Source organism: Leuciscus leuciscus, assembly GCF_965113295.1.
Source record: "Leuciscus leuciscus genome assembly, chromosome: 17".
NCBI lineage: Eukaryota > Metazoa > Chordata > Actinopteri > Cypriniformes > Leuciscidae > Leuciscus > Leuciscus leuciscus.
The window spans coordinates 32,135,601-32,207,689 of NC_138741.1; the positions used below are offsets into that span (position 1 = coordinate 32,135,601).

Consider the following 72,089-nt stretch of genomic DNA (forward strand, 5'->3'; position numbering starts at 1 on the left):
ACATTCCGTGCCATCTACGTCAGGTGACCTGTACATGCGCAAAAACTGTTTCCATAGCAGTTTTGCTAAATATTTATTTTTCGATTTGCCTGAAAAACCACCTCAAGCGAGCGTAAAAACTTTTTAACGATAAATGGGAGTTTTTGCAAAATTGACGTGTTTCCATTGGGCGTATTTTCAATTCGCAATTTCAATTTGCGCAGTTTGAAGGGTAATGGAAACGCGGATACTAACACAGGCTTTCTTAATAAAATAAAGACTTAAACATGTAGACTTGACGCCTTTTATTCATTAAATGAATGGATGTTCCAAACTGAGCCTTGAAATAGGGCACGACACGCCATTAGATTCACACAGATCATTTAAACTGAGAAAGTCTCTGAATCTGAAAGCTTAATGACCTTCCCTGCTGGGAGACCTTCATGCATGTTTATAAAGTGGCTTAGTACACACATTTTTGCAAAAGTAATCTGGGCATGGTCTATTTTGAAACAAAACACTCTCTCCGTTTTGATGTGACATCATTTACAAGTCACACTCTGTGGTTTTAATATTTTTTTTTTCCATTACCCAGTCCATGGGCTATGCTGCTCGGAAGACAGTTCCTTTAAAAAGTGTTTATCGCGTTGTTACGGGCCGGCACAATGTAACTCTCTATCACACAAGTATCTGTTGACATGATCCTTAACACAGTTATTATGTGAGGGGAGCTTTTTAGCAATCCCCAAATTATGCAGGCGCGTTTTGACGCGTGCGGGTCAAGGCTGGCTGGAGCCATTACGGCTAATGAGAGTGGAGTCCTACTCTAGCAGGTTCGGCCTCATAAAGTTACTTAAAAGCTAACTAATGGAATCATACTGATGGATAGAATGCTGCAGGTTTTGTATCATTACAGGATAACATGCCTGTGTGCATGTTAAATATACCAGCACAATGATGAAACCTAATGAACCTGGGAGTCACAGACAAAATTGACAATCCTCTGTCACTGACGATGTAGATTACTGATGGCTGGGGAAACAGATCTGGAAATCCATGAACTGCAATTTTAGTTTGTAATGTTATTTTCAGGTCCATTAGAAAAAGGGTTACAGTCGTTCTCACTGATTGGCTGTTTTGGGAAAAATAACCGTTATTACTGTAATGATATTGCTGTGTTTGATCGGTGCTCTTTTCAATGCCTAATCATAATTATCCATAATTTTAACTATCATTTTGAGTCTAAAAATAAGCATTAGAGGGAAAGACTTAACAATGAATCGAAGCAAGCACGTCACATATTTTGTACGGAAACGTCTATGTCTGTGATGCAACATGCTTAAAAAGCAACCAGAGAATAAAGTGTGAAAATGAATAATGGCACATTTTAATAACAGTCGAAATCTGAAGTGGGCGCATATCGTCGGCGTAAAAGAGTCGGGGAGACGCTGTCGCGTTCAGCTGACGACCAGCGCAAATACAGAGAGCGTTTGTTTCTATATTGAGATGAGCACAACGCATTTTGTCCTCCTAAATGGCCCATGGGTACTTGAGTGAGTTCAAAGGTGTTTTAGCAGCATGCAGAGTGGCCATTGTGCACTGGCTTTTCATAGGAGTTGACTCAGAGCATTCCACTCCAACTCAACGCCAGATACCTGCAGCATCTAAAATGCGTAATATTCAACACAGTGCAAAGGAATCACTTTAAAAACCAAGTTTAATCTATTTCAACCAGGTCCAAGTGTTGTTCAGCTAAAGAGACTCAAGCAGGGTTAACACCAACATGTTTTGAAAACCCTTCACAGTCTTTGGCCACAATAAAGTGGATGGCTCTTTTTTGTTTTCATGGAATGTCGCACTCATTCCTCGGTGAAGATTTCTGTTTGTTTTGCGATCGCATAAAGGCATCTCTTTCAAACATATTAACTGCTCATTGGGGAAAAAAATGTGACAGTGATAAACATCAATCATAAAAATCATCAAAGTCATGGCTGCTGGTGTTGCGGGACTGAGGACGCAAGGCCATTTCGATCTCAGAATTGCTGTCGTCTGATTCTCCCCAAAATGCTGCAATCAAAAATATGTACGCACACCATTAACATTCTGTTGCAATAAGGGGGAAGTAATGAATTTGTGCAGGAGCGTGATCCGCAACAAAGTAAATAATTCCAGAGACACTGGTACAAAAAAAACAACAAATAAAAACTAAACATACGTGGTAACCAGACATACTGGCCACATTTTGGAATAATTGAGATTTTTTTTATGTCTTTGAAATGAGTCTCTTATGCGCCCAGTTAAAACATTAATATTGTGAAATAATATTATATTATGTTTTTTTAAATAATGTAATGTAATCTCCTGTGATCAAAGCTGAATTTTCAGCATCATTACTCCAGTCTTCAGTGTCACATGATCCTTCAGAAATCATTCTTATATGCTGATTTGCTGCTCAAGAAACATTTCTGATTATTATCAATGTTTTGCTGCTTAATAAAGTTTTTTGTTTTTTTGGGAAAAAAATACATTAGCATTCAAAAGTTTTGGGGTAATAAAGATTAAAAAAATATCAGCAAGGATGCATTAAATTGAACAAAAGTGACAGTAAAAACATTTATAATGTTACATAAATGTAAAGATTGAACATTTCAAATAAATGCTGTTCTTTGGTTCTTTATATTCACCAAAGAACCCTGAAAACATGTATCATGGTTTCCACACAAACATTAAGCAGCAAACGTTAAGAAAACTATTAAAAACTGAGCTCTGAAAATAACTGATAACTGAGTGTATTAGAATGATTTCTGAAGGATCATGTGACTGAAGACTGGAGTAATGATGCTGAAAATTCAGATTTGATCACAGGAATAAAATTATATATTATTTTTTATAATATTTCACATCATTGCAGTTTTTACTGTAGTTTTGTTCAAATAAATACAGCCTTGGTAAGAATGAGAGACTTCTTTAAAAACCATAAACATTTTTTTATTTATTCCAAACTTTTGCCTAGTAGTGTATTCACAAAATATAAGTAGTGCAGTAAATCTAAGTAGTAAATAAGTACTACCTGATTGTGGAACATAAGCATACATATAAAGGATAAATATATTTTTTTTTTAACATATTTTAGTCATTTGTACAGTGGTCTTACCCTTTGATTGGACAACAGAGAAAGCTTTACTTTTTGCACTCTTCCTGTGAGAAATGAAAAACAAGAGATTGTGAGACTACACATTTTCTTACTTGTTTGTAATTATGAACAACAATATTTTATCTAAGAAAATGAAAAGTAATACACACTAATAATTAAAATCTCTGTACAAACCATATCATTCAATCAGTTGCTCAACATCAGTTCAGCCACAACAGACAACAACATGCTCCCGGAAGCCATCATTTCTTACACAACGTCGTCTTTTCTTTGCAAGGTACTAACCAAACCCTGAAGAACATCATTTCCCCTCTAAGCCTGTTCTCAGATGGGGTGATCGGCCAAATAAACTTCCTCGACTTCTTTTCTAATGGCACTGAAGGACCCGGTCAAGGCTCTCTATTCACAAGTGGACTGAGCGCTTGGGTTGCCGGGTTCCTGGGTTCCCATAGCATCACTGATATTATGTAAATGCATGACCCCTGACAAGCCTTTGATCTGCATTGATGCATATGCAAAAGCTTGCGCTACTTTTCATACAGCCTTCCTTCTTCATTTACATCAGCACAGGACTATTCAGACCTCAACAATGACGTCTTCATCTTCACCCTCATTCTCGCCCTCGCCCTCCGTGTCTTCATATATCCATATCATTGATTTTGTTTTCACGTTGATGTACTTTAAAAGGATTCAGGGAGCAAGAGTAAGAATATTTAGTTTTCCTTTGATGGATTCGGATGAAAAGATAAAACAGCGGTTGTATGTGCATTCACACGTGGCCCGCCGACCTGACAGCGAATTCAGTCACGTCGCACGCTCAACCTTGACACTGACCAAAGGAGCTGTAAAGACGTAGTTGAACTCAATTAGGTTGGCTCTCACATAATTCAGCTTAGCTCTTTTGTTTCCAGAACATCTCTCTACAAGGCACAACATTTCAGAAATTCTATTGATGCAAGTGTAAGTATAGTTACAGTTGACAGATACGTATTCAGTCCCAAGGTCAAGGGACACGACTGGCATAAACCCATGAAAAACTTTTCTGAAACAGATACTGGCGGCTGAATTCTTTTTCAAACTGACTATTTAGGCAGCAATTTTGCACAGCACAACAATACAACAGAAATCATTATCTTGTTCAAAATGGACATTTACGATGGACTGAGCATAATTTGTATTAAATATTATCGACATAAATGCGTGGTATTTGTGTTGCATAGACAGAGCATATTGGCAGCACATTCAAAACACACACACATGATGAGCATCAGACATGTTTTAGCGTAGCGCATTATTTGTTATAGCATATTTTAATATTTATTGCATGGTTCTCTGGAATACTCAGTTATAACTTTTCATGGGCTTTTTTTTTAATGCTGACTGACAATATCATTTTTGGATTAAATTAGGTAGATTACATTTTTGCATTATAAAATAACTTCGACTCAGATCAACATTTCATGTCCGTTTATTTATTATTTACAAGCAGCTGCATAATAAATCGACTGACTGTTTATTATTCCTTACATTCATCACCATTAGGTAAGATTTAAAGCTGCATTTAAACAAAATGCAAGTAAAAACAGTATAATATAGTAAAATATTATTAACATTTTAATAACTCTTTTCTATATTAATGTATTTTAAAATGTAATTTATGTGTCACATGATCCTTCCGAAATCATTCTAATATGCTGATTTGATGCTCAAGAAACATTTCTGATTATTATCAATGTTGAAAACAGTTGTGCTGCTTCATATTTTTGTGGAAATCAGGATATTTTTTTCTGAATTCCTTGATGAATAGAAATGTCAAAATAGTTTATTCGAAACAGAAATCATTTGTAACATTATAAATGTTTAACTGTTACTTTTGATCAATTAAATGCATCCTTTCTAAATAAAAGTATTTAAAAAAAAATCTACTGATGAAGTTTTGTCATATGTCCTGGTGTATAAACTGAAACTAGAAAAATTGCTTTAGAGCGTTCGACATAAAATACACTATTCAAATAATTATGCTAAAAAATGCTTTTTAGAATTTATGTAAATTTAAATACTAAACTGTCTGCAAAAATGAATAAACTAACAAACAAACATATTGTGTCCAATTTTTCCATCTCCCTTTCTCTGTTCAAATTGAAAATATGGGAGGCCGTTCTCTTTTATGAACATTGAACGCTAGAGCAAAATTTGAGGGCTTTCCCCCCCTTTAGTCATGATGAGCTCAATAATAAATACATGTTTTGGTGGGTAAATAGGGCTATTCTTTTATATAACTTGCTTGCCATGGGAATGCTCTATCCGCTGGGCCACTTCAGACAGTGACGAGTCTGATTTCAAGACACTATTATCACAGAGAGCTGTGAATGCACTGACCCTCCAATCTAATATTCCATTTCCATAAACATTTATGCCAGTTCATCTTGCACTGAGGTTCACTTAATTGAGGCAACGAATCTGAATATGTAAGACAGGGCTGGCCACTGTTTGGCTGCGTCTCACACACAGAGGTGAATGTAATGTGTAAAATGATGCAAATTACTGCTTTGACGGCAACCTCTCTCTATTTCCCTCCGCACCAGCGTTTACTTTTTCCGCTCTCCCTCTGTTTCGCGTTGTTTTGAGCATTTGGATGTATTTGCGATATTTGATGAAAAGTGCCCCTGTGCGTTTTTAGGCAAGCATTTGATACATTAATATATGGGGTGTGTGGGTTGTTGTTATGATATCTGAGCTATGAATAAAAGACGTCTCTCGGCATCCTATGCAGCAATATGCTTCATGTAAATAGACTGCAGTTAGTCTGCATTTGTTGTCTGGGCAAAGTTATTTTCATAATACCTGTGATCACGTACGATTACAGCTCTGCTATTAGTTTTGATGAAAGTGTATCATTGCAATATCATTCCTTTTGAAATATTCTGTTTATAAAGGGGAAACATATATGTGTGTCTTGTCAAATATTACTGATCTTCACTTATATTTATTAAAGGGTTAGTTCACCCAAAAATGAAAATGAAAATGACTCACCCTCATGTCGTTACAAACCCGAAAGACTTTCATTCATCTTCAGAACACAAATGAAGATCTTTTTGATGAAATTTGAGAGCTTTCTGTCCCTCCATTGACAGCTATGCAACTGCCACTTTGACATTTCAAAAAGTTCATAAACAGATCGCAAAACTAATCCATATGAATTGAGCGGTTAGTCCAAATTTTCGGAAGAGACTTGATCACTTTATATGATGAACATATTGAATTTAGTCTTTTATTCAAATAAACATTCATCAACTCACACATCAGTTGTGGTAAACGGAAGCTCAAGCATGTTCACTTGATGTGCGAGAACCAATGAGGTTCAGTCTTGTGTTACGCAGCCCGTTTGAGCTTCCGCAAGAACCAATGAGGTTCATTCTCATGTTACGCAGCACGTTTGAGCTTCTTCAAGAACCAATGAGGTTCATTCTCGTGTTACGCAGCTTGTTTGAGCTTCCGCAAGAACCAATGAGGTTCATTCTCGTGTTACGCAGCACGTTTGATCTTCAGCAAGAACCAATGAGGTTCAGTCTCGTGTTACGCAGCACGTTTGAGCTTCAGCAAGAACCAATGAGGTTCAGTCTCGTGTTACGCAGCACGTTTGAGCTTCAGCAAGAACCAATGAGGTTCAGTCTCGTGTTACGCAGCACGTTTGATCTACCACAAGAACCAATGAGGTTTATTCTCGTGTTACGCAGCACGTTTGAGCTTCAGCAAGAACCAATGAGGTTCATTCTCGTGTTACGCAGCACGTTTGAGCTTCAGCAAGAACCAATGAGGTTCAGTCTCGTGTTACGCAGCACGTTTGAACTTCAGCAAGAACCAATGAGGTTCATTCACGTGTTACGCAGCACGTTTGAGCTTCAGCAAGAACCAATGAGGTTGTCTCGCGTTACGCAGCACGTTTGAGCTTCAGCAAGAACCAATGAGGTTCAATCTCGTGTTACGCAGCACGTTTGATCTTCCGCAAGAACCAATGAGGTTCATTCTCGTGTTACGCAGCACTTTTGAGCTTCTGCAAGAACCAATGAGGTTCATTCTCGTGTTACGCAGCACGTTTGATCTTCCACGAGAACCAATGAGGTTCATTCTCGGGTTACGCAGCACGTTTGATCTTCAGCAAGAATCAATAAGGTTCAGTCTCATATTACGCAGCACGTTTGATCTTCCACAAGAACCAATGAGGTTCATTCTCGTGTTATGCAGCACGTTTGATCTTCCACAAGAACCAATGAGGTTCAGTCTCGTGTTACGCAGCACGTTTGATCTTCCGCAAGAACCAATGAGGTTCATTCTCAAGTTACGCAGCACGTTTGATCTTCCACAAGAACCAATGAGGTTCATTCTCGTGTTACGCAGCACGTTTGAGCTTCCACAAGAACCAATGAGGTCCATTCTCGTGTTACGCAGCACGTTTGAGCTTCAGCAAGAATCAATGAGGTTCAGTCTTGTGTTACGCAGCCCCTTTGAGCTTCAGCAAGAACCAATGAGGTCCATTCTCGTGTTACGCGGCACGTTTGATCTTCCGCAAGAACCAATGAGGTTCATTCTCGTGTTACGCAGCACGTTTGAGCTGCAGCAAGAACCAATGAGGTTCATTTTCGTGTTACGCAGCAGGTTTGAGCTCCACAAGAATCAATGAGGTTTGTTCTCGAGCGTCAAGCAGGTTCGGTTGAGCTTCTGTTTATGTTCGCCGATCAATGTTTAAATGTGAATAAAAGCATAAATTAAATCTGTTCATCATATAAAGCAATTGTGTCTCTAAAACTAAACCGCTCAAAAAATATGCATGTCATGTGAAATTTTACAGATATTCACCTATATTTATGAAATATAATAAAGGTTGAAAATTAACCCTCTGGGGTCGGCAAACGCGCCCCCGCGTTTTGCTGGATTTTCTTCACATAGTAGCACAATAAACTTAAATTACTCCGTCATTTATGGTTATACAGAAAAAAGAAATATAAAAAAAGAATCTGTGATATTTCTACTTTTGTATGTGTCCACTTACAATCAAATCAAAACATTGTGCTTTTGTAAAATAAAGAAAATAAACAGGGTGTGCTTTCTGCCTCTCCGTCTCTTTGAACTTTTTTTTTCCCGAGCACGTCTATAAACTGAAACAAAACTCAACGAATACTTGTCACACATTTATGAGCCATATATCTTTATAATCATTTAAGTGTGTTCTTTTAAATGATCGGATTCAAACTGAAAACAAATATTCTCTGCTTAAGTAATTTGTATAAAACCAACAAGAAGTCCAGTTTCTCAAGCGCTTGCTCATTATTTTTAATTCGACCACGCCCACACGCGCAAAAGAGATTCACATGCAAATCTCCACATGGAATGCGAACGCGCTCGTTACCTCAAAAACAAAGCACCAAAAAATTTCACAAGTCTCTGCTTTTCGTCGAGTTTGGAAGACACGCCGTGAGCTTACATTGGATTTACCTCAGAAGAAGAAGAATGCGATTTGAAGACAAGAAAGATGTAAGGTAAGAAATTCTTAATTATTAGTTTATGTTATTGTTGCATAAACTTCACAGTGCAGTTGAACCGTTACTGTGTTTGTGGATATCTGCTCAAACGTAGATATGTATAATATGGTAACCATAATGTATCATATTTTGGTGCGCGCTCTGCATTTGAATGTTTCATATTTTGAAGCGCGCTCTGCGTTTGAATGTTTCATATTTTGGAGCGCGCTGTGCGTTTGAAAAGCAAAATGCACCAAACAATAGGCTTCATGGTTTTATATTGTAATCAATATATTTTTCTCTAGCGTAGTTGTTACTAGGGGTGGCACGGTTCACAAAACCCACGGTTCGGTTCGTATCACGGTTTTAGGGTCACGGTTTTCGGTTCTGTACGGTTCTTGTTGTTGTTTTTTCTTTTAATCTTTAACACTCCAAAAATTTACTTCAGCATATGATATATAGCTGAATTATCTAATTATTAATTTATTTATTTCATAAATGGGGTGTGTTTGCAAAACGCAGCTTCTCATTTCCCGTGGGCTGTGTCGGACAGTTATTTGTCACCACTTTTTGCCAGGGTTGATATTATGTCCCAGCACGGATGTACCAATACAAATAAATAAAACATTTCCAGTTAACTAGCAAAGTATTCGTTTCGTTCGTTTGTTAAATAAGAAGCAATCTAGCGCTGAAATGTGTTTTTTTTAATCAAGTGATCAAAGTGCTCGTTGCCGTTGCGATCAGTGGCGCTGATACAGTGTTCTCGTGGCTCGCGCACACACCGCAGCGGCCGCACATTCTTCACTCAGACGCGCGCTTCAGTCCGTTGAGGAGACTCTAGGCTACTCTATTCGTTCCGATGAAATCACAAAACAAAATTCATACAAATCTGTCCCTGCTTGATATACAACCGCTGATAAACATAATCGGTTTTGATGAAAAAGAAAAATATATACGAGTGCAGATTAGAACTCAGAACCTTTGACACGCTTGGCAAGTTCTGCCACTGGACCATTAAAGTAGCCTACATACCGGTACGTGGAACAGTCGATCTATGTAGCCTATTTATTCACGTGAAAAAACAACATATAGCCTAGTGGAGTTGATCTCATTAAATGTCTAAGTAAACCCAGTGTACTATTTAAATCGATTGCTGGACATTGTAATGTTATTCTACATTTGTCTGATTTATGATTTAGCATTGTATTAGCAGTAGCACGGGCACAAGGCTACATTGCGCATGCGTCGAACCGTGCGAACCGCGCGACGCACACACGCACCGAACCGAGACAAGCGAACCGAACGGTTCGGATGTTTTTTCATGTACCGTGCCACCCCTAGTTGTTACTGAAATCTTTTGGAAGATGTATAGGCTGCTATAGGTTATTGTTATTATTATTTTATGCAGCACTGCGCATAGCCTATGCCTACAAGGCACAACAAACCTGTTCATTATATATTGCTGGAAACATTTGTGTGTGTGTGTGTGTGTGTGTGTATTCTGTGAATTTTTAAAATAAATTTTAACCAGAAAAATCTAAAATCTATTCCCAAAATTGTGCAGCCCTATAGTTTCTCTTGATATCAGTATGTTCACAGGTTTTTTTTTTTTTTTTTTTTTTTTTACAGGGCCCAGATGCAACTGAGTCCTGCTGACTTCAACATTAACATGAGTCTCTGTACATGAACATGGTAAAGTGAAAATCAAACACCTTGGAAATGAAAGGTATGTACAATGTTTTTAGGAATGGCACAAAGGTCTGTCTTTGGATCATTGTTTTCAATAATGTGCTTTTTTGTCATTTGTTGTGTATCTTTGGATTATGTTGTGTTGTAAATAAATCCAAACAATTTAAAAGCCATTCTTTTTTAAATCTCCTCATTCTTTGTGCAAGGTTGCTCAGAATGACAGGGCCTGATCGCTCCTAATAGGGCATTAGGGGAGTGTCTTTGTCTTTCTCAGGTGTGAAAACCATACATATTGGCCTACTCGCATAAAGCTTTCTTACACAAAACACGTCTTACAAATTTTAAATCAATATATTGTCTTATCTGAATGAGCAGTCAGGGTGATTTTCACATAGTTTTGGAGCAAATATTCTAGGCTACGTGATACAATTTTCAAAAGTCTTGTGAAGAAATAGTCAGTATGGGTTTCATGGCCTTATTTCAGTGACAATTCTTTTTTTGTATTTTCACAAACCACGCATAAATGTCATTATCTCAAAACTACAAACTTTTACATACATGCTGCTGACATATTATTGTAGCAGAGTTTGTGCTAAATACAGTGTAATCAGACTTAAGCCATGAAAATGTCACAAGTAACAGAAATAAGCACAAATGTCAGAGCATGTCAGAACACCTCCAGGGCCAGAAAACAGCTCAGACCCCAGAGGGTTAATTGTGATTTTTTGAGTTGTACATAAAACTGATTATTGAAAAAATGTCATGTTTAAGACTTAATTTAAGTGTTTCCGGCTCTAAGTTTGCTGTCATGTGGGAACCTTTCATAAGTTCTATTCAAAATGAGTTATAGCAGAAGGGGATGAATTCATACTGATGGCTGGTTTTGCCTGTAATTCACTGATGTTACTTAACTTTTTTTTACTAATGTATATATATATATATATATATATATATATATATATAAATAAATGTGTGTGTAGATATGTACGCTAAGTAAAGCACAATGTCTGTACACATGTATTGTTGTTGGTTGAGTTGACTGTGTATGTTGTTTAAATAAAAACAGTAAAAAAAAAAAAAAAAAACGTTTGATTCAATTTGTTACTTGCTGATTCTTTGTAATTACTTGTCAAATTTACTAGCAATTTCTGAGGGAAAATTGTTTCTACACCAATGTGTATGAGTAAAGGATCTATACCTATCATAAGAATTTAGCATATAAAAACATAGATAAACATCTATACGCCTCCACAGCTGTGCTAATAGAACATGCTCTTTGTATCAGTGTTTGTGCAAGGTAGCAGTAGCACCTCCTACACCCGTCCCAGCTGTGACCCACAGCAGCACTGATTTACCATTGATTGGACCCCTGTAAGAGCCAAGAGCTCTGGAGTGAGGTACTGATTGAGCAGCAGAGAGAGCGCCCTCTACGTGCCACCAGCTGCCACTGTTGGGTACCACACAGCTGGCCTAAATATGAGTGCCCTCTGCTGGCAAACAGCAAGAACTGCAGGAGGATAGGCAGGGGACTTTTCTTTTTAAATGTGCTGTGTACACACAGACATCACCTCAAGAGAACTGGGTCACTTCTTTTTTTTTTTTTTCTGTATTATTTCAGTTTACAAATTGAAGACCTCATCTTGGTAAATAAAAATAAAAATGGGCTCAGTGAAATAAATGTTGATATGTGTACAGAGAATATTCTTTTTTGTTAGACAAAGCAGGCGGATGATGAGAGGCACAAAGAAAGAGAGTGACCCCCACTGGCTACTGCCGTTTAGTGCTACCCCGTCCCACCCACCACCACCCTACACATGCATTCACTCTAGACAACAGAAGACACCCGTAACAGGGATATTTTACTTAACTAAAACAAAAATCAAGGCAACATTTCTCATTTTCATTTAGTTTAACTTGATGTACTAAAATAACTGAAACTGAAATAAAAATAATAAAAATATATAGACATATTTAAAAACAAAAATATACTATAATAGTATCTCAATGATGCAAATTTGTTAAACTGGGAAAACTCAAAGTCTATATACAAACAGCTTCCTTTACACAAGCACAATTGTTTTAAATTGAACATATGTTGGTGAAGATTTTACGCTAACCCATCACTACTCCTAACCTGTTATTTTTCCTAAAGCAACAGAGCGGGACACTAAGATCCAGCGAGCGGGCGAGACCTGCACTACATGCCTGCAGTGGCCGAGGACACAATAGCCGCTGAAGAGGAGGAAGCTGTGGCATGCAGCCTTAAACAAAGCGCAGGAACAAGAGGTCTTTACATGGAGTGCAGCTGCTTATTGCAGCTCTCCCCTTGCCGAATCACTGCAGCACACAGGCGTAACAAATACCGTCCGCACAGCCTCTGAATTATAACACAATAAAACGCTGTGTTCCATAAAAGTATTTAGCAGTAAAAATGGCACGTTGACGAGAGGAGGGCGCAGGGAAGGGAATTAAGGGAGAAAAAAAATAAAACAAAAACGGGGCTGGATATGAAAGACCCCAATTCTCTTCAGTGCTATAATAGTGAAATGAACACACATAAATGTGTTAAGAGTATCTCTTTGCATCTTGTATGGACTGCATGTATTTAATCTGGAAAGCTTATTATGGGCGAGTCATTGCTATGCAAAGCAGCGCCTGACGCTTTTCTCTGGTCTTTTCAGCCCAGCGCAGTGTTTGGCCAATAGGCCTGGCCCCCTGCCTCTCATTGGGCATTCATAACATGCAACATTTGCACAATGTATCTCTCAAAGACTGCTGAATAGGGGGCCTTAATACTCATGTAAACAACTGCAAACCAATTACTTAATGAATCAGCCCCACACATAATGAGGAGGCGCACAAAGGCCCATAAATGCATTTTTTTGCTCCAAAGTGCCTGCTTTAAACTCCGATTCTTCAGCTACGGTCCCGGCTTAAGCGCAAAATCATAATTATGACTAAGAAAGAGAGGCACTTGATTTATTTTATTTTGCTTTATTACAATTTTTTTGTGAGTTTTGGACCGAAGCAGACGGTCTTTTAATGTGCCCATCGGCTCAGTGACAGAATGACAACAGTAAGTGACGGAGAAGAGAGAGCGAGAGAGGGGGAACAGCACATGTAGTGTTCTACTGGTGCTCGAGTGCAGGGTACTTGTAGAGGCAATAAAGCGCAAGAAGTGACTGGCAAGAGGAATTCTTCAGCACGCCACGAAATGGTTTACCTGAAAGCAAAGCGAATGCTGCAACGCTAACCATCATCTTTAACCATGATAACCTCATAGAGGGTCTTCTCTCAGGAGCTGTGTGTGACTACCAGGTTCTGGGATGTTCCAAAAGCATCTCGCACTAGAGACGGCTTATGTTTATTAATGAGGCCATTCATTGGGCAGACTGTGGCATCCATCAGAGAGCTCTGTCAGAGTGCAATCATTATACCCTTTCCTCTGCAAATAGTGTAAACTAGCTGAGAGAGCGCGGGGGGAGGCGGGCAAAGAGTGGGCATAAAGACTGGGCAGGAAAAAAGACGGAGAGACAGGGAGAGAGACTTTCGACCCTTGTGTCAGCGTGATGCTCTGAAAAGCATGTGAAATCAGAGACGATTACTCTTCACAAGGTTTACCCATCCATTACCTGCCCTAATGGATTCATGGAGGAGAGGCACTGCTGGGAGGGCTTGCGTGTCTTAGCTGATTGTGTGAACTTGTGTTGATGTGAAAACCTAAACAATGTACCTTCAAGATCCTTTTTCATCATTCAAAGTCCTGATTTACTGAAGCAATCAAATAATGCCGATGATGAGAGAGGAAGCCCTGAATGAAAATACAGCTTGACTGATGCCTCCCACGTGAACTCGTGTTAATGATGCTAAGAGTGTTTCAAGGACAAACACACATTGTTTTTTTATTTTATTAAAAGAGGACAAATGGAAATAAGGATTTTTTATATAAATATAATTGTGTGAGTACTTACTGGCTATTTTGTGTTACAGGGTCCCGGAGTGCCTCAGACCTCTTTAATTTGTTGATGTCTTTGCAAAAAAAAAATCATAATTTAAATAAAAAGAGAAGGAAAAGGGTTCATTATTATTACACATTTATACTCTTGTTAATTTGTATGATCAGTGTAATCATAATGTATATAGAAATATTACATATTTTTCTGTTAAAACGCAGATAATATTGACAGTGAATAACTCTCCAAAATATTTTAAAATGTAACTGGGTTAAATGGCCATTGCACAAAACAATGGCCATTTAATAGCCTAATTTTTACAATTAAAATGTAATTTAAAATTTGGGGTAATAGTAGCTGCTGTTTAAAAAAAAAAAATGTGGGGGGTTGTCCCCAAATGTCTATGGAATTTACGACCCTGGTACTTTGGGCCTGAGGTGGGGGGAACAATGAACTTGAAACTTTGGGCACAAATGGCACAGTTTCCTGAGATTGGGCCATCTAAAAATAATTATTTACAAACACAATCTGAACACACAACTTGCTAACTCTCCAGTCAATTGAAACAATTGTAATAGTTACATTAAATTCAAGAATAGTGATGTTAAGAAGAATTTGAATAAGGTTCAACCAAATAAATTCTATTTTATATAAAACATTTAAATGTTTCCATGCTAATAAACAAAGCCTCTTCGGAATAAGACTTGCTCATACATGCTTTGTCAAACTTTAGAATATTTATTCACTATTATTCCCCGTTACCTGACGGTTCCGAATCCTCCTCCGAGTCACTCCAGTGCCTCTCTTGTGCCACAGACTGTTTAAGCAGCTGATATGCTTTGGTCTCTATAGAAAAAAGAGACAGAAAAAACAAAAAACTAAAAGCGAGAGCAGCTAGTCAAATATTTGCTAAAGACCTCAACTTCCAACTTTCCAGAGCCCTGATGTTTGATGAACCAACATCAGCTCTTTAAGGCCTTGATGAGCAAAGAGAAGAGGTGAAAAACAGAGTGAGTGAGCACTAAACTATTGATCTAATCCAGACGCACACATACAGGCTGCCGTCAAAAAAAAAAAGAACAAAAAAAAAAGAACCCGTCGGCTTTTGTGTTGCCGCACCATCTTGTAGGATTCCATTTAAAACACTCTTTCATGTTGAATAAACTTTCAAAATTGAGATCTTTAACCAGCGAGCATTCAAGCTTAAAATACTTTTTGAAAACGAGCGAAGAGAAAGAAACGTGCCCTGTAAAACAAAAAAATATGTCAGTTTTAAATGTTGAAAGCAAACAGACAAACAAATTGCAAAGTGGTTATGCCCCCAAAGAGTCCCCAAAGACAAAATACATTCCGGCATCTCGTTATCCAGATATCTGTAGTATGGCTGCAACAAACATGTTGTTTGTTGCTTGTTTCTTCCGGTGTAATGACTGCAAAAAATAGGCTTCACTGGCATGTAAAAAAACAAAACAAAAAAAAAAACATCTAAAGATTTCCTTTTTGTTTGCCATTTACATAAAACACTATTATGCGAAACGCCGCTTTACCGACAAGGACGGCGGAAGGCCAACGTTCGGACGACGTTTCCACGGATGATTGCAAAGTGATGCAATACGAAAGGCAACAGAACTCAATGCAGTCTTCATTAGCCGCCTGTAAACAGCTCATAAGCAGCCAGGGACAGCAGAGGCGGTTTTCGACTACCATAATGCCTTTGATTAGTTGCAGTGAGAAGCTGGACTTCTCTCTCCGTGGCGCTCTTGGGCTAGCCCTGCGCATGAAAGGCACAGTTTGAAATCAGATAGCCAAGTGGAATAATGGATAGTTTTACATTTCTGAGCTGGCGCTGGGACTTGCTACCCGAGGCTTTTCAAAGGATGCCTTGACATCCAGTCTTTTCAAGTCCGCCTCTGGCTGGCATTGTTTAGCAGATAATGAGAACCAATGACAGATCTTGTGCGGCACCCCCAACCCGGCCGGCGGACAATTAAACCTCCGCATTATGCGCTCTGAGAATCTCAGTTTCACCCATACCTAGGGCAGAAGAAAAGAGACGGGTTTGTTTTCTCTGCCGATAATTAGAGGAACTGTTCCACTCTTCAGGTGGGACTTTGACCTCTGATTCACCTTGATCATCTTTTCAGTAGCCATCCAGTTGGGAAAAAAAGGGACCCCCATTATCTACTGCGTGAGGAGAAAGACAAAACAGACACAGAAGAACTCCCGAACGGGCGCTTCTTCGATCTGCCTTTTTACCTCTAATAGGAATACTTTCCACTGGGCTTTGGTCGGCACTGTCCTCTTCAGCACTTTGAATTCCTGAAACAAAGAAAAGAGAAGGAAAGCGCAGCTCAGAGAGATGGTGGAAGAGTGAGACAGAGGAGAAAAGAAAAGAAAGATCTGGTAAGGGGGGGCTGAGCTTTTCGAATCTGAACAGCAGGACTGATTGAGACAGGTTTAAAGAGAGAATGAAGGCTGGCTGGCTTTGTCAGAAATGAGATTTGGGCAAAAGTGTATTCTCATGAGGGTCAGAGCTCTGGCATCCTGCGAGTACTCGAGGTCCTTCATCAGAACGGAGCCACCGAGCTGATGTTTCTCTGCTTTGCCACTGAAAACGAGCCATTAATGCGGTTTGCCTGATTTTAGGGCATCCCTCTCGGTCTGGCCGAGCACGGCTCTTAACATCTGTGTGTATTTAAACTGCTCAATAATACATGGATTAAAGGCTATTCATTTGAATCCGAAAAAACAGATATTTGAGATAAGCAGAATTTGCAAATGCCAGCTGAAATGTCAAACAAGCGTATTACCTTGTGTTCCAACGGTTGGAAGGTTTTTTTCGGACGGCCCGGCGGGCTTTATTCCCACACTGTCATGCAGAAGGGAATGCAGGCTGCAAGAAGATGAGAGTTCACTTTCTGATGGCTGATAGGTCTCAGATTCATGGGTCAGAAGCCTCTTCAACAGCTCTCCTGCCTGGATGACACACAGAGACGTGTATCTTCATTTCAGGGTTCTCACACCTTTTCAATTTTCCATTATTTTCCAGTCATTCATGATTTCTTATTTAAAAACTTTTTATAGACATTACATTGACGATTAGTAATTTCTAGCCAATTAAATATTTTACAGCAAAACCTAACTTAAAAAAAAATTACTGACCATTTAAAAAAATAGCAATCAATGACTTTTGCAGTTCTGGAAATCACAGTTTTAAAATTCCCTGATATTTTCAGGATTTCCATAACCATAAGACCATGCCATTCAGATTCTTATGACTGTGTTTACCCTGTCCAAATTCAACATGGCGATGTGTGATTTTATTTTAATTTGCAGAAAATTCTCATGTAGGATTCAGCTCCCAGTGTTTGTTTATTATACATTTTGCCAGTACTATTGAGCACATTTTACAAATCTTCAGAATTCAAAACAATTCCCAGCAAAAATCAGTACAAAAAAAAAATCTGCAGATTCCACCGGAGCTTGATGATCACTCACTGCTCTTTTTACATACAAATAATACAAGATCAGAGTATCTCATACTGAGTATGAGTATTTCATACTGCAAGCAATGAAATGCATGATGGAATCTAGTGACTGACTTAAGCCAGGAAAAAGAAAAACTTAAATAATTATCTTTCTTTAAAGCTCTACTCTCAATTCAAAGCTGACATTCAGCAATATTTCAAAATGCTAATATTACTGATCTGGGTAGATCAGCTAAATATTAAAACTCAAACAATTCAAACTGCAATTAGATTGTCAGTGGTCATCCTCAGGTCAGTTCCAAAGATATAAATTCAGTTTCTCTGCATGAGGCTAAAAGATACAGGTTAGACAAAATAACAAATAGCAGAGATACGCATGAAAACATATCAAAGCCAAGCCAAAAAGTCGCTACATGGGTAAACAAACAAACAATAAAACTGAATCACAAACAATGACAAGGAATAGGGATCAGCTATCAAATATTATCATACCCTTGCCAAAGATTTACACCTTACAGGCCAAATGCCACATAACACAGTCTAATAACAACATGAGAGTATCACCACCCCCTGACCACATTTTAACAAAAAAGTAGAGCACTTTATAAAGATGGATTTTATGTAATGCCACTAAGAAAGATTGCTTTCAAAGTCCATCTACATTTACAGGATGAGGTCATTTTACTGGACCAGGTGCATCATATTCTTCGTCCTTTCCTCGTAATTATTCCATATTTTCAACATTATGGAACATTATTCCAACATTAAAAAGTGGTTTTATGGAAAATAACATGAATCACTGAACCTTTAAGAGCAGTTTTGGCACTGCTTAAGTACATTTCCAGTTTAATTTATTAAAGTTTTTTTTTTTTTTTTGAAGAATGGTATCCAACTATAAATGGATAGGAATCATTAAATAATAATAGGAATAAATAGGAAATATTAAATAATAATACAAAATATATAATATTTAAATCTCAATCAAGTTTTTTAAGGTTTGTTGCGATGCGTGAAAACATTCATGTCTAACACTGGTTGTACTAGCATTAGTGTAATCCTTGTAATCACAGCCCTGTTATCAGTATCAGTATGTTGGCACTTCATGATGGCAGTTCCATACATCATATAATGAAATGGCAATAGAGTGCAACAGTCAGGTTGCGGAAGTAAAAACTCCATTCATTTTCTCCATGGGGAAATTGTTTTTGAATGATAACTTATAAAGACAGCCCTACTGTGAGCTACTACAAAGCTGTAAATCCATGGTATTTGCTTCTGCTGAAGCCGTCAGCCAACATTATTTCAGCTTATTTTGAAAATAATCACGTTTAACAGTGGAATTCCTGGGGCCGGATTCCCACCTCAAAGCCCGTCTTTTTGCACTGCCTGCAGATTACCGTAGTTATCATAATAAGCGCTCCGACTACTTTCGTCGCGACTGGCTTGAAGGGGTTAATCACTCAGCGCAGTGATTTTAATGTACCAAGTCAAGTTAAAATAGTCATTTTAAAAGAGCCTTTCTGAAAAATACAGTGGTCTTTCCCATTCATTTGCACATTTTTCTAGCGTTCTTTCTAGAGTGCATGCGTCGTGTATCTGTGGGTGCTGCCTCACTAGTTCTAGCTAGAGTGACTGCATCCTTTATCTTATGAATGTTTCATTAATTCTGCTGCAGGATCAAAAACTACAATACCCATGATGCTGTACAGAAAATTACACAAATCAGAAATATCTCTTTAGCTCCACCCACTCCCATGTAGCACTGCGAATGACAGAATCGAGTCGATCTCTTTACGCTCTCAAAATAGTTAAATGTATTATATGCAAGGAACTGTAATTGTAAAGGAGTAGTTTTATATTTCTCCATTTTAAATTCGATGTCATATGCAATGCTTCATGAGACTGTAGTTCTTTCCCTCACTAAAGCCATTAAGCACACAGTCTTGGGCGATATGATCAAAATACTACATAAAGTAATCAAATGTATAAAAATAAATTGAATATACATTTATTCTTATTAAAGTTACAAAAGTGATTCAGTCAAGAACAATGAGAGATTTTCACTTTTGTTGTTGTTTGATTAACATTAATAATGACAGCAGATAAATTGGATGCTGTTACTTTATGACAGACTGCACAGATCCAAACCCAATATACTTGTGTGTTTTCTTTCTAAACTGTTTGGGCCCTATTTTAACGATCTAAGCGCATGGTCTAAGCGCAGGGCGCAAGTTCACTTAGGGCGTGTCCGAATCCATTGCTAGTTTAACGATGGGAAAAATGTTCGGCGCACCAGGCGCATGGTCTAAAAGGGTTGCCCCTATTCTCTTAATGAGTAATGGGTGTGTTTTGGGATTTACGTGCGTTAAACCATTCAGAGTCTCATCTCCCATTCCCTTTAAATGCCTTGGGGGCGGGAGTGGCGTTGCAAGCCAACACTAAGAATGGGTCCCTCGCATATTTCCGAGGGCCACTGGGGGCAAGTATACGGGAAGATACCGGCTCTACACGGAGGCTATAGAATCTAGCGAACGTGTTAGGTGTCACCCAGCCCGCAGCTCTACATATATCTGTCAGCGAGGCGCCTTGAGGCTTCGAGGCGCCTTGAGGCTTACCCGAATGGGCAAGGCACGCCTTGGGCTTCGTAAGCCAAGGCGATGGCATCCACTGTCCAGTGGGCCATCCTCTGCTTGGAGACAGCCTTTCCCTTCTGCTGGCCTCTGTAACAGACGAAGAGCTGATATGAGGTCCTGAAGCTTTGCGTTCCGTCCACGTATAACCGCAAAGAGCGGATGGGACAGAGAAAAGCTAGAGCTGGGTCTGCCTCCTCCGAAGGCAGAGCTTGCAGGTTCACTACCTGATCCCTGAAGGGATTGGTAGGAACCTTAGGCACATATCCAAGCCGGGGTCTCAGGATAACAGAGTTGGCCGGCCCAAATTCTAGGCACAATTCGTTGACCGAAAATGCTTGCAGGTCCTTCCTCAGGGGAATGGGCCAAGCAGGTGCTGTCGCAAGGAGCATGAGTTCTGGGAACCAGGTCCGGTTGGGCCAATACGGCGCAACTAACAAGACCTGTTCCACGTCCTCCCTGACTTTGCACAAAGTCTGTGTGAGAAGGCTCACTGGGGAAAACGCATACTTGCGTATTAGCTGTGCACCAGCTGTGCAGCTGTGCACCAGTGCATCCATTCCGAGGGTCCCCTCGGTCAGGGAATAAAACAACTGGCAATGGGTCGAGTCCGGAGAGGCAAATAGATCTATCTGAGCGGCTCCAAAGAAGTCCCATATCAGCTGGACCACCTGGGGATGGAGACGCCACTCTCCCTGTCGGGAGAGCTTGTCGGCTGCACGATTGAGCATGCCAGGGATGTGAATGGCACGAAGCGACCTCAGATGCTTCTGACTCCATAAGAGGAGATGGCGGGTGAGTTGCGACATGCGGCGGAAGCGTAGACCACCTTGACGGTTGATGCACGCAACGGTCGCAGTGCTGTCCGTACGGACCAGTACGTGCTTGCCATGTAGCGGCCCTTTGAGGCAGCCTAACGCAAGGCGTACTGTGAGCAACTTGAGGCAATTGATGTGCCAATGCAGTTGAGGCCTCGTCAAGCCTGAAAAAGGCTTGGTGGCGTCCCCGAGCCGCACACTGCTGCCCACTGGCGATGGAAGAGGGGGAAAGGAGTGGCAAGGCATGGGAGTGTCACTCACTGCAATCCGCACCCTCTTGTGACCCAGAGATGGAAGAAATTGCTCTTTTATTGAAAATGTTGGTACCGAGGAGCCAGCGGCGGTACAGAAACAAAACAAAAGATTCTCCACCCGGTCCTCCTCCGGGGGAGGGAGAGGTGCGGACACTATCTGTCCGAAGAGCAACTTCCTCCATTGCTGGGTCGCCCCGTCTCAGGGCCGCTTGTCCTTACGCTTGCCGCCGGATTTAGCGGGGGCCTGGATGGGCTGGGCGCTCCTCTTCCTCCGCAGGGGGGCGCCCTCGCTAAAGAGTAGACGGAGGCGCCGCCGCCGACTGGATGAAGGCAGCAGCTGTTCGTCGGGGCAGGATGTGCTTAATCACCTCCGTCTGCTTCTGTGCTGCTGAAAACTGCTGGGCAAAGTTTTCCACCGTGTCGCCGAAGAGGCCGGCCCGAAAAAGGCCCGAAGGGGCGTAGCCGAGTCTTCATCCCCAAAGGACATTAGTTCACCCTCCGATGCAGCGACCGACATTTGATCATCCGGTGGAGCTCCAAAAGAAACGACTGGGACTGCCGTGGACGGCACAGCGCGCTCTCTTGGGGGCTCCATGGGTGGCGTTACAGAGGAGTGAGGGGCCTGAGGAGACTGGCTCGGCGGGTTACCTCTCACTGTGATCCTTAGGTCACCAAGGATATTAACCGAAATAGGCTTAATTCTGCTGGGCAGAAGCAGCGCTGGATCGGGGAATAAGCGAAGAGGCTCCACCTCTTTCGAGGTAACGGAGTCTCGACCGTAACGGCGCGATGTTCCTGCAATGAGAACATGAGTCATCCATGAGTGCCACTTCAGTGTGCCTATAGCCCAAGCACGTGATACAGCGATCATGCCCGTCAGCCGGAGGCAAACATTGGCCGCGCCGCATCCAGAAACACATGATCTGAATGACATCTTGAAAAAAAAACGCAGACCGTTCGTGTTAGCTCTTTTAGAAGTGCTCTGAGGTGCTGAAACGCACAGGGAGATAGCCACGGCTACACACCAGGAATGCAACCCAGTGTGAGCACCCACTCTCAATCGTCACGCCCACCGAACCGACAAAGCTGTTAAAACAGCTGTTTATGCTGAGAGAAGACGCAGAGAGATCGCGACCCTCGCTGCCAGCGTCGTCACACCAACACCACGAACCAGAGTTTCTTCTTGGCAGAGACTCGAAGACACTCAGTAGATTTTGCAGGAGATAAGAACAGCATACACCGTCTGGCTCCAAAGCGAAAGACAAGGATGCGAATGCACCTGCTGCTCGTTATTTGCTCGCGCCGCGATGCACGGCAGCTGGTGCAATTATCGCATGCCAATGTGTATTGGCTCGTTTAGTTTCACTCGAAGTAGATAGGCTCTCGCAAGCGATCCTCATTCGTCAGAATCACTTCTGACTCACGTCAGAGTGAGCTAACGAAGGGGAACTCAAATTTGACACATTTAAATCACCACAAACTGATTCGTTGCTGTAGAACATTTTATATAAAAGGCCTGTGAAAATAATTCCTGTAGTATTAAAAACATCTGTGCTGAGTTTGGGAGATTGCTGTGAAGCAGAAAGCAAGTGAGAGAGAGACCTTGTCAGTGTAGGTGGCACTGCTTGTCACCAGGAGTGGAGTGAAGAGCTGGACGATGTGGTCAGTACTGAGGATTTTCTGTTGTCGAAGCTGAAGGAAGTGCCTGAAACAGCAATCCCACAGCGGAACGCTTTCAGCTGACAGACACAACCTACAAGCCCAAACCAGGACAAACTAATTTAACACAGGCACATCATTTCCATGATCTTATCTAATTATGACAGTATGAACATAAGAAAAACATATCTATAAGTATCAACTGTTATGTAAAAAGCCACTGAACAAATTAAAATACAGCAAACAGCAATACATTAAAACTACACTCAATTAAAATCATTCTCAAAATAAATAAAAGGAAAAATAAGACTCTTGGACTGCAATCATACTTTTTAATGCATTTTTTTTATTTAATTAAAGCTGCCAATATTAGCAGACGATATTATTCAAACAATCTCTTGCTATACAGTATACTCTATACACATAACAGTGAAACAACCTGAATAGATGCTATGACTCCAGAGAACAGCGAAGCACTATACCTGATCTGTTCTGGCTTTGTAGCTGATGACCAGTGTGTGTTGACTAGATCACTGGGTAACAGGCATCCATGAGACAGACTGCAGGACAGCAGGGGCAGCTGCTGCAGAACCACAGCACCACACGCATGTAGATCCACACCATCCAGACGCCCACACTGACTACATATACTGAGGAAGGCATGAAGAAACAGGCTAAAAATGACAATATGTGGCGTGCAGACACACGCATTTCAGCTTCAGCTTTGAAAACCTCACTAATAATGGAGTATTACTAAGAGTACTTTTAGATTAGTACAAATATTCTCCATGCCTTCAATCTACACAAATAAACAAAGAGAGCAATAAAACGGCGTTGCAAAATTGTCACTGTGATCCAAAGCCCCTTAGAAACCAAGATTTATTGCTGGAGTGTTGTTGTTGCCAAAGTAATGGCACTTAATTTATAGTGAGAGCCCTTAAAAGCAGGATAATGCAATTTCCACTGAATCTGTGAACACTACACCACCATGAGAGGTAGCAGACTCAAGCAGGGGACAAAACATCTTCCTTCTCTGACCTGATGATATCACAGAGTTTCTGCTCATTGACTGCGCTTTTGTAGAGGTTCACGTCTTTCTCTCCGAGACGGCGCTCAATGCTGTCCAGAAGAAGACAAAATCCTTCCATGGAGAGCCTGGAGAAATGTTCAATAACAAGAACAAGAAGGTCAAATATTGGTTTATACTGTTATTGTATACAGCCTTATTAACTTATGGTGTTTTTCCACTTGCATTAATGTTATGAAGACATTTTCAGCCAGTTTTACTTGTGTAATGTAACATATTTCTGAGTAAAATAAGGATGTGAAATTTGAAAAATAGGGTGGCATTATCCACTGGGAATTGACATCATCACAGTGAACATTCCATTCCATTCCATTCCAAGGAATGACCTTTCAGACCTGAAAGTGAGTTTGCAGTGGATCGTGGAGGACTACTTTCCTCCAGAAAACCTCCAAAACCCACTTTTAAGGGAAATTTAGTACCGAGATGAGGAGGCTGAGGGGTGAGTTCACCCTCGACAGCACCTAGACTTATCCTTTCCTTTTTCATATCTACCATTATTTGCTGTTATTGCTTTCACATCAATTAGCATTAATGTGATCTTATAAATAGTAGCATAAGGCAATGCCTAATTTTATCATTATCCAATAGCCCACAGAAAACCATTTCAGAAGTGGAGCATTTAATTACATTACAAGGTTAGAAAAAGACATTTTCTTCCCTTTCATTTTTTTCTGAATATCATGCACTGATCCCCAGTAATCGTCCAGGAATGTGTACTGAAAATGAAAAGTCAATTCTGATTTTGTATTGAATTTAAGTATATTAAAAACATATTGTATCAAGTACAACATTTTTTTTTTTATATATATATAAATGAATTCATATTTACACTTTCAAAGAAAAAAAAAGAAAAAAACATAGCGCCTATTGTTCTTAGGTTTGGCATTGGATGGCTGCAAAAATGTGAAATATTGTTCGTGGCTCATTTTGTTCTAGCGAATCCATATCTCTCACACTGACGTATTAAGCACTGGGTGGCCCTTATAGAATAGCTTCTGCAAAACCTAAACCCAAATCCTAAAACCCCCACCATATAAAATGGCCAAAAAGAATTTATGACAATCTATAATGGGCCCTGGGGTCAGGGGCCACCAAACAATCGCTGCCTCTCTTTGGCAGGTTGTTTCCTGGAAACACCCTGATTAAGCTGCCTGTGTGAATTATATCCATGACATTCTGTGGAGCACAATCCATCTGGGCAAAGTCCCCCCCCCCCCCCCATACATCCCTCTGCTCCGTCATCATCTTCCCACAGTGTATACGCCAGGGCTCTTCAAAACACCTAACACACCCAAACAGCAGCTGATTACAGAATATTGTTGGCAACATCTATAGGTGTTTGCTCTTGAGACCATTTATGAGGAGCATGTCCTCTATATTTCAGCTATTTGTTTTCTCCATAACAGCAATAATGGTTCCACTAGCATATATTCTAGTCCACCCTAGAGACAAGGGAACTGATATGACTCTTTCTGAAAAGTAGATAAAACATGACAATGACACAAACTGAGACACAAATATATTAACAAATCAATCGGTGAAGATACAGCAGCATCATTGAAAGGGCTTGACAACGGATCCATTACAGGGTGTTTTAGTGCTGGTCTCTCCTTTTACAAAGGTAGAAGTACAATGGGTTAGTCGAAAGATCAACTGAAGCACATCAAGATCTTTGAAAACACAAACTCGTATCGTCATATGAGAGGCTGAGAGGACAGCCTCATGAAGGGAACGCTCGAAAGAATACAATGATACACTCTCCTCTCTAGACCTGAGCGCACGATAGCCTTGACTCCACTTTCGCATCACAAAATGTGTGACACAGTATTTACTAAATGCTAAGATTGATACTAATGGTTTCTCCTTCTCTTGCTTACATGCACAATTACGTTACAAGAGCTTTGTTCTTAGCCAGGCCTCTTCACAAGGCCAAAAAAACCTCTCACATTCATGTTTAACAGCAAACATTCACAAAGACGAATAATATGCCAGAGAGGTCACTACAAACCATATTCATTTAACAGACGACAGGAAACGTGGTAGCCCAAGTGGTGGGTTGTGTCAATAAAATGTCATTTTAATCTATTGAAAGGTCTTAAATTACTAGGAAACACTTTACAATCACCTCCATAGGGAACCACTGGGGCTTTGCATGCGCATTAGCATCTAAAGTGAAGGGGTTGTTTGTTTTGATAGTCATCTCATTTGATCACAGGGCCTTTATGCATGAAGCAAACAAAGTATTCTGCCAAAAACGCAGAATTTGCATGCATACCTTTGTGCTAAATATGTATTCAACCAACTCATTAAAGTGGATAATCCACTCCATGTGTAAACTTGGCAATATTAATTAAGCAGGCTTCATTAATCTATTTATTCAATGCAGAAATAATAAAATAAGTAATAAAGAGCAAAAAGGATATAGCTGGAGTAATTAGTATAAACCTTAAATTACACTGTCCTGGAGGGTTATGAAGTTCGTCATGACACATTGTTTTAAATGCTGCATGTCATTCCATGGTTTCTTTTTCTAATGTGATGTCTATAACCACAGGAGCATGTTTTACGATAGGGTTGAAGGGACAACGCATTGGCAAATCTTACAAATCTTATTTATATTCTGCTTATACTCTACATTGAGTGGCACTGGAGAAAAAATAAATAAGTAGAAATAGACAGCTAATCCGTTTGACCAATATGTTTTAACCAGTACTCACACTTTTCTACTTAAAGGTAGGGTAGGTAATCATTTTTCAAAAAAAAAAACATTCCAAATTTGTTTAAACTGTCTTTATATACCAATACATAATTAAAATGTAAGTACTCTGAAAAAGAAAATTTAAAAATCGAGTGACTGTAGACCTTTTAATCTGCAATAAACACAGCTCATTATTTCCATTCACTCCACCCCCTCCCTTCTGAGCTCCTTCCAAAGCCACGCCCCCAAAACACATGAACGCGCGACGCCAAACGCTCAGGCTGGAACAAGACGCATTTATTACCTGAGACGAGTGGAGAGGAAGGAGCGCAGTACATACAGTGACATCATGTCAGAATCACATGTAATAAAATACCTAACTTTATCACTATGAATATAAACAAATAAGATTTCTTTTAGTACTCACTATCAAGCTAGCATATCGATAATGGTAAAGTTTCATTCGGTAACGAGCTATATTTATAAGGCAAAACTAAAAACAGGTTGCATTGATACACGTTTTTCCATTACCATCAGTTACACTGTGATGAAGATGAATTTCGTGTAAGATTCATAACATATACGGTGTTTTGCATGTAAGAGTTTCCATGATGAAAACATTGTTGACTCTAATGAAGACTAACGTACACTCAGAGTCCGGAGAAAAGTACCGCATCGTCGGCTCGAGGACAGGTCCGGGGTTGAGGGCGAAGCAGAGGAGGTCGTTCAAGAGCGCGGGCAGGGTCCGAGGAAGTAGTTTTTGCCTTGTTTGCCTTCGCTGACTGCATATGCAGGTGCTTTGAGCTGAATATTTCCGGGAACGGTGACATGTGATGAGTGCACGCAGGGCAGCGCGCGCAGACATGAAGGCATCTGATTGGTTCTTTACATTCGCACCGAATGGCAGTGATTGGTCAGAGTTTTTACTGTCCTGCAGCTGCTACAGAGGTCTGATTTTTTTCATTCCTTTTTCTAAACACATAATGTATTGACTACTATCAGGATGGAAGGACCATTTCACCCAGTATAAAAAAAAGTGTTTCTGAACAGGATCACCTACCCTACCTTTAATCGGTTCTTAAATATCGAGGCTACCGATAAGCATTGCCATTTACTGGAAACAGTAGTTAGGGTGTGTTCACACATGTAGTTCGATTCGCTTGGTTCGTTTAGTCTGGACCAAGAAAAAAAAGAAAAAAAAAGATTTAGTCCTGGTCTGCTTGGAGTTCACATTGGCATTTTTAACACCGAACCTAAAGATACCAAACCTAAAGTCATAGGGATATGTTCACAACCTGATTAGTCAGCTTTTTACGTATATTTTGCAACTGAAGTAACCGAACATCCAAAACAATGCTGTGTTCGGGGCTAAATGCACTCGTTGTATTTGCGTAGCCACATATGATGCAGTTTTGACCAGCTGAGAACTCGTGAAGAGCTTATAAAATGTGTAAAGGAGTCAAAACAGCGGCAGGAATCCCTCCGTCACACACACAAACGAAGATCTGCTGCGAGGAGATGCGGTTCTGATGCCTGTACCGAACTGTGATGGACAACATCGTGACAATGATGAGAAAAAACGGGTATGCTTGAGTATTCTGACCTTGTTAGGGTCACATTTTGTGACATCATATACCGTTTTTGGTTAGTTTAGCGGTCTTTGATCCGTGTTGCCTTACCAGATAACACCAGAGTTCATTTGGAAGCGGAGCGAGACCTATCTTTTCAGCAGTTTCGATCCGCTTGATTGGTGCGCACCAGGGTTCAGATGCCAGCATTCACACTTACTGTATTCAACTGAACAGCACTAACAGAGCAATCGCAGTTTGTTTTCATCAAACCAAACATGCCAAGTGTGAACACACTCTTAGTTACTTATTCATTTTGAGGTACACAAAAAGCTATACAGTTAGATATAGTCCCCTATAAGTCCCCCCAAGATTTAATTCAATATTGTGTCAAGAGGGAGAAATTACAAACAAAAAGGATTCAAAATCTGTTCAGCATATTATCAAACAGGCGTGTAAACATAATCTGTATTGGTTTCAATCATAAAAAAAAAAAAAAAAAAAAAAAAAATCGATCTCTAGTATTCAGACATGCATGTAGACTAAATTTATCAAGTACATTTTATAATGCAAATGGACCAGCTTTTAAATGGGCATTCAATTATAGATTTAATATGACACCTGTATTTTTAGATTTATCATAAGATTACATAACAGTTTACTTTCAAAAGTTCTATGTCCATTTGAGATGTGTACATATTTATGTTGTGTATATATTATAACTAGTATTGCATATATACTATAAATAGAATAACCATGCACATCATGCAAACCTACTAACTATCTGTCTGAGCGAAGCCATCATGATGCCCACACTTTCATTCTTGAAGTCAAGACATTCTATGAAGTCAAGAAATAGTTGAGTTTCCTGGGACTTGGGGTCAAATCTCCCGAGGAGAAAATTGCTCCCTTACAGCATTATCTGGGATTAGGGCAATAATGTTGGATTCAGGGTCTGAGCCGTCCATACAAGGTGTCCTAAAGCCACAATTGAGCCCCGTTGAGTGAGGTTGTTGGCTGCAGAACCCCAGTTCATTATATCTGTACACCCCTGTGCACATGTACACGCATCCCCCATCCCAGAAAACCACACACAGAGAAAAAAACCTCCCTGTTGTTGTGGTTTGAGTAGAAACTCTACTACTGACTGCATTAGCTGAGTGATTTCAACATGCTTACTAACATGCTGCAAAAAAAAAATTCTTTGCTTTATATCTTGTTATCAAGTAAAAATAATAGGGGTGTAACGATACACGTATTCGTATTGAACCGTTCGGTACGAGGCTTTCGGTTCGGTATCGCATTACAAACCAAACGATTCGTTGGACCATTTTTACTGCCGGTGTGACCAAAATTTTGTTAGCAGTCGTGACCACACACCGTTGCCCAACATCAAATGTCAAACGTAATGAAAGCGGAACGAAACTGCGCTACTTTTGTGCTTCACGGACCATTTATCAGTGCAGCGCGAGCCGATCTTGATCAAGCGACACTGTTACTACACAGCGCTAAGAGATCCAGTAAAGAAAGCATTTGAATTCGCCACAGAAGTAATAATATCGCTGCGAGATCTAGTGAGAAGCATTCAAATTTCTCTGTTATTAACAGTAGATCTCTATCAGATCAAACAGCGCTGGCGTGGAAACCAGGAGAAACATTGTGCCATGAATAAACTAGTTATAGGCTTTACGTCCACAAATCAGCAACATTCACCGTGAACCGAACCGTGAATTTTGTGAACCGTTACACCTCTAAAAAATAACAAAATATACTTAAAACTAAATTCTTTAGGTTTATGCAAATACTATTAATCGGGCAAGACAAACAATAATAATTTAAAGGGAAACCAATATCTTAAACGGCACTTTAATCTTTTACAATTTTGCTTCCGTTTCATTACGACTTCATATCTTCTAAACTAGAGTAATAGTCAGGTGCATCTATATGATTATACTTAGATAAGTGAACACGAGACTGTAATTGCATTGATAATGAGAAATCTGTCACTGTGCAGTAAACATACCAGTAGGGCCGGTCTTTAGGTCTATAGTTTCTATCTGCTTTCAGAAGTGAGAAAACCGTCGAGCAATCCAAGCAACTGTACCTGTTGGGGGATTCAAGAGGGTCAGGCCTTCCATACTGCCGTGTGTTGACCTGCTCATGTGTGCCACTGTTGGTTTGAATAGGTATTACACTCTCCTCTTGAATTACATCATCTCCTCTCCAGGTGTCATGCCCACTTTGACTCGGTGAAACTGAAACATCACTGTCCGTCTGTATCGAGAGGTCTGGTTTAATTTCACCAGCTGGATTGAAAATGCTGGGACGTATGCTGTTAGTGTGATCTGAAATGTGTATAAGACCACGATGAGTAGGTATAATTCTTAAATTGGGCTAATCAATTTAAAAAGTGACAAACATTGATGAAACTTGTCAAGTCATGTCAATACATCCGTTTACTAACAATGTGGAATTAAAAGTAACTGAGCAGGAATTTCAAACCTGGCTGATCTTGAAGTCTTGGCACAGAGTCACCTTCATCCTCTGCAGACACTTCCTCATCTCCAGAGTTCATGTACTGTGAGGAATCTCTTGGATCGGTGGTATCTGGGGAAGGACTGCGGGTCGGACACCGCTTTAATGACACAATGTCCGCAGGCTTCTTCACGGTCACAGATAGAGAGGACACTTCAGCTTCCTTCAGGGTCACGTGAGGTGAGATTCGTTCTTCCCATCTTTGCTGCTCTCCTGCCCTCTGAGAGAAGTCCCAATCAGACTCCATCTGCTTTTCATGCACGTCACTCAAACATTTGTCCTCAAGGAAATCACCTGAGTTTAGAATGTTATCAGATAAAATGGCAGTGCCACTGGCTTTTGAAACATGGGAGTGCATACAAAGGCCACTTTGTAGAGGAGAGAGTGAACGATGATTAGGCATCAGCTCTGTCTGAGATGGTGAACGTTGATCATGTCTTGATGAGCGGCTGGAGGTCTGGTGACCTGTGAAGATGACAGCACTCTGTGATGATCCACGTGTGCTGGGGAGCTGGAACCTGCTCAGGTGCTGTTCAAGTGAAACAATAGATATGGTAGATATAAGTGGTGGCAGACAGGAGTTGATGGCAATTAGGGCTAGGCGCAAGAACGATAACGATAATTATCCTGACATAATTTTCCTCTATAAAATTATTTTAAAAGTTCGATAAGTGTTCAATATAATGTTTATGCACTATGCAAATAATGCTGGCATGCGTGCTGCAGACAGTCGCACTGGTGCTAATAACTGATAAGTGCTGCCATTTCTGTTTCATATGAGAATGCGCATTTTCCTTTATTATCCTTTAACACTAGAAGTGCCATGGCGGTCGTTTTGAATTTTATATCTGCAATAACTTTGTTGAAAAAATAAATAAAATCCTGCCGGTACCTGACTTTTCCTAAAAGTGTCTGTATTTTCATTTAAAATGTTTTTCATATAAATTGCACATAAGGCAAAAAAACAAATGAACATATTTACCTATTTCGGCCATAGACGGTCATATTGACCGCACTGCATTTCGCGGTATTATTATAGGCTATACCAATATACACAACAATAAAATGTGGTAAAAATACACAAAACATATTCAACAACAAATAATTTAAATGTAATGATATTCAGAACAGAACAAGAATGAAAAAATAACTATAAACAAGCCAAAATGAAATACTTTATAAGCGAAAGTGAAAGTAAGCGGCGTTAGGCTCACGTAATTCTCTAATTAGAATCAAAATGTTTCAACATTTGCGATGTATTTGGATGGTAAACTATTTTAAACTAAACTACTTTATTATAGGCTTTGTACTTCACTCACGTTCCAATATCGACGGAAAAAATCATCCTCTTCACACGAGCAAAATGGTACGAATTGTACGAGGCTATACTGACTATATAAACAGAGCAGTGGAATTTTTATATGTTAGGTTGACTATTTTATTATGGCTATAATGAACAGGCTGCAATGTCAAGACTGCAATGCTGTAATATGGTGTGTGTGTGTGTGTCGGCGGGCGCGGGCGCGGGCGCGATCGAACAGTGGAAACATGAAAACATAGGCTACTCCGTTATTTTGTTCAGGACATCTACAGATATTATTTATAAATGTATAATTAAACTTGTTTAAATGTACAGTTTGGTGTTGTTTTGTTTTTAAAATATATCCTAATACAATAAATGCATTAATCTCTCAATTGGGTATGTATCATTAAAGATATAGAGTTTGGAATCTAGCGGTCAAAATGATGCATTTAAAGATGCATGTGGAATTTTGGCTGATCCTTGACACGATCGCGTGACATGGTTAGATTCAGATGGTAAATATCATATATTAAGTTGGGTGTCCACTTTAGAGATAGTCACGACACGATATAATGAAACCATCATATTTAAAAATATGATATTAATCATATCATATAATAAAAGATCTAATTTATCGTTAGAACTGTAAAGCTACATCAAATTATTATGGGCTCTCATTCAATGCTACGCTTTGCGTCGGGGGTCCTGATCAGCCTGTTGGGGTTAGATTCACTATAACAACCGCCTCGCTCTACATTATCCCTTACATATCAAACATCACAAAATTACAAAAGATTTGTGTACTATTTCGGGTCTTCCAAAACCATATGATAGGTTTGTGTTATAAACAGACCTTCATTCTGCACATTCAAACTGGTATGTTGCAACCAGTTAAGATATACTTGGAATTAGGGATGTTAACCGATGACCGTTTGACCGATGGATGACCGTATAAACGTTAACCGATCAAAGTTGTCAAAAAAAAAAAAAAAAAGTGATCTCTAAATCAGTGTTGTTTTCGTCAACGATGACGATAACGAAATGATTTCGTTGACACACCTTTTTTTTATGACGATAACGCGACGATGACTAGCTAAAAATGTCTCTAAGGTGACTAAAACATGACGAGACGTTTTCGAGTTTTCGTTGACGAGACGAAACGAAAATGATAAGTCTGACGTTCAAATTAGGGTTGCCAACTGTTCTGTATAATACGGAATCGTCCCGTATTTGACACAATAAAGTCTTGTTCCGTATTGAACTGATACGGAACGCACTTTGTTCCGTATTTTTGAGAATCAATTCAGTGCAAATCCATGACAGACACATTCTAATATGTCAGACTATGAACGAAGACATTTGTAGGCTATGAGGAAAAAAAACAGACGGTGCGGTAGATGCTAATTTCTCCCCCTGTTTGTCTATGATCAGCGTAGCGTTTTTAACATCTTGGAACATCATCAGAGAATGCCCTTTTAATTGGTCGTTTCGCATTGTGAGTCACGTATCGTAGCAACGATGACGACAAGTGACAACAGCGGGAAATGTAAAAATGACTAACGTTACCTCCGAGCAGCCGGCGAAAAAGAAAAGAGCACAGAAATGTAAAATTGAATGGGAAAATGACTACCCGTGGCTGGAATGCGTGAGGGACAATGAATACAAGGCCAATTGTACCATATGCCGTCGCGATGAGAATGCGTTGGATATTAAGCAGCACGCATCAGGAGATAATCTAATAATTCTATTGAATAAGTTCGCACACAAGGCTACAGAAAACTGTTGTGTTTATTTTTCTTCAAATGCAGTCTAAGCCGGTGAGTTTTGAATGTTATATGTTGTATTTTTTAAGTTAAAAATCCATGGTTCATTGTTGGCAAAATGATCATGATAGCCTTTATATTTCACATCTATGTGGTTCAGTCTTGTAACTTATATTGATTAGGCCTACTTTGCTATTCTATAAATATATAGGCTAGGCCTAATAAGTTGTATTATAATATGCTATAAGGTATGAAATATATTTATCTAAATGTATCAATTAGTTTCCACAATATTCACCAGAAGTCATCATTTCAGGGGTTATTTAAAAAAAAAAAAAAAAAAGTTATGAATTGCAACACTTGCTACAACCTGTCAAACCTAAGCCCATGTCCAATACTTTTTAACCTAAATTAATTTTTTAAAGTCTAAGTTACTTTTTTTTTTTTTTTACTAAAATTGACTAAAACTTGACTAAAACCTTTTTGCGTTTTCGTCGACTAAAACTTGACTAAAACTATCAAGTTTATAAGTGACTAAAATGTGACAAACTAAAAAGCATTTTCGTCCAAAAGACTAAGACTAAGACTAAAACTAAAAGGGCTGCCAAAAACAACACTGCTCTAAATTAGGCTATTATAGACAGTGGACTAAACGCTACTACAGTTAGCCATCTCATTCCAAGATCTTTTTGTGTGAAGTGAACAAATCCCTCACACTCAATTTTTCATAACTCGCCTGTTTGTACTTAATAAACCAATAAAAACATTTGGGCGAGGTCACAGCGTTTGGGTTCGCGTCCTCACAAGGTATAAATATCTCCTAAAACGTCCTTTTTTCTCTCGTGATAAGTCATTCCAAAAATCACGGCAAAGGACGTTGGTAAGTTTATATATATATCACAGCCACCGCATTAGACATTATTAATATTATTATTATTATTATTATTAATGGAAGGAGACGTGGCGTGTTATCCAAGCATTAATGGCAGGGAAAGACCCTTATACTGCGAACGACACATATAAGGAGTTTCTGGGTGTTTCGCCCTCATTTCTGCTCCGAGAAGGCTAATTATTGTTTCTTTTATGAATTTAATAAAGAATTATGTCTCGTATTCTGTCCAAACGATCCATGTAGGCTACTTTTGTGTCCATTCGTTTTTCCTTTTTTAACCCGTAATTGAAAAACGAAAAATGAACGGTTGTTGTCTTTTTAAAAAGCAAAGTTGAACACCAACATTTTTATTTGAACTAGCTACACCAACTGCTGCGCAAAAAAGTAAATATCGACGAATTTTCAGATTTTTGTTTATGACTTTTTGCCCCTTTATTAAACATTTAAAATATTCACAAATTAATATGGAAAACATGTCGATTTTACTGGTTTTCTAAGGCCAAATTAGAACCTGGAATTTATATTTTTTCCACAGTGCTGAATGAGAAAATCCATTAATAAACTATTGTTTTTCTAAGAGTCGGCTAAAATCACATCTCAATCTCCGCTGTTAAGCAGATGCGCTTTTAGAGAGAAATGCACCTTTCATACAATTACATAATCAGAAGGTATTAGCTTTCGATTCAAATTTGTTCTTTTTAAAGTGGACATTTCAAGCTTTAGCCTACATAGGCTATATTTTGTTTCAGTTCTCGTGCTCCAGTTTACGGAGATCATGAAAGTGCGTCTGATTGTTTTATTTTATTTTACAAAAGCACAACGTTTTCTTGTTATTGTGAGTTTACACAAATACAAGTAGTTGAGAATAATGTATTATTATTTTCTGTATGACCAGAAATGATAGAGTATTTTAAGTTGTTTCCACTGTTGATAGGAAAATGCAAGTGTTCGCGCCCGCGCCTCCGTGCCATGCAGTGCGCGCTCCACGCTCAGCTTTGTTCCTTTTTTGCATAAAAGCCTCTTCTAAATATAGCCTATTAAATGTTATAATAAAATAATATAAAATTATTATTATTTGCGTAGCTAGACATGGACCTCAAACACACCGCGTCTTCTAAGTCAGCAGTTTCCATTGCAGTTTTGCGAAATATTCCTTTTTCGAATTGACTGAAAAACCTCCTCATGCGAGCGTAAAAACTTTTTTGCGATAAACGGGAGTTTTTCCATTGTGCGTATTTTCAATTCGCAATTTCAATTTGCGCAATTTGAAGGGTAATGGAAACGCGGCTTATGATGTATCACCTGAAAACGCGACACCAGCAAGTCTCTTTGGGCGAGAAAGGTAGCCAAAGCCAACCTACCGTGTCAGCTTTGCTAGCTGGTAGGAAATGTGAGAAACAGCGTGTGTGTGTGTGTGTGAGCGGGAGGCAGAGCGGCAGAGAGATGCGACAGAGTTGCGAAATTGCAGGCGCGGCTCGAAATGGCTGTTATTTCAAATAGCGTAGCATATTTTAAACGAATCGGTTAATCGGTTTCAACCGGCTAATGAGGCTCGGTGGTCGGTCAAGAAATTTTTTAGTTTTCGCCATCCCTACTTGGAATATTGCACACTAGTCATGTGAAGAACTTTTTTGGTGTTTTTTTGTTGTTGTCATTTTTGAGATCCTTAGAGTCAGTCCCAATGCACTTCTATTTGTATATTGTTAAAGGAGAACTCCAGTGAATTTTTAAGTTAATCTTGATCGTTTTACCTTTGTGAGTACTGTAGATAGAAAAAAAATCTATCTACAGTAGATTGTGTGTTTTAGACGGCTAGCTGTAGTCTCGCGCTGAAGTCCCGTGGGAACTCAGTTGTAGCCAGAACACGACGCTCCTCCCACCTGCACTATGTGCGCGATTTTTTCCCCCAAACCACTTCAGCGGAAATCCCGCCCTGCAGCTGATTTAATTGGTTTAGGTTACAGTGACGATTGACATGACCAATGAAAACCTTAGAATCAGCTGCAGGGCGGGATTTCCCCTGAAGTGGTTTGGGGAAAAAAAAAATCACGCGCACTTTTTCCGGCTACAACTGAGTTCCCACGGGACTTCAGCGCGAGACTACAGCTAGCCGTCTAAAACACTATTTAGGTGAGTTTAAACAATGGCTAAGTTGCTAAACGCATCTTGTTGTCATGTAAGGGCCCTGTTCATGTTGGACAGACATTTTAATTGCATTTTGTGTCTGTTAAGAGGCACAAAGACACTATTTAGGTTAATGCCCCCATAACTGCCGTTTTAGCTGAATGGGAGCTCTGGGCATTAACTGTAACAGCTCCGCGTTGCAAGCACCGATCCGGTTCGTTTTTTTTTCTATAGACAGTACTCACAAAGGTAAAACGATCAAGATTAACTTAAAAATTCACCGGAGTTCTCCTTTAATACCCTGGCATCTCCTTTTGTGTATGACAGAAAAAAGAAAGTCATACAGGTTTGGAGAAACACAAAAGTGAGATAATTATCATTTTTGGGTAAACTAACAAACCCTTTGACGCATGTCCGTTTGAATACTCAAGGGAAGAGTTTTGGAATATTTAACCAATGTAAAAAGTTTAATATTTCTCAAATACATCTTTAAAAATGTGATATACTACTTTTCTAAATTCATGAAAATGAAAGGAAGTAAAACTGCAGAAAAACAAAAAAAGGCATGTCAAGTACATTGAGTCAAGGCATTTACAAAGTGCTAAAATTAATTGGCCGGTCAAGGATACCTCATTGCCAGTAAGTGGGAGCTAAATGTCTGCTATATCATTCTCTCATTGCTTTACTTCCACTAGTCCTTGGCCCCAAAACTCAACCCTGACAAATCAGGTTACGGTGGCTTCTTTTCAAATAAACTTTAATCTAAAACATTTCAAAGTATCATTTTTGTAGCTTTATACAGACTGACTAAGATTTCTTTTGGTCAAGGTTAGATTTTCTTCCAACTGTCTGTTCAGCTGAGTGCACTGAGATCAGTGTCTTAACTTTTAATCTTATTAACAATCCTATGCTCCTAAACTCTGTTTCATGACAGAAATACTGCACTATGGAGGAAGAGTGGTGGATGGGTACAGAAAAAAAAAATCAGCACACATAATAATAATAAAAAAAATAAAAAAAACATGGCTTCTGTTTCTTTTCTGATAAGGGTCTTAAATACCAACCCGTTAGCTGCTTAATAACATCCACTGTAAACCACGCGGTCTGTCTGGCAGATCCAGTGTGGAAGTAAAAAAAAAAGGAAAAAAGAAATGGAGTGAGAGGAAAAGTTAATTTCTTGGCTGAGTGATTCCATCGCTAGCTGCAGGGCAAAGTAGAAAGTGTTTCGCTAAAGTAGCAATTGATTCTTCTATCAATCTGCGGCACGCGCCTGCTCTTCCAAGGAATATATTAAATATGAAAATCATATCCCGTTATCATGGCTTCCCAGCTTTCAGGCTGGTAAGCTCCCCTTAATGAATGCTGCAGCCTCGGGGACATGCACGCAGCCAGTGGTGGCGTCTATGCATAATGGAGTGATTCCTCCCATCTCTGCTCATTACAATATCGGCAGGCTGGAAGGGGGGGTGGGATTTGGGGAGGGAGGTGGGGGGGATACGGCATAGTCACAAGTGACTGCTCTAGACAGAATGCTCTAAGTCATTATGAGCTGTCTTCCACATTTCATCCGAGAGAGCTCGAGTCGCTTGAAGAGAGGGAAAGCTACAGCCACGGGCTTGAACTACATTGTCGGTTCGGGCAAAAGCAGCCAGGATTAGACACCTGCGGCACTACAGATACGAGAGGGAAAATGAACAGCCTCACGACCACCGCTGAGCAATCTGCATAACAGCGACTTTTATTCGAGGGACTGACAGAAAGAGTTTGGGCGCATATTGTTTTAGCTGTCGTACGTGTGATGTGCAATACTGCAGACTGTCACAAAGAAAAAATGACACATGATCAGTTGGATTGCATTAGCTGTAAGAGTCTTTAAAAATACTCTTTTCCATTTGTTTTTTTTTCTTCTAATTTTAAACGGCCTTTTAAAAATGTGTAATATCATTTTGTTTTAAGACTGTGATACTCCTTTGTTAAACCAAAGCAGTCATTTGAGAAAAACAGTAATTACTTCAAGCACTTTCCAATTTGCTTTTGATTATAAATTAATTGTGGCCTTTGAACACTGATACCCCATATAAACTGTCAAAAGTGTCTCCTGAAGAGGGAGGCTGAGCTGAATAATGGTTGTGGTATTTTTCTCTATAACTCTCAACTCTCTTCTTTTGAAAAAAAAAAAAAAGACACACTTCCATTGGATCCCATCACAGCACTGCAGTTTTATCAAAGGCACAGAGATAGCTTTGTAAATTCCCCACTGAACTGTAATTTCCATAGATGACATGATAATTTTCTCTTACCTCGTCCGCTTCTGATTCCCCCCTGCTCCCCGTTTTCTTCTTGTCTTTCTTCAGTCTGGTAATATGATTCTTGTACTCCAACTGAAATGAATTCAAGTCAAATCATTACTAACATAGATCATTTCACCGATCTAAACGACAAAAACGATTTGCTTATAAACACTAGTTGTAACACGGCACTGGCTTAATAACATGGCAGTCAAAGTGACCAAAGTTACGAGACACATCACACACAAATTCCAATATAACCTCTTATTTCATTAAACATTACAAACAAAGCAATGGAAGAGGAAGATTATGTTTCTGCCCCTAAATGTAGCGCCAATCAGCGTGTGTATTCCTTTGTGAGTGCCCTTAATAGTGCCTGCCAAGGCTCTTAATCAGTTTGGCGAGTTAACCAGTGGCAGAGATGAGGGCGCTGGGATTACCTCCAACCTCCCACTTCATTCTCGTAAGACAATATCTGCACTCCCAAAAGAGACCGGAGTTACCATTTACACACGTTAACACCTAAAGTGGTCCGTGCAGTTACAAGCAGACAAATATTAGCATTGTTAAAATCAGAGTGGGAATGAAAAATCATCAGGGAAGAAAAGAGAAATGAGAGCTTTACGATATGAGGTGGTGGTATGAATTTGAGCAATTAAGCAATCAAGTTCAGTTTAGTGTAATAGAAATTAAAGTGATATTCTTTGACTGGCAGCTAGATTAGCAGGTATCTCTTACAATTGCAATTTTAGGCTACCACTGCAGCAACAAAACAAAACACAACACGCACAAAAAGGAGGAACACGGGTTTCTTTCACAAAAAGGGAAATTCAGTGGCACTTCACTATCTGAATACAGGGCGATTAATTTGTGGTAGTGTAATTAAACAATTTGTCTAATTTGATATTAAGCTGTGGAGCACTGTTCAGTTTTAAGTGACAATCTGACGGAGCTGTTGTTTTCTTTTTCTCATTTGCGTGCAGTGATAAATGAGTGCTGGAGTGTTTATGATTGTTCCCAAACAACAATAAGTGTGAAAGTTTAAACACTGGAAGACAATTAGACAGACAATTACAGGATTATGGCAATGGTCTAATTGAGGCTCAGAATATATGTCGGTGGGTAGGGGGGGCTGATCAGTGCCTCAAAATAATGCCTTAGTTTTGGGAAATGCAAACATTCAGACTACACTAACATTTTTGGTACCGAGCAGCTATCATTTGGGTCACTGCACATCTCATTTCACCTCTATGATCAGAACAACGCAAACATGTGCTTTGACATGAGAATAACAGAAACTAAAAAAACAACCAAAACACAGCTTGGAATGATAAAGCGATGTATTCTGTCTAAACCACAACGAAAGTAAATATTCAAAGATAAAAACTGTGAAATAAGCATAACAATTGACACAGAGTCAGTACTATTTTAAGAAGCACATATGATGAATTTTGGGACAGATTCGGCTGTCCAAGGTTGTTACCCTCTTTTGAAGCAGCCTGCTACAATCAATGGAGAATTCTTTCAATTTCGATGCCAAGTTTTCCACATTCCCCAGAAGCTCAAGGTTGCGTGTCTTTGCTTGCTGCTCTCTCTCGTGCAGCTCCTTGTAATAGCAGCGCATCTTGGCACACTTCAGCTTCGTCCTGTGAGCAGGAGAAAGACGTGAAACGGACAGCTTTTCCACTCTCTGTATAGAAAAAGGCTGCACTGACTTTGCATTAATGAAAATAAATATAGAAACCTGTAACAAATAGGTCAACCATTACTATAAATAGGTTAATGCTAGCTTATTAGTATTACTAATTGCTCCTCACTGTGCATATTACTGGACAAACTAAAAAATTACATATCTGTCAAGAGCCACTTTACAGTAGTACTAATGGATTCTCCACAGCTAAGATGGAGTTTTGTGACTAGCAAAGGGCGAAAATGGATAATGATGGATGAAATGTTAAAATGAATGATAAATGCTGATCTACTAACCTCTCACACATCCTTGACCATCATGGCCCCATATCAAAATTCTTTATTTTTATAAATGCATTTAATTGAGCCATCATAAAAACAAACTGGCCTCAAGTACTTAAACAGAAACAGATGACCCCAAATCATCAATGAGTGAGTGTATTGGTCTACTTATTTATCCTGAAATAACCATTTTTTGGAGAAAGCCTGTTCTATGGGTGAAACAATAAAAGCAACAAAAGATGTATGTCACAACAATATAGACTCAATAAAATAAAATTAAAATAAACAAGAGGATTAAAAAAAAAAGTAATAAGTGAAAGCACATTAAATGTAATACTGTAGTAAAACATTTCTTTCTGACCTCTTTCAGGTTGTAAAATAATGCCTAAAAATGTCATCTGAAAGTCAATTTTGGTAGATAGATACATACATGGGAAACAGTACTGTTTGGGGCAAAAAAATATCAATACATTTTCTACTTGAAGGGAATCCATGCATATATATTATATATATATATATATATACGTTCAAAAGTTTGGTTTTAACAATTGTTATGTTTTTTAATGTTAAAAGAAGTCTCTTACGCTCACCAAGGCTGCATTTATTTAATAAAAAATACAAAACAAACAGTAATATTGTGAAATATTATTAGACTTAATTTTTTTTTTTTTTTTTTTACTGAATATATTTTAAAATGTAATGTATTCCCGTGATCAAAGCTGAATTGTCAGCATCATTACTCCAGTCTTCAGTGTCACATGATCCTTCAGAAATCATTCTAATATGCTGATTTTGCTTCTCAAGAAATATTTCTGATTATTATCAATGCTGAAAAAAAGTTATGTAAATTTTTTTCAGGATTCTTTGATGAACAGAAAGTTCAAAAGAACAGCATTTAGGCTATTTGAAATATAATCTTTTGTAATGTTATAAATGTCTTTACTGTCATTTTTGATCAATTTAATGCATCCTTGCTGAATAAAAGTATTAATTTCTTTCACTTCTATTATTAAATAATAATAATAATAATTCTTACTGACCCCAATCTTTTAAATGGTAGTGTATGATGTTACAAAAGCTTTTTATTTCAGATAAATGCTGTTGTTGTAATTGTACACAATTGTTTTCAACATTGATCATAATAATAATAAATATTTCTTGAGCAGCAAATCAGCATATTAGACTGAAGGATCATGTTACACTGAAGACTGGAGTAATGATAGAATAAATTGCATTTATATTCAAACAGAAAACAGTTATTTTAAATTGTAATAATATTTCACAATAGTACTGTTTTTTAATTAAATAAATGCAGTCTTGGTAAGCAGAAAATAAATATTTAAAAACATTCAAATATATAGGTTTATTGATATTTACTATTAATTTCATAATATAAGGGTCTAAGTTACTGTTATACTTACAGTCTTTCCTCTGATCTTAAGTAGGCAAACAGTTTTTCTTCCAGTTCATGTCTTCTTCTCTCCCTAAACAAAAAAAAGTTACTTAGTGTTAAACAATTCTTCCATTCAGCTCCACAAATAATAAATTAGATCAAAAAGAAGAAAGAACTACATCGATGAAGTAAATAGCTTGAGTAACGTTAACGTTAACTTAGATGAATCCAGGGATTGTTACCAAATTGACGAACTTTATAATAGTACAGTAATAGTTCTTTACATTTAGTATAACTTTACATCCCTCACAAAAACTAAAGAGAAAAAGAACAAATGTTGTGATATAACGTTGGGTTAACTTACTGAATCTGTCATCCTAATAACGTTACAGTAATTATGAAAAAGGCGATATCCAAAAGATAGATAATACATCCGACATACTACTTGAGCTCACTGCTATACACGGGTGATTATTAAAAAAAATCATGTTATTTCAAAAGCTACAAAGAGTCGTTCACCGCTGTCCCGTTGGTTATTATCACTCTCCTGCTCACAGAGCCAGACAGCTAACGCTACAGTCCGCGAGAGCTGAAATCTACCGCGCTGCTTCATTCAAGGCCCACTTAAATTTCCAAACATTTAATCGAGACAATACAGCATTTATTGTGAATAAGCAAAAGGAAAAAGTACACAGCGTTCTTACCGTTCGTGTATGATCTTTTGAATATTTCCGATCTGATCGAAATACTCGGTGTTGCAGACAGCCATGGCTGGTTTTGTTCGCTGTTCACCTCAGTGCTGTAGGGCGCGTTGTTTACAATGGTTACCCAGGAGACCGCGCGATCGAGTTTACTGAAGGGCGCCAATTTCTCTGAGGCTGAGGCGGAGGGGAGACACATTTACCTCGGTAAGAAACACAGCTGAAACCGGGGAGAAAAGATGAAAAAGACTCATTTTACTTCAGACAGCCAGGTTAGCCCGATAGAAAATGTACAAATACCACGTTTTCCCTCAGATGCATCAACATTTAACACGAGATAAAAGATAACTACCAATTACACGTTTTGTCTCTGAAACAGACTTTTACACTAAATAAAAGGTACAAATTACAAAGAAAGACGATGGTTATTGTTATTATTCCAACTGTCAAAATAGCATTTTTCTAATATGTAGACCTAAGCGATATTTTAATAGGCTATTAAAAATGGTGCTTCAAAATAAAAGACAATTCAGAAACCAAGTTGTTCCTACAGGCCTACATTTTATTTGGAAGCTTCCATTTCCTACTTGTACTGAGCTGGATTGCAGTATGATCTCAAAATTAGTTACTACTGAAGACAATATTATAAAATGATCAATTTTATCATAATCTTTAATACAAATACGTTTCCTGTGCAATGAAGGATACAACAGATGGATCCTTTGTGACCTTGCCTACCCCAGAATTCATAAAAAAAAATAAAAAAACTTTAGAGCAGTTTGTAGCAAGGTTTAAAGGCTAAGGAAAACATGGGAGACGGAACCGGCAAACGATCAACATAAAGTTCAATGACACAAATAAGCCAACAACCAAGCGAAAGTAAAGCGGCAGCCCCTCACGGACGCTCGGTCCGATCTTTGCGCCATTTGAAGGATGCAGCTACTGTATAGTAGTTAGTCACTACATTTGGTTTGAAACTTACTTCGTGACTGTTAAAAAAAAGAATGTTCAATATGTTTTTGACGACTTTTTTCCCGCTAGATTTAGTGCAGGTGACTCTCACTATCACAGAGCTTTAATCCATCCAGTTTCACATCATTCATTTAGAGACTGTACATTGTACATATTCAAACATGATAATTTAAACTTTATTGAACTTACACGTAATTTGTTTTTGTCATTCACTATATCATGCTCGTTATGTTGTTTTACAGAAAATATGCAAATGAGAACAGCTTTATTTGACAATAATGCATGTACAACATGATGACGTCACAATATGCTAATTGGTGTGTGGCATCATCTAGACTACATTTAGTGACTTTTTGGGAAGGCTTTAGCTACTTTCCTTTGAAAATTGTTGGCAACACTGGGCTCATTTGAGATGCCCCTCGCCTGAAATTTAGGCGAGAGTAGGGGGCTGCAGTGAGGGGAGGAGTGAAAAAAAGTGCAGCCAAGATGGACTGTAGTGGCACTCTTCTAGTAGTGGATCAAACACCTATGAATTCAAAGGCGGATGTCGCGGTATTCACTCTTGCGTTGTCTTGCTAATAAACTGGATGTAATTTAAGTTCTGTTGCTTTTATATGAAAATAAATATGATTAACAAGTCACCAAAGTACTTTTTATTTATTTAATTCCATTCCAAAGATGTGTTTTTCCTCAATTCTCACTTTAATATGCACATATTTCAGATAAAAATAAAATAAAAAAAAGACTAAAATCACATATCTCATAGAGAGATATCACTGTCTTAGTGTTTGGGATAATTCACACATAATTTAAACACATTAAAACATATCACAGTTTCAAAATCCAACCTTTTAAAAGAGAACAATACATCACGGTTGTTTAAACCAGGGGTTTTCAAACTTTTTGGAGCCATGGAGTGGAACCCTTACAGGGGAGAACATTTTCCAAGGACCCCGTCAAAATTATAACAGATTAAACCCAAAGTTATAATTTGTGGGTGGTGGTAGTAATGAACATAACATAATTGTTTCATTCTATATGCACTTTTTAATACTACAGCACAATTATATTATTTACCAAAAATAAGCCGCACCAGGTCAAACTTGCGTTGTTGAGAAAGAAAAAAAGAGATAGGCTATGTCGCATCGGTGTATAATTTGCCTTTTATTATTACATTCAGAAATATGTAAAATGCTGGTAGCCTAAATAAAACGAAACGTTAACAAACACTATTATAAAACACCATGTAGCCTATTTTACTTCTCCTCACTCCAAATCCTTTAAACTTAAAGGTATTCAGAACAGAGCAAAAAATTTAAATATATGTATAAAATAAAAATAAATTGTGTCATTCATTTAAAGCAAAATTCATTTTAAATGCCAAGCCTATAACAAACTTATTTAAAGCTAAACTGAAACTGAACACCACGATGGGCTCACATACCTTTCTTTCTGTTAAATCGTTATAGTTCAACTATTATTTATTATGTAAAGAAGGCTTTGCACTTCTCTTGTGTTCCAATATCTGCTTATATCATCCTTCACATAGGCAAAAAAAACTGTTTGGAATTAGGCCAACCCCAAGGCAGGGCGATTCTCATGCTGACAGCCTACATATCGTAAAACATACAAATTAAATAATTTTATTTCAGTTGTCTCATAAGTGGCTACGATGTCAAGCAATAATAACTTATATTTTATTTGTGCACGTGAGGCGCCGGCTTGATCACTTAGATTCCTTATATCAGCAGAAACAACTTAAAATAGCCTACTCTGGATCAAAAAAGGAGTAAGACACTAATACTTTGTTTTTGACAATTATTTAAACAGAACAAACTGTTTTAACATGTATTATACTGTAATTTCTGCAATTCCACTCCCTCCTTGAATACAAAACAAAACACACTTCTACATCAATAGTCTTGAAGAGTGTGTGAAAAAAAAAAAAAAAAAAAAAAAAAAAATATATAGTGCGTTGTCACTATTTTTTATTTATTTTTATAAAACCTTTGATCAGGTAAACAACAAACAAGTTAACGATTCTAACAAATATAGCGTGTAAAAATAATTCTTTTTTTTAAAGCATAAAACATTAAATAACCTGAATAAAAAAACATTACAACTTTAGTGTAGCTTAGTAATCCCAGTTGCTTGTTTTTATTTATAACAATAGCATTAATATGAACAACAGGCAAAATACATTTACAAAGTCTAATGTTTTCATATGGAGAACATAACTAAATGACAGGAGAGTCTATCAACTCCCCATAAATATAAGCATAAATATAATTAAAGCTGCAAGCAGCATTTAGCGGGGTTCAAGCATTTAGGGTCTTTAAGCACATAAGGCAGTTTAGTGAGTTGTCTGAGTTTTTGTTTAGGATTTACAGGCTTTTGAGTGTTTTTTGCCATACCCATTTTCTAAATGATCCTGTTATGGCTACCCAATGGGTAAAGTTAAAGTTTTTTATATAATTAATAATCTAAAGCTTCCAGAGAATTGTACTGCACTGGTATATTTCCGATCGGGCGAAAAACCTAGGACTAGTTCGCAAAAGTAGGTTTTTAACATAATCGCAAGTATTTAATGAACAAATTGATTGACAGCAGTAGTTCTTGAGGCAAAGTTGTTCTGTATGAGGAGATCTATCAAATGATATGCATCACGTGATTACATAGCCGTAAAACCTGTTAGCGTCAACTAGTGGCTGATTTTTCAAAATTCTTACAGACCTCTAGGGCCACGAGTCGAACATGCCCACCGAGTTTCGTTCTGATCGGCCTCCGTTAAGAGCAAACTAACAGCTTTGAATTAAAATGGTGAGGTATCCTGTTGTAAACATCAACCATGCCTGTTGACAGTTCTCTTTTGTGGGAAAGGAATGAAAAGTTCTCAAATCCGCAGCACAGCCTCAGACATAACATTTATATCCATGATCTGCCATTTTCACTATTGTCCTTGCTTGCTTCTTCACAATACCTGCAGATCTTCTGCTGATTCGGCTGTGCAGGTCCACATTAACACTGCCTGGCCTAGAACATGGACTGGAAAATGCAAATTTGGGGGGTATAAATACTAGCAATTATGTGAAGTGTCAGTGCAAATGAAGTGATAAACACTGACAAAATATGATTGTGTTATAATAGTTATTGTAATATAAGTGTGTTCCATGTTAACTCAATAATGCATGCTTACACACACACACACACACACACACACACACACACACACACACACACACACACACACACACACACACACACACATATACAAATATGTTTTCAATGTCTTTAGGATGTGTTATTGTGAAAAAAATATTTTAATGGTCTAACCATTTCATATATTTCATTGTGATCTATATTATCAGTCAAAAAAAAAAAAATAGCTTTAACCATTTGTTTGTTGGCCAAAGCTGAAAGCTGATAAAAAGATTAATACTATATCTAATACTGCTGCTCCCTCTAGTTGACAACAGTGGAATTACAGCCTCCATCTTACAGTTGAAGTGTTTGAATGAATGAATGGGAATTTGGTTTTTCACTTATATCTCGGGAATGCCCAGGGCAAATTACACCACATTTTAATCGAAGCTAGCAGAGAACGGGCCCTTTCCAACGAGCTCTCACACAAGGTTCGGGGTGGTTTGGGTCGGGAGTTGCGGTCGTTCAAAGTCGGAGGTCCGCGGGCTTGCGATGCGCGGGGGGGGGCGCGCTCCCGAGGCCCGCGATGACACGTTTCGATCAAGAGCGTGGAGAGGACCTTACCATCAAAATTTGAGCACGAAACGACTTTCCGTTTTCAAGTTATGAGTGAATTTGTACTGGGGGGGGCGTGGCCTAAATGCCGTTTTACTTTCGTTTTCATGTTAAATGTTAAAATAATGATTTTATAAAGTCTAAATATGAATTATATAACAATATTACGGAGTAGTATGATGAAATGACAGCAGGGGGCAGTAAAATACCACTTATTGGCTTAATATGTCATGGTATTCATTTTAAGGCTACGTATTGAAGTGACCCTATTATAGCCATCCAAATGAAGAAGTTATACTTTTTCTGATAATTATTTATCTAGAGAGTCCAGAGAATTGCACTGCACTGGTTTTGAACATTATTATATGAACATTATATGTTCATAGATGGAAAACACTATTTACAGCCAATACAGGCAATTTACCATAGGAAATATATGGTTTTAAAGCCTTTTAACAGTTATAGCGCCACCTATGGTCCGATCTCCATAAAATGTTGCATGCTTGTTAATGATGTTATGTCACATATGCTCATCAATTTTTGTGAAGTTCTGAGTTTTCGTTTAGGATTTATAGGCTTTTTAGTGCATTTTGCCACGCCCATTTTCTTTATGACCCAATATACCCATGCGAAAAATGCAAAAGTTCAACTTTTTTTTGATAATTATTGATCTAAAGAGTCCATAGAATTGTCCTAGACTCATTTGGTTCTGATCGGGCGAAAAACCTAGGACTAGTTCGCAAAAGTAGGTTTTTAACATAATTACAAATATTTAATGAACGTTTTGATTGACAGCAATGGTTCTTGAGGCAAAGTTGTTCAGCATGAGCAGATCTATCAAATGATATGCATTTTGTGACGATAAGTGTAACACCACGTGGTTACAGAGCCATAAAACTCGTTAGCGCCAACTAGTGGCCGATTTCTTTCAAAATTCTTACAGACCTCTAGGGCCATGAGTCGAACATGCCCATCGAGTTTCGTTCCGATCGGCCTCCGTTAACCTTGTCTAATAGGTGCTCAAATTCATTGGCCGATGGCGGCCATGTTTTTCGAGATACACCAATGTCCTCATAGACATACATGGCACCTTGGACCAAGACACTGCATACCAATTTTCAAGTCAATCGGACTAACGGTCAGGTGGTTATAGTCTGTTTTATGTTTTTTTCATGTTATAGCGCCACCATGTGGCAAATCGCCTCGATATTTTTACTGTGACCTCAGATTGATCTCTTACACGTGTGTACTGAGTCTGGTGAAGATACCTCATTTACTTCTGGAGTTATAGCCGTTTTAGTAAAATAGGCTCCTCCCACAACGTTAATTTTGCGCCCCCTAGCGACCGTGAATCGAAATTTCAACTTTTTTTCGATAATTATTGATATTCAGACTCCAGAGAACAATTCTACACTGGTTTGGTTCCGATCGGGCGAAAAACCTAGGACTAGTTCGCAAAAGTAGTTTTCTGACAAAATTCAAAATGGCGGAAAAATTTGCATACCGGAAATGAAATCGGAGATATACGTTTTTTTCTTCAGGAGTCCAGCTTTCCATTGATATAAGACACTTGAGTCTACGACATATGGTCTAGGAGTTATGACCAGTTTCGCGCTTTTGGTCGCTATAGCGCCACCTATGGGCCAATCGGGGTCATACTCTCTGAACCTCTCCTCGATTTTTGTACTACCATCTGGCAAAGTTTCAAGGTTCCAGCTCTTACGGTTTGGGCTGCACGATGCGTTTTACGGCGGAAGAAAAATAATAATAAAAATCAGCACAATTACAATAGGGTTTCAGCACTTCGTGCTTGAACCCCTAATAAAAACATTTAAACTCATTTAAAACATGTTGGGCCCTATTTTAACGATCTGAAACGCAAGTGTCAAAGCGCAAAGCGCAAGTAACTTTGTGGGCGGGTCTCGGCGCTGTTGCTATTTTCCCGGCGGGATAAATGACTCTTGCGCCAGGCGCAAATCTAAAATGGGTTGGTCTGAAGTAGCTTCATTATTCATAGGTGTGGTTTGGGCGTAACGTGAAATAAACCAATCAGAGCGTCATCTCACATTCCCTTTAAGAGCAGATGCGCTTTTTCCATAGCGGATTGCTATTGTAACGGCGGATTTGCCAGGCGCGCGCCAGCAGCGGTTCACAGCCAAGGAGAGCAACGCTCTCGTCACGGCCGTAAAAGAGAGAAGTTACATTGAAATGGAGAAACCCACCCAAATTAACTTCGGATAATTTGGGTAAATGTGTAAGCTAGATGTATGCTTTTATAATAAATTGTTTATCTATCTATCTATCTATCTATCTATCTATCTATCTATCTATCTATCTATCTATCTATCTATCTATCTATCTATCTATCGTAATAATGTATGATTTGCAAAAATGAAAACTGCTGCTTCTGTGTAGATGAGAGAATCAAAGTGCGCGTTGTGCACACGCTACATTGATTATGGCCAAGCATGCGCCCTTAAAATAGCCTATGAATAACATGCGCAACGCGCCACTGACTTTAAACTATTTTTTCCTGGTTAGTGGCGCAATTGTTTTCTAAACCTGCAAAATAGCAAGAAGGAACGTTTGCGCCGGAACACGCCTCCTCTTTGCGCTGATCCGCCCCCGGGAGCGCAAGTGTATTTCTTAGTTAACCGACGTGCTTCTGTGGAGGGAAAAGTCCGTTTTGCGCGGGTGCAAAATAGGAATGATACATGCGTCGGTGTACAAAGTCACTTGCGCTGGGTGCAAGATAGGGCCCTTAAAGTTTTAAAAGGTTTATGTGTTTAATAGGCTAAAGAGTAAAGAGAATGGAATACGCTGGAATATTAATATGCATATATTACGCATGCATTCGCTGGAATACGCAAACATTGTCAGAAGAATGAACAAAACAGCGAATACATTATCGCAATTACAGAGTCCATCTCTTCTGGCATGTTATCAGAATTATTAATAATGTTTTTTGTCGGTCTCTAGATAATGAAATACCTGCTGACAGAGCGCTGTTTTTATCTGTGCGTTTACACAGAACTTCTCTCGCGGAGATAATTATTAATTTCCACTGAGCTGTAGTTTTATTTGTTTTTACTAGCGAAATAAAGGTTATATAGTAGATGTTAATATAGTTTACGGTGACCGTGCTTATGGAGCATTTCCTGATCATCAACCCGGTGAGTGAACGGCATTATGAGCACGACATATCGAGACTAATGATATGCATAGACCCGAACCGGGAAAATGCTTAAATATCAGGGAAAATATCGGTAAAACCGATTATCGGTTGATCTCTAATCTATTTTCTGAATGCATCTTATAGATTTTATTGTGATAATTCATCTGTGCATCTTTCAAAAATATTGACCTTGTAATTTTTAATCAAAATGTCATATCTGGACCTTCTGATGAAAATGACAGATTTCTGTCTGATGACGTATGCGGAACTTCTCCAATTATTTAGTCCACTTAAACCCTGTCCCTGCAAGCTCACATTCATCTGCCTGCACTTTTGAGTGCCATGCCAACATCTCAACATCCAATTAACAACAGATGCATAGAAGTCTCTGCCTTACATTTTTATTTTATTTTTGATAATACGTTACATTCGCGTGTGTACGTCACAAAACATAAGAAAAGATTTGTTGCTACTTTTGTTTCATCTTGACTTTAGCCACATATATACCTTATTTTGCACATAAATCAAAAACCACCGTTCTAAAAACCCATAAGAAATAACCAAGAAAACTCATGGCTTGAAAATGCTAATTCTCTTCTGTGTTTTGGGACTACAGACTGAACAGAATTTCTGCTTCACGGGTGTGGATTTGTGACCTATTAAGACCCATTGCTTACTGTTGAACAACTGGGTCACTGGGTGGAATCTTGAAGGAGATATTGGTTATGTCCGCTCTTCTTCCTCAGTTCAGTTTCATCTTCCTTTCAACGCTTATTGTGATTCTGTCTTTGGGCTCTTCCACACTCCTTAATGAAGGCATGTCCACAAGGTAAGCACACAGGTGTCACTGCCTTCAAAAATAACTACACTCTCCTGACCCTCATCCAAATGGTTCACTAAATTATCTTTTCTGTCTCTAGCTGTGTGGTGTCCACATCGAAAAAAAGACAGCTGAGTGAGAGTTTCATGTGTCTATTGGGTATTTCTATCAGTAGCACAGAGGCAGACATCAGTTAGATAGACGCTCAGAACATGAAGGTAAGTGTCTCTCAAGTTGATAGAGGTGAGTAATCAAGCATTGTCAGGGATACAGGGACAACACTACTGGCTGTCAATTGAGATTCGCTTTAGGTGGTAATCTTCCGGATTCTTACCATTTCTCTAAGATAAGACAGAAAGAAGTTAAACCCACTTACTGTAAATTGCTCTCTTATTCTGACATCCATTACACATGTTGGCAGTTTTTTCCATTTCCCAGCTAGACTATTCTACTATAGAGAAGGAAACTCCCATCAGAACGGGCGAATTGAGACCACTAAGCTACAGTTGCAGTTGCCATTTATTGGCATTATGTCTTATGGTGATAGAAAGAAAAAAGCTAATTCTTTATAAAAGCACAGGAAAGGTACGACTGCACACTTGTACAGGCCCATGAGTCACTTCATAAGAGAATCTGGAGATATGATCTGGAATTTGTCTATACTGTGCAAGTACAAAGCAATAAAGAACAACATCCAAATATTCCAAATTGCATTTATTTTTATTTTTATTTTTTTTGAAACATGTGGAAGAATATACAGTTCTCAATTAATTGGAACAGAATACTGCTTCAATATGTAGATGCAGTAGAAAAAAAGGATCAACAAAATGAGAAATATCATGAATGTGATGTTGCACATCCACAATATTTTAATCTAACAGTAATTAACTTTTCAATATGGTGTGAGGATCTGCCAGAGAGTCCAAGAGATCAGATTTCAGGTTACAGACTGTGTGTACTTATCCTATGAGAAGAGGCTGTCTTCTAATTATTTGTGACAGCACATGGCACTTTCCTATAAAAGATACTTACTTTAGTTCAGTTGAGAATTGAGAATCAAATTTTTTTGTTTTAAATAGAGATTCTCCAACGATTCAGAACAGACAACTAAACAAAATAACATACTGGACGACTGACAAAATGTTAATTGCTGCAGTCTATTTAAAATTTTTTTAATTAATTTGAATAAATTATTTTTTTTAATTGTTTGAAGGAATGATTCAATGACTCATAAAGACTTCACTTGTTTTACTACATGGGGAATCAGCGTTTTTGAACGAATGTCTTGAATGAATGATTCAATGACAAATACATTTTTTTTAAAGTCATTTGTCACCACCTACTGGTGTAACAATGTAATTGATACAATCTTGTTCTGAAGCATCAAGTTACTTTGAAAAGGAGATTTGCTCCATTTTGATCGCTACCGTAGACATCAGTTTATATATCGAACTATAAAATTGTATCTCAGTACTTCTGCGCTAATTTGAATATTTTTAACACAGAAATAACAATACTGTGTGATTAAAAAGTACTGTTTGTGAAGCTGTTTCCTATACATAACTGCTTTCTCTGGGTCAGCGGCAGCGCAAACTCAGATTTAAGTGTTCCGGTGTGATTTTGTCAAAAGTTTAAATGAGTGTCTGAAATAAGATCACAGTCTTTTAATGATTAATCGTGTGGCTCTAGTTTAGAGACGCATTAATGCACGCAAGTTTTTGTTTTTGTGGTGCAAGAGTTTCAGAGTGTTGCAAAGCTTTCAACAAGCTAATCGTTCCTATGTAAAGATTATATTTGTGGGTGGCATGAATTAGATATAGACACCAATGCAGAGAACAAATGCAAAAGCCATGTGTGTATTTGTGTAATGTACTCTGAGCTCACAAAACCATGTTGTAAAGATAGCACAGACTCACAAAGGTAAGTGAATCACAAGCAGTTTTCACAATTGGAGATACAGGTAAGAATTCAGTTTAATAGTAAAGCAGCACTTGCGTGAATCAACTGGACATTAATCTTGTTTCTTTTCTCCAGGTGCAGACAGTGACTGAAGAATGCCAGGGGGAGACGAGATATCAGAGGAGACAATAGGTAAGAAGCAGGTGCTGGAGACAACTGGAGAAATGTAGGGGAACTCGCTAGAGTAGAAAGGATGCAGGCAGGTGAGTCCGTATTCCCAAATGAGGCCAGACGTTGACTAAAAGGTGAGCCTTTTTTCTATTGCGGAGTGAATTGAAGTAATATTGACATTAATGGTTGAGTGGAAGGAGCGGTGGAGCCTGGTTTGCACGTGACATTAACCCCCCCCCCACCCCTGCAGTCTGCTCCTGTGGACCAATGCTCCAGAGGCCTACCTCTTCCCCGTGGAGCAGGACAGTGTGGATGTGACTCATGGAAGGTGGAAACCAGGGTACAATCTAGAATGTCATTTTGATGTACCAAGGAACATTCGTCTGGTCCATAGCCCTCCCAGTCTACAAGATACTCAAGAGGATTTCCGTGGCATTGGGAATCTAGGCTCCCCTTGATGTTGGTGAGACCATCTTGTAGGAGCAGCAGTGGAGGAGGGTCTGCAGCTGGACCAGGGTCTGCAGAAGAGGGTAAGAGAGAGGGATGGTAAGATTTTAATCTAGACACATGAATTGTGGAATTAATCTGGTACTGAGGATGGAGCTGAAGCTGGTATGTCACAGGATTTATCTGCCTTTGGATGGTGAAGGGACCAATGTAGCAGGGACTTAGCTGTCTGGACAGGAGGTGAAGCTTGATGTCCTGTGTTGAGAGCCATTCCTTCTGCCTGAGCTGGTATATTGGAGGGTCTAATCTCCGGGCATCAGCATAGCTCTTTTTGCGTCGCACTGGCTGTTGGAAATGATGGTGAGCTAAGTCCCAAACCCTCTTGCTTTCTTTTAACCAGTGGTCAACACCTTGTACATCGGATGGTTCTCCTGACCATGGAAAGAGCGGTGGTTGGAGTGAGTCCGGTAGACAGTTGAGTCCAGGGTAAAAAAAAACAAAAAAACACTCCAGGAGTTCTGGCGGTGATGACAGAAGGTTCTCAGAAATGTCTCTATCACTTGAAGTTTCCTTTACCCATTGGTTTGTTGATGATAGCCAGAAGAAAAGCTGATGGTCACACCTAGAAAGAAAATAAATGATTTCACACAGGAGTGAAAAATTAAAGGGCCCTCTTTTAGAAACAATATATTCGGGTAAGCCAAAATTTTGAAATAACTGTTTGAACAGAAGTTCTGCTGTTTCCATTGCTATAGAGAGGCCTTTAAGAGGTAGCAGTTTGCCTGATGTAAGGTGTCGAGGTGTTTTTTGTGATGGCACAGGTCTGGCAACCTTATATGAACCTGACATCACAGTTCATATAAGTCCACCAGAGCTGGTCTTGGAAGAGTTAGAGGGTGGAATTGGTCCCCAGTGAACATGGACTCCGTCAGTTTGAGACGTTGTGAGGACAAAACAAATATGTGGATTGATTGACACCGAGGCGGAGCTGGCTCAGGGTTGACGACATCAGCGGTCCTCATCCAGGGACACAAAGATCTTGGATGAAACGATGGGCTCGAGTTTATCAGGACTTTCAGATGAGGAATGGATACAGGAGAGTTCATCTGCTTTGTTTTTGATTGCTGAAAGATATGATATGGAAAAATTTTATTGTGTTAAGAAGAGGGCCCAACGTGCCTGCCTGGGGTTGAGTCTGTTTGCATCTCTGAGGTATTCAAGGTTTCTGTGGTCGATTACGAGCCGCATCTAACCAAAACCGCCACACCTCCAAAGCGAGCTTGATGACTAACAATTTCTGGTATGGTTGGAGTAATAGGCATATGGATGGAGACGAGGAGGATTTCCCTGCTGCTGAGAATGAATAGCTTCCACGCCTGTAGTAGATGCGTCGACCTCCACCATTCTTTTTTTTTTTGCAGGTCAGAATAGATGAGTGTAGGAGCGGTGCTAAATACTCGTTTCTGGAAGGCGTGGAATGCTTCCATGGTCCAGGACAGAGACTTGGGCTTTACTTTGTGGAGTGTTGTTAGGGGAGATGTCAGGGTACTGTAATGATGGACGATGGATGAATTTTCCCTCATCCATCTGGATACCCTCACAGCTGATGTTGTATCCCAGGAACTGGGTGGCACTCTAATGGAATGAATACTTTTCAGCTTTCAGATGGTATTCCCTTAGCTTACTCAACACTAGTGCAACATGATGGCGATGTTTGGCCAGGTTCTGGGAGTATACCTGAATATCATTGATGTAAACCAGGATGAATTTGTGGAAGTACTCCCAGAACACCTCATTCATGAATTCTTGGAACACAGAGGGGGCGTTTACCAGGCCATACAGCATGACCCTATATTCATAGTGGCCTTTAGGGGTAACAAAGGCGGTCTTCCATTTATCCCCACTCTGGTTCCAAATGAGGTTGAATGCACTGTGGAGATCCAGCTTGATAAAGATGGTGTCAGGATCCTGCTCTTACTGTCTTGTCTGTTCTGTCATTGTTTAATGTTTCCTTGTTGGTTTTGTGTCTGAGCACATGGCTCTGTCTTTGTTTGTGTTTGCCATGTGCTCCTCTTGTCCTGCCTCCTTGTTTTCTGTTACCACGCCCCATTGTTTAGTTCTCGTCTTGCCCTCATTTCACTAATTGTGCTCACCTGATCCTCATGTGTTTGGTCCCTTTCATTAATTGTGCTCACCTGATCCTTATGTGTTCTAGTCCCTTTATATTGTGCTTCTTTTCCTCTTGTATTTGCTGGTTCGTTTTGGTGTGTTGTCTGTGTTCCATGTGTGCATTAAGTTTCCACAGAAATTGACAACCTCTGAGATCGTTTGGAGTCATCGTCATTCTGGTTCCCGTTTGGCTTCCACTCAACATTATTCACACCACTCATCCTCTCCGTTGTTTGATGTCCTGGTCACCTGCCTGCTAAATGTGGTGTTCTGAGTATCCTCATCTGTATGAATTGTCCATAATAAACTGTTTGCTCTCTGTTCATTCTGCGCCTGGGTTCTCTCTCTCTAAACCGTGACATAACGAACCAGCCTGAATTGGACCCCGCAGAATGAGCATTCGTGTGGTTCCCCCCGCTACAGCTCAAGAGAGACTAGCACTCCAGCAGGCTTTGGCATCACAATGCCAGCAGGGCCGTGAGGTAGGATGTTTCGCCCAGTTCTTCTGGACAATGGCTAGGGGACTGGATTACCATGATGCAGCTCTTAAAGAGGCTTTCAACCACTGTTTGGATGATCCCCTTCCTCAGTGGGAGATGGACGGTTTAAGGATCCTGGACTTTTGGAAATTCACCCATTACCTGCGGCATCGCAAGGATTGGAGGATCCTGCCACCATTAGAGCCTGACTGTATTGACCACCTTACCCATCCTTCTTCGCCGAGTCAAGCTCTTTCGAATCCAACTGAAAGACGAAGGTTGAGAAGGAGGAGAGCAGCTAGGACTGCTGCATCAGTCTTTGTCTCCATCGAGTCAGTTCAAGATCTTCCTAAGCCAGTTTTGGTCACCCCAGAGCCTGCAGAGACCGTTTCAGTCATCCCAAAGCCTGCAGAGACCGTTCCAGTCACCCCAGAGCCTGCAGAAATTGTTCCAGTCACCCCAGAGCCTGCAGAAATTGTTCCAGTCACCCCAGAGCCTGCAGAAATTGTTCCAGTCACCCCAGAGCCTGCAGAAATTGTTCCAGTCACACCAGAGCCTGCATAAATTGTTCCAGTCACTCCAGAGCCTGCAGAGACCGTTCCAGTCACTCCAGAGCCTGCAGAGACCGTTTCAGTCACCCCAGTGCCTGCAGAGACCATTCCAGTCACTCCAGAGCCTGCAGAGACCATTCCAGTCACCCCAGTGCCTGCAGAGACCATTTCAGTCACTCCAGAGCCTGCAGAGACCGTTCTAGTCACTCCAGAGCGGTCTATTTCTGAGAAGCCCGCTCTCATGGTCCTGGACCGAGAGGTGATTCTTAAGCGGCCCGCTTTCCCTGTAACGGTCATGGAGTTTGTTTCCGAGCAGACTGTGGTTATTGCCACGCAGGTAACCCCTGAGCACAGCCCAGAGTCTCCTACAGTTCATGAGTCTGTTCAAGTTTCAGAGCAGCTCATTTTATCTGTTTTGGACAAGAATGACAACCCAGAGTCTGTCAAGCACAGATTGTTATGTCCTCAGAAGCCGAAGAAAAGGAGGTCCCATGTTGGCAAGTTTGGACGCCAGGAGGCGTCCATTGGGGAAGGGGTTCTGTCGGTTCCAGCCCCTGAGCAAATTCCAGTGTCGGCTCCAGCCCCGGAGCCATGTTCAGTGTTTGCTCCTGAAGCCCCTGAGGGAACCTCAGGTTCAGTGTCTGTCAAGACCACTGCAGTCATCCCAGAGTTCGTCAAGCCTGTTCCAGTACCTCCAGAGTCTGGTTGCAGTGATAGACTTTCTCTTCCACCTTCGAGTCAAGTCCTAGATCGTCTTCTGACTCCAAAGAAACGAGGAAGGAAAGCAACTAAGATCACTGCATCAGTTTATGAACAATTTGAGTCTGCTCTTGTCAGTCCGAAGCTTGCCGCTTTGGAGGATGCTGTGTCAGAGCACGCCAGTGCAGCCAAGGAGGGCGCTCCTGAGCCAGTCCTTGAGCAAGTCAGTGCTGTCCAGGAGGACACTCTCGAGTCTATCCCTGAGCACGCCAATGATATCCTGAGAAACACCTCAACAGCCCTTGGGGACATCCTAGTATCCAGTCCTGTGTTTATCCCTTCAGCTATGGAGAATGGTTCCGAGTCCGTGTCCAATACTGTCCAGGTTTCTCCCGGACACACTCCCCTGACACGCACCCTTCCTGCTAGTATTGTCATGGCCCCCGAGTTCATTCCTAATTCCTTCCCAAATCAAGGATTTATCCCTAGAACCGTTCCTGACCCCAAGGCTATTTTCAAGCCCCGGCCATTTCAGCAAGCTCATCTTCCCAGGAAGATAACCAAGTCTGTCCCTACCCCTTCCACCCCACCCTCTGTATTTCATGGTCATCCCAGTTTCCTTAAGCCAGCACCTCCCTGGTCAACCTTGAACTTTTTACCTGGTACTATTCCCACCCACCCAGTCCCACCCTCTGTGTTTCCTGGCCAATATGGAGCTTCTAGGTTTTCATTCCACCCGCCAGCCCCGGTGGTACCTCCTTCGACTCCATTGATTGGTTTGGACGCCAGGAGGCGTCCATTGGGGGAGGGGTACTGTCAGGATCCTGCTCTTACTGTCTTGTCTGTTTTGTCATTGTTTAATGTTTCCTTGTTGGTTTTGTGTCTGAGCACATGGCTCTGTCTTTGTTTGTGTTTGCCATGTGCTCCTCTTGTCCTGCCTCCTTGTTTTCTTTTACCACGCCCCATTGTTTAGTTCTCGTCTTGCCCTCATTTCACTAATTGTGCTCACCTGATCCTAATGTGTTTGGTCCCTTTCATTAATTGTGCTCACCTGATCCTTATGTGTTCTAGTCCCTTTATATTGTGCTTCTTTTCCTCTTGTATTTGCTGGTTCGTTTTGGTGTGTTGTCTGTGTTCCATGTGTGCATTAAGTTTCCACAGAAATTGACAACCTCTGAGATCGTTTGGAGTTATCGTCATTCTGGTTCCCGTTTGGCTTCCACTCAACATTATTCACACCACTCATCCTCTCCGTTGTTTGATGTCCTGGTCACCTGCCTGCTAAATGTGGTGTTCTGAGTATCCTCATCTGTATGAATTGTCCATAATAAACTGTTTGCTCTCTGTTCATTCTGCGCCTGGGTTCTCTCTCTCTAAACCGTGAGATGGTCGCTCCACACAGTAGTTCCAGGGCAGCCAGAAGAAGGGGAAGAGAATAACAGAATTTGACAGTTATCTTGATCAGGGACCGGTAGTCAAGGGCTGCAAGCCTCCGTCCGTCTTTGCAGCAAAAAAAGCTTAAAGCAGCAGGGGAGGTAAATGCGACCTTGATGATGGATCGATGTAACCATGGCCTTTTGCTCAGGAAGGGATAATGATCAGGCAGAAGATCTATTGCACCACCCCATAGTTGCTGAGGAGTTAATTGAGTGGCTTGTTGGGGGCAGAATACTTCCTGAAAGTGTGAATAGCAAGGAGAAATCTCCATAGATAACTGTTTGACGGGACTTTTGATAGATGTAGTACACAGCTCCATTGAAATGGCTGGTTCAGAGTGATTGGGAAGTCTAGGAACAGGAAGCTCAGGAAAGCATTGTTCTCTCCACTTGAGAATGTCTCCGTTGGACCAGGAAATGACTGAATGGTTGATGAGCAAAGTACGACCCATCTGATCACATCTGTGTTGGAGCTCTCCAGAACCGAAAGCACAATATTCTCTGTGTGTATGTGTGTAACAGTCCAACTCGAATTAAGGGTTGACCAGTTAATATGTGGATCTTGAACGAAGAGTCACAGGTTGAGTTTGTGGCAGGGCACCCTGGAGATGAAATTGCAGACTGTTAATTTGCACAATCGGATACATAGGTAAGAATTTAGTTCAATAGTAAAGCTGAATGATGCCAGGAGGAGATGAAACAACAGAGAAGACAACTGGTAAGGAGCAGACACTGGAGACAACCAGAGAAACATACAGGAACTCGCTGGAGTCGAAAGGATGTGAGCAGGTGAGTCTGTATTACAAAACAAGGCCAGACGCAGCCTGAAAGGTGAGTCCTCTTTTTATTGTTGAGTGAATTGGAGTAATAATGACTGACAGGTGTGGTTGATTAGTGGACTGGACAGTTTGATGGTTGTATGGATGGAACGCTAGAGCCTGGTGTGCATGTTGCACATGTAATTTTGTTGATTGCACTGATGAAATGCAGCATGGATTTGTGGGAACTGTTGATGTTTTTAACTCAGTGATACAAAATAGAGCTTAAATTGTATGTTGTTTTCTCTCTTCCCCTCTCCACTCCACATTATACCACTCCCATTTTTCTTTGCATTATCTAAAATTGTAGTGAGAACTATCCGGTGCTGATATATGGTTTTTAATGACCCTTTAAGAGAGACCTAGTCATTCAGAAAAATCACAGACTTGTCAATTATGGAATCTGGTAGTTCGGCACGTAACTTGTTAAAGCTTCATGCATAGGTCTGAGATGTTCTGATTATGATCCCCTACAAATGTGGCCTTTAATCATACAATTTCCCCAATTTTAGCCCAATTAAATTGCTCTTTAGCAGTTGAACGAGGGAGTTTTGCTCTGCCTTTCACATGCTAATCTTCTCCATTCATGGTCAGCCTGTGAGATTATTTGTTGGCTAATAAATCCCCTTGTTTGCCTCCTGCATATATAATTGATATTGTCACAAGGCTCTTTGAGCAGTTGAGAGCTAAAATGTTCAATGCTCTTCTTCTACTAAGATCCAACAGAGCTCAGAAAGCAATCAGTTGTTGACAAATGTGTCATTCAGCAAGCACTCATAATGTAGGAGTGTTTTTGATATTGTACTAAATGATGCAGCGTAGAACAGCACTTGAGTTGAATAAAACAGATGCTGTTGCGAAGGGAGAGTCTATAAGGTGGTAAAAGGGAGTTTTGTCCCATCTAGACTTATTGTGACTCTTTTGCTTCACATTGAAATAGTATGAATATATTTTGGAATTAGTTTTGACCTGGATTCTTAGCTTGAACTGTAAAGCTTGTCTTGTCATTTTAAGTTTCTTGCACACTGAAATTACTTAAAGATATTAAGGTGGGGTTGAATGCTGACTCTCATGTCATAAGCAGTTGGTGCATTATATTTTTGGTCTTTGCATTTAGTGGAAGCAAGAAAGAGTGTCTAAACTATTTGCATTTGAGGAAGCAAAAGGATAGTATATCTCTTTTCTGTATCTTTTTTTATCTAATTGCCTGCAATAAAAATAAAAAATTCTTCTACCTCATAAATTAGTACATGGAATTTGAATCAAGCATGTATGGAAAACACTTATCCTCCTAATAATTGTCCTTCTTTTTGTATCACCACAATTCTTTTGTGGTTTGTTATATTCCCCTCTCTTACACTGCTCGCTGTCCCTCAGATACAGTACGTGAGGTAATTGATATGCTTTAACGGAGGTCAAAATTTGCATGTGAATTAACAGCAGTAAATTAAATTGATATTCCGGGCACATCACAAGCCATTCCTTTAGACCTTTGTTGTGGTGCCTGTCATATACAGGGTGTAACCGTGAAGCAGTCACAAACATCTGTCTGTTCAATAATTTGATAAACCGCTCATACAAATAGTCTTCAAATTATTCCCACTGAAGGCTATGTTTTGTCTCCAGTGTGAAAGCTGGAACATAGAGCTCGACTGAATGCAACATGTTTTTCCTTTCTTTTAAAAAATGTATTTCCTCTTTATTCTGCTGGCAGTTTTTCAGAGTATTGGTTGTAATGGCTGTCTCTCATGTTCATGTCACAATTGGTGTGATTTTAAGCAGTATCCAAGGATTAATTTAACTAGGGATGACCATAATTAGAGATCAGAATTTTATTTAAAATGTCAAAACATTTAAAGAGAGGAATCATAGTAAGTTTCAGACATCGGACCATGTTTTTTCCAGGTACAATATGAGCGACATATTCAGACAAGTTCACAATAGAGATTTTCCTTCTAAAAAGAATAAATTATCTCCATGCAGCTTAAGAGTCCCACAGCAATTGCAAAAGAGGTGAATTCATTTTTATTCCGAATGTATTCTGCATCAGAGTATAAAAGCTTTCAAGTTCTCTGTGTTAATTCAATAGTCACTTGATTTATTTTAATGGCATTATAGCATGAGGAAGGTGAATTTGGCTAAGCTTTTATCATCGTTACAACGACTGGACACTTATGTTAATTGATGACCTTTTTTTTGTGCTTTATTTCGCATTTGACCAGACTAGCTTACTGATCTGTGGTGAGAAACTGGATGAGTTATATGGAATTGGAACTGAGCTAATCTTTAAACCTATCATATAATATTTTTTGTAGTTTGTTTTCTAATTAAAACAGATTTTTATTACAAAATACTACACATTGTCATTAGGGGTTGGGAATCTTTATGCACTTTGCGATTCCAGTGACGAGACCGTGACGATCGATCATAAAAACGATGATTGCCCTGACTTAATTTTTTTTTTTTTTTTTTTTTCTGATTGGTTATTGCCGCATTTGGGGTGGTTCCTGAGGTATGATTTGTTAGCCTTAAACAGCACGCCTTCCAGACCGGCAAAATAAAGTGAAACTGGATTTGAAAGTGCGCACTGCAGTAATGCCTGGAATCACCTTTGATCATGAAATGCAGTTTAGTGCAAGATGTGCAGCGCCAATCTATCATATACATAACATTATAATGAGAACACGATTGTAATAGAATGTTGTAAATTCTCTTGTGCTTTAGTTTTTCAGCATGCTGTTAAAGGAAGTGCATGTTCATGAGTTACACATCAGAGTAGCACGGTCAAGTTCATGTGCGCATTCGCGTCCTTTTACAGATGTAAATTGCAAGATTACTTTTATGTTGTCTATATCTGATTAATCTCAAATAAGAAGTGTTTGGTTGAGTTTAATAACCAGCTAGTAAAACGCTGCAGTTTACCGACCGTTAATTCACTCTTCAGTTTCAGCTCAAATGCAATGTCCGAAATTATTGACAACGATTGGGTTATTTGAGACAGTCATATTTAGCCTGACGTCGTCATACTCCGTTTCTAGTAAGAATATGAGTCTGATACTGCTTCATTGGGCTGTGATTAAAGGTCACATGGCATGGATTATTTTATTATTTTATAATGTTTCCTGGGGTGCCCTTATAATGTTAGTATGTTTTTTTAGATAAGAAATTGTCATAATTTAGAAACAAAAGGCATTTTTCCTAGCCTGATTTTAGCCTCTGATTTGAACGCTCTGTTTGAAGGGGCGTCTTTGCTGAGAGACTTCAGTGTAAACGCCCACTGCTGTGATTGGCTGACTAGCTTGCTTATGAAATATCTAGCATTACATGTGGAACTCTCTCGAAAACTTTTACTATTACAGCTATTATACGTTTTTACTATTACAGCTATCAAGATTAATGAATCGTGAGAAGTTTTTAAAGTATTTAGATCTATTTACATCACATAAAAGTTTGCAGTGATGAGCATTGAGCAGATATCAGTCTGTTGATCGCGTGAATTAAGATCTTATCATTGCAAGGCAGTTTCTGCACTCTCACTAATGCGTTCACCAATGCAAACATGATGTAAATACAGTAAGAGCTTTGTTGTGCAATGTAACAGCGTCATTGATTTCATACCGAGTTTTGGCAAGTGTCCAGATAATCTCGTGCTGTGTGATTGACAGCTTGGGCGATTGGAAAGGGATTGTTCTTTGATCGCTTTCTGTATATATTTTAATCACAGTTTAAATACGATTATTTTCATCCTACTAAGAGAAACGACGTGAAATTGATAATTTAGTCACTGGCTTGATTTACTGATGCATAAACAGTATTGAACGATTTTGAGAGCAAGATTATCTGTCTGAACTTGAACAATTATCGTCCAGGCCCTGGTCATCTCTAGGCTTGACTACTACAATGCTCTTCTGGCTGGACTTCCAGCATGTGCAACCAAACCCCTACAGATGATCCAGAATGCTGCAGCTCGTCTTGTCTTCAACGAGCCCTAGAGGGCCCACGTCACTCCTCTGTTCATCTCTCTGCACTGGCTACCTCTCGCTGCTCGCATCAAGTTCAAGGCACTGACGCTTGCTTACAGAACTATCACAGGCTCAGCTCCCTCCTACTTTCACTCACTCCTACGAGTCTACATCCCTACCAGACACCTACGATCGGTCAACGAGCGACGTCTCGTGGTTCCATCACAGAAAGCCACAAAATCACTTTCCAGAACATTCTCATTCACAGTTCCATGCTGGTGGAACGCTCTCCCCACCCTCATCCGGAATTCAGAATCCCTGACAACATTCAAAAGACAGCTGAAAACCAATCTCTTCCGTGAGCACTTAACCTAATAAAAAAAAAAAAAAAAAAAAAAAAAATTCCTTTCCCTTTGAAACATCACTTATCAGGCTTATGCTACTCTGAATAATACCTGAACTTCGTATTTTGAGCACTTCTTGCGTTGTTGTTGCTTTTACCTCTTTATGATGACTCGCTGAATTTTGTCCTAATTTGTAAGTCGCTTTGGACAAAGGTGTCTGCTAAATGACCAAATGTAAATGTAAATGTAAATTACACATCAGAAATTCACATAACCCACTGGTTCTTCAGTGGCTCGGATGAAGGAACTAAAAAAATACTTTTTTGTTAATTTATACATCCAAACACTGAGTAACTGCAATGCTTCGCTCGTTTGCAAGCCATGATGTCTCTTGAGGAAAAAACAATATCGTGCTCGCGTAGCTCATTTTCTCATGGGCGGGCCAAATTCTCTTTGTGGGCAAAGCAGAGAAAGGGGAGGTAACCTTTCCCCTTATGACGACATAAGGGGAAGATTCCAGATTCGCCCGTCTAAGCTTTCATTTTCTCAAAGGCGAAGCAGGATACCCAGGGCTTGGTTTACACCTATCACAATTTCTAGCCACTGGGGGGCCATAGGCAGGCTAGGGGAACTCATATTAATGTTAAAAAACCTCATAAAGTGAAATTTCATGTCATGGGACCTTTAAGACATAACTGATGATTTTGATTTTAACTCATTAATTTCACATCATAAAAGCATTTTGAGATGGAAGTGCATTTAACCACCGGAGACTCACGCATGTGAGCATTTGAAAGCAGCCATCTGTCAGTAATTGAGTTTTGTGTATTGAATATATAGATCTAATGCATTCCAAACAGCATAAATGATGTTTTTATATAGCATTTTGAGGGGAAAATGCTTAAAATACCAGCGAACGAGGCCCCACATTGTAAGCGTAACATCAATTCATCCTGTTCAATGAAGTCTGCGGTTGCCCAAGCAATTTGCTTCAATCTTTTCTAAATGTATAGTAGATTATTTTATGAAAGGTTAGAGGATTTTGTGTGTGTGTGTGTCTGTGTGTGTGTGTGTGTGTGTGTGTGTGTGTGTGTGTGTGTGTGTGTGTGTGTGTGTGTGTGTGTGTGTGGAATTGGAAGCAAGCAGAATACAGCTGTTTCTAGAGTGCACACAGTTCCATCACAGTTAAAAACAAAACTAAGAATCGATTCAGAAATTTTCAGAATCAATTTAGAATCGTTGAAAAGACAATTACGATGCAACTGAGAATTTATCTTTTTCTTCCAACCCTAATTGTCATGTGTATAACCAGTCAGAAATGACATTGATTTAAGTTTTACAAACCACTGTTCTGACGGATTCTGTTAGATGTTTTAGTGAAGGATTTGTCTGACTAATTCAAACCTGTTGAGGTTTGTTTTGTTTGTTTTCGATTAATCAGAAGAACTACACATGTAGTCACTTGCCTATGAAGTAGACTACACTGATCGTGCTGTACGTTCTTCTTTGTGTGCAGCTCATGAGGACAACTCAATAGAGATATGCGTTTTCTTGCCATTATATTGTGGAACATAGTCTTTTTATCTTTTATTTCATTTGATTCAAAGCGCAAACTCACATTCACTCATTTGGGTAAAATGTGATGCTGATGATTAGGGATGGGCGATATGGACTTAAAAGTATATCACAATATTTTCTGGTATTTATTGCGATAATGATATCAATGATGATATAAAAAAAGTACCATTCACCACTGTTTTGGGCTACAAGTGACAGCTGCATGCATTCTTGAGAGCCTCAGAAACACAAACATTGATCTAAAGTAAAACGTACCCATCATCAAATAGGCTCCTTTAATTTACCAATTACATAAAATAATAAAAAAAACAGTAAAAATCCAAACACCTTCCCTTACCTAAATGGAAAGGTTGTAGATATACATTTCTTCTGTAAAAGAGCAGATAATGCTTAAAGCTGCAGTCCGTAGCTTTTCCTCTTTGTCGCCATCTCTGTTCGAAATCTGCAATTGCAGTTATTTGCGGAATTATCGACTTTACGTGGGTTGTACATCGGCATGAAACAGCGCTGATGAATCCAATGTTTTGAGGTGAATGTGCGGCTGTCAATCACCGCGCCGGTGTGGATACTGTCATTCAGAATCACAGAATATACTTTTTGGAAGTATGACCAATATTAGAATTTTCAAAGGAAAATTACGTCTGAACAAGTAAGTAACATCCACTTTTGTTCTGATCAACTAAGGGGAAAAAGCATTGCAGTAAATCGCGCTGATTAAATCTAACGATCGCTTATCATATCATGTCAAACCGTGCAAATTATAGAAGAGCAGTTATTTTGTACAAACACATAACAATCATAGTGCTATGAAATAAACGGTGTATGAACGGAATCCCTGTTATGCATAAACGTCTTATAATATAACATAATGTAAACATCTTAAGACAGGAACATTTTCACTTTACAATCTGATTCAGATCCAATACTTGACAACGGAGGAGGCGGGTTTGATTTTCTTGGAGTAGAGGTGAATTGCTCCCTCTCATAGCTAGCACAAAATAATTCATATTTACCATAATAGCAAAACGAGAAAGGCACAACAAAGGCAACTCTGTGTAAATTAAGCGAACAAGTGTGCTACTGTTACGTAATTAAACTATTGAAAGGTCTTACCTGTCTAGCAAAAATAAAGCCGTCTCTGCGTCCGTTTTGAACCCCTTTAAAACACGGAGTTCACGCCATCTTTCAAAAGCCCTGCCGATGTTTATCCTTGTTTTCGCATGTTGCACTCTCTCTTTTTTCTCTATCCACTCCGATCTCCAGTTGTCACTGGTGATTGTTGTTTGAAACATTCTGGATCCGCTATAAGTTTAATTATTTCAAGTGCTGTGCGAAAAGGCTATAAATCTCCACCTCGAACATCCTCAATGTTCGCAATATAGCCTACTAGCCAGGACTCCTTCTCTATGTGGACAGATGTGACGTAATGACACAAAGACATGCTCGAATTTTCCGGGGAAATCCACCTGTACCACTGGAATTAAAAACATTATTAAAAGCTAACCGATTTGAATCGAGCTAAGGCAAGCAGATCATTTTGAACACTGGCTGGTTATGTTTTTTATTTTTTATTATTATTTTGGATAATTTTTAACACAAAAAAGTTACGGACTGCAGCTTTAAATAGTGCAACTGTACTGAAAAACATCACACAATAATAATTCAAATCAATTACAAGTTTGAAATGTAAAAACAGATTCTGTATTTATTCATACTCTCATGGTGCAAACAGTGGCAAAAATAGTGCAAACAGCAAAAGTAACTATCCCTACCTTGTCTTAAGATAGGTTACAAAATTACAGTGTGCAAATAATCAAGCATTATTTAATAATAGAACTTAAGAAAGACATTGTTGGTCATTCATTATTTTTGTAAAAAAAATAAAAATAATAATGATATATATATAACAATAATACTGATAAGATAATAATACTACTACAAATTCTACTACTAATATAAACCGCACTAAGGATTAATGAGCTGCTGAGTTCATGAATATTAATCAAGTTGTCTGCGTTTGCTCGAACTGATTTGCCGAAATCAAAGCAGGGACAGTAATAGGTGATCGGCAGCCAATGAGATTGCTGTTTGCGCATTCATTTCCACTTGCTCATAAAGCATGAATAATTCCAAATTAACTCCATTATTTTTACATAAAAATACAACAAATAATATAATTTACATGTAGCACGTATATTCTGTGTTTTCTCTCTTTGAGTGTGTGAGAAACACTGAGCGCTCTCAGCAAAGCGACGCGAGTCGGGCGCCTCACACTAGTGTTCACTGTGCGTCAAATACACTGTGCATTCATTTGGATGAACTGAAATAATGCGCTTTACGGACCGATTGACAGAGATTGTAAACTCTCAAGCGCTCAGTCAGTGTTCGGCGAGTGAAAATATATCTGTGTGTACCAGTTCCAGATTGTAGAGCGATAAACTCGTTAAGTGATAAACTCCGTCTCAGCTTCACGTCATTGTTTTTTTCATTGAGCACGTGACGTGAGCTGCGAATGCATCCCAAACAGAACGTTGCATCAACTAGGCTTTATCGTTATTATCGCGGGAAGACTAATTCTTATTGTGAGGAGAATTTGTACCGGTATATCGTAAACGATAATATATCGGCCATCCCTACTGATGATTCACTCTGCCGTTAAAGAGGTACAGGAAACATTGATGCATAGAAGTGGTTATTGATGCATTGAATAAACACTGATGTATAGAAGTTACCAGGGTATGTCTGCATGACAGTGTTCTCAAACATGCAAGAATTTGTGTCTGCACATTTATGAGTGTGCAGGAGAGACAGAAGCAATTAATGAAGTGCTGTGAAGTGGATAAAAAGGTTCAAAACCCTCTTTCAAAAAATGTGCTAGAAATGTTAATAAAGTACAATGGAGTGTGGCTTGATGAGAAGCTTTTCTTTAAAGCCTAAGATATAGAAAGAATTGGACACAGCCTGTCTCCCAAACAAATGTCAAGACTCCATGTCATCCATGCCATTGACAGTAATTTTCATGCTTTAGGAGCAGGATTAAAAGTTGACGTGGAACAGCTCTCACACATTTTTAATAGAGTGGTATAAAGCTAATTCAAAAACAAAGGCCTCTGCTGTATGGGATCTCATCATGACTAATTACGAGGGATAATTTGAAATGCCTTTGGAAAACGAAGCCCTAGTAAATGTAAAGCAGTTTAATTAGGCCAAATTGATCATAATCAAGAGGACTGCTAAAAGCATACACTGTCACAATGAGGTAACCTGCACAGAATCTGCAAAACTAACACATAGGTGTTAAAGCTGTCCATTATTATAGAAATGGAGTAAATCACATTTTTAAGGCGTAGCTGTTTTGATGTCAGGCATACTTTTTTATTTATTTTCCTTTTACATTATAAGAGTTAAATCAACTAGGAGTTTTATAATAGACAGTTACAGCCCTTAAAATGTATTTTGTGTATGTTTTTGCCTATTAATGTCTTTCTCATTCAGTGATTGGTTGTATTCTATCTCTAACATATTTGTGGAAAGTGAAACCTATAAATAATTTAACAAAACCTCACAAATCTGTAGCACTGTATATAATGGACAATGCAAACATTTGTGTAGTTAAATATGGGTCTCATTCAGCGTTTGACATTTTTTGCCAGCCAATGTTGCTCGTGGTTTTCCAAAGTTAGCCACTCAGCATTTTCACTGGCCACAGTTTTGACATTGATAAAATGGAGGGAAAAACTGCCATATATGTAAGGGATAATGTATCCCTTCCCAATGTTTTTATATTCATAACATATTATACAGTTAAGCAGCATTTTCCTGAATACCCTCACGATTGAACATGACACTGGTTTCATAAAACAGTTCAATAAACAAGTAGTTAATATTAAGTCACTTACATTTTAGATGCAATATTAATTGTTTTTGTTTTATTTCAGTAGTGAAAATAGTTCCAAACAAAGATAGGAACTATCTTTGTCATACGGTGGGATGACCGAAATAATTTTTCACGGTATGAGTAATTTTATTTCACAATGACGATATATATCACGATATAGTTATTTATATATGTAGTTATTCTGGAAAATTGACAAAAGGGGCTTTATATAATAACTCAAATACTTGAAAAGTGAACATTTTCTTTTATTTGGTAAATTATTTGTTTGGTAAACTATATTGATAAATATAATAAACGAAACACACTCAACTTTTGGATGAACTGCCCCCAACTGATTGTTATTAAATACAATTTGTAGTCGCAATTAAAATTAAAATAAAGGAGAGGAGCAGTATGCAAACTTGTGTTGACTAACTAGTTTAAATTGTACACTCCTTGTATTCGCGTCATTATTTTACTCTTACCCGGTGAGGACTTTCATATTAGCCTCACTGCATGAGCACGCACTTTTGCGTCATTAAACTGTGATCGGTTAATTTGAGCATCATGTTGAGGGACGTATCTTATCAAAGGAAGTTATTATCAGCTGGTTCAGATCAGTGGTAGTATATCTTTTGGAGATAGAAAAATATAATTGCATTCTCAATATTTAGTCATTTTGCCTCAGATACAGGATTATGTACATTCGCTTTAACAAGCAGGTGGTTCATTACCATGGTAACCGCTCGTGCATCCACGCTGAATGCCATTCTCGTGTGTAAAAAGTAACTCTTCACGTAGGAGACGGAAACATGCTGATGATAGCTATACATTATTTAAGGTTATTTCTATTCGTAACGATATTGATATATGAACTGTTGTTCCCGTTGCAAGCCTGTGTGCTCCTCTAAACTGTCCGGGTGCTACATTGCTCTTGCAGTTGACTGTTGCACCTTTTTTCTGAAAATATCACGTTATTAACAACCCTTTAGAAAATCGAATTCCTTTGTGGATCCTCCTGATCTGCTCAGTTGTCTTTCTCCATGTTTCTTTTAACAAATTGCAGCGTCGTTTTGAACGAATCGGTTAAGTCAAAGATTCAACGACCCAATCATAAACAACTGCCTCATTCTTGAATGAATCAGCCATTTGAACGAATCGTTTGAATGAATGACACAATATTGGCGGATTATTTTCATGCTTAAAAGTATCATGTTTTCCCTACATTTCTTATTTGTATATATAAAAAAAAATATTTTTTAAAAAGTTGTGCGTGCACGTGACTCTAGCTACCGGCCACGTCCCGCCTCCAGGAGCTCGACTGTTTTCGGAAAGAAGCGGTACAGCAGTATCTGTCTTTTATAAATCTGATAAAACTAAGGACTCTTCGGAGATATGAAGGATGCAGTACTACTCTATAGGTACTTAAGATTAACATGAGATTGGCAGAAACTGTGTGTGTTATGTCAT

The 72,089-nt window shown here is 39.2% G+C and overlaps 1 protein-coding gene across 3 annotated transcripts; it reads right to left on the bottom strand.

Annotated features, from left to right (window-relative positions):
• Positions 1-1,678: 1,678 nt before the first annotated feature.
• On the bottom strand, positions 1,679-43,784 carry kiz (kizuna centrosomal protein). 3 transcript variants are annotated; one of them, XM_082143477.1, is made up of 15 exons: positions 43,470-43,750; positions 42,794-42,856; positions 40,885-41,047; positions 39,414-39,494; positions 30,999-31,560; positions 30,601-30,841; positions 24,182-24,298; positions 23,626-23,793; positions 23,087-23,237; positions 17,105-17,270; positions 16,551-16,613; positions 15,057-15,140; positions 14,313-14,370; positions 3,134-3,177; positions 1,679-2,046 (listed from the first exon to the last, which is right to left on the bottom strand). In XM_082143477.1, the coding sequence occupies exons 1-15, from the start codon at positions 43,532-43,534 to the stop codon at positions 1,943-1,945; spliced, it is 2,130 nt and encodes a 709-aa protein (XP_081999603.1). In that variant the 5' UTR covers positions 43,535-43,750; the 3' UTR covers positions 1,679-1,942. The 3 variants fall into 3 exon arrangements, with proteins under 3 accessions (XP_081999603.1, XP_081999604.1, XP_081999605.1); XM_082143478.1 differs by lacking the exon at positions 16,551-16,613 and having other exon boundaries at positions 43,470-43,748; XM_082143479.1 differs by lacking the exons at positions 1,679-2,046; positions 3,134-3,177; positions 14,313-14,370 and having other exon boundaries at positions 15,057-16,328; positions 16,422-16,613; positions 43,470-43,784.
• Between the last annotated feature and the right edge of the window lie 28,305 nt (positions 43,785-72,089).

What these genes read in the sequence shown, in the direction of transcription:
- kiz (XM_082143477.1), bottom strand. Translation starts at nt 43,534, where the DNA reads ATGGCTGTCTGCAACACCGAGTATTTCGATCAGATCGGAAATATTCAA. An exon ending in CAAAAGATCATACACGAACG is followed by an intron (nt 42,857 to 43,469) that starts GTAAGAACGCTG and finishes TTTTTTGTTTAG; the next exon opens with GGAGAGAAGAAGACATGAAC. An exon ending in AAGACTTCAAGATCAGCCAG is followed by an intron (nt 30,842 to 30,998) that starts GTTTGAAATTCC and finishes TACACATTTCAG; the next exon opens with ATCACACTAACAGCATACGT.